The 72,089-nt window shown below is 41.9% G+C and overlaps 1 protein-coding gene and 1 pseudogene across 4 annotated transcripts; one reads left to right on the plus strand and one right to left on the minus strand.

Annotated features, from left to right (window-relative positions):
- The first annotated feature begins 3,853 nt into the window (after positions 1-3,853).
- Positions 3,854-12,446, plus strand: TMEM170B (transmembrane protein 170B). 4 transcript variants are annotated; one of them, XM_090039201.1, is made up of 3 exons: positions 3,854-4,067; positions 6,694-6,864; positions 11,642-12,446. In XM_090039201.1, the coding sequence occupies exons 2-3, from the start codon at positions 6,696-6,698 to the stop codon at positions 11,770-11,772; spliced, it is 300 nt and encodes a 99-aa protein (XP_089895327.1). In that variant the 5' UTR covers positions 3,854-4,067; positions 6,694-6,695; the 3' UTR covers positions 11,773-12,446. The 4 variants fall into 4 exon arrangements, 2 of the variants coding, with proteins under 2 accessions (XP_089895327.1, XP_089895328.1); XM_090039202.1 differs by having other exon boundaries at positions 3,854-4,037; XR_016441336.1 differs by lacking the exon at positions 6,694-6,864 and having other exon boundaries at positions 11,642-11,780.
- Positions 12,447-26,448: 14,002 nt separating this feature from the next.
- LOC149868815 (interferon omega-1-like) lies at positions 26,449-26,986 on the minus strand (annotated as a pseudogene).
- Positions 26,987-72,089: the final 45,103 nt, after the last annotated feature.

Genomic DNA, 72,089 nt, shown 5'->3' on the forward strand with positions numbered 1-72,089 from the left:
GCCCCCAACATGCTGCTGCCTGCACAGCAAAAAAACTGCTTCAGGGCTGGGTGGGGTGTGGGGAGAGGGCACAACACACCACTACCCTCACCCTGCCCCCCTCTCTGGGCCACCCCCCCTCAAGAGCCCCAGACTCACCTTTCTCCAGAACAGCACCTCTGCTGGGGATTGGAGTATGCTCTACAGGTAGGAAAGGGGAGGTAGGGGCCACATGGAGCGGGGAGGCTGGGCAGCACTCTGGTTGGCTAGACTCAGAGGAGACACATGCTGCCCCCATGTCTCCCTTGTGCGTCACCTATGTGGCTTTGAGTTTGAGAATCAAACTTGTTTAGATACTTGAGTGGGCTAAGCATGGGTGTACAGCATACGCCACCTGTAGACCCTCAGCCTACAGATTGAAAAGATTGGCTCCTATGTTCACAATATTGTATAACAGTGAACCTTAGTTGTGTTATGGAGAGGAGAGGGCCAGGTGAGGAAGGGTCCCCTTAGGACTAGACTTTCTGTAGCCTGAGGGAGAGGGTTGGCTCCCTGCAGATGGGGAAGCACCAACAACCCAGCCAGTGGGGTCAAGACACCAAATGGCCAGCAAAAAGCATCAAGCGGTGAGCAGGGGGAGCAAGCTGGCTGCTGCAGGTAAGGGTAGGAACCCTTCAAAGAGGTACAGTAGGCTCAGAGCAGGGCTCAACCTTCACCTCCCTTTTGTTTTACAAAGTCCAGCTGGCAGCTAGCTGGCTACAGAAACAAAACCAGGAAGGAAAGGCAGGAAATTGGTAGCACCTGGGCCAAGGAGGCAGGAAACCCGATCAGCTGATTGAGGAGGAGGGGTTAACTGGGATATAAACCCTTAAGGCAGAGGTAAGGGTGTTGGTTTCTGTAGTAGAGAAGGAGGGAGTCTAGGGGGGGAAGACAAAGATAAATACAAGCCTGATCAGATATACTATGGTCCAAGAAGAAGAACCTCTGATGATGGTAAAGGGATGAGTGAGTACATGGGAGCCCCTGAGAATGTTTTATGTCAACTCAGGAAGGATCCTGGGGAAGTGAGTGTACCCAGAGGATTGGGGACTATTATGTTGGCCCAGAAGAATCAGTACACACCAAGAGCCATTTATGTTGACCTGATAGAGGGTTTGCTTTTCCTCCCCCCCCCCACCCTCCTGCCCATTTGTCGGTAACATACAGCAGACTGAGGACTTGTGAGGGGAGGTACGGAGGGCACAGCAGAGTGCTCAGCACCCCACAAACTTTTACCATTATTTTTTTGTTGTTCCTGTTTTTCAAAAAAAACTTATTAAAAAAGCATTTCAGTACCAGCAATTGGCTTGGTAAAGCTACAAGTAAGAGAAAATGGTGTCCTAGAATAGAATGTACTGGGCAGCCATAAGTATAGAAGCAACACTGTCAACCTCATTCACAACATTATCAAGTTCTAAATATAAGCCAATTAAGTGAATTTATCTGCATTCTTCTGAAATATAGTTGTAGGTAATGAGTTGTAACTGGTGCCACATTACCTCTGATTATGCTTTTTGAATGTGTTCCTATTCTGCACCATGGATGCATGTGGAAATTCAGGACCTTTCAGCTGGTAGTGTCACCTGTGCCCTAACAATCTTCTTGTTTCCCATTCAAAGTCATAGTGGAGGTTGAAATGTGAGTTCTCCATCAGCTGCCATTCAGAACTTGAAACTGGGTTAGTGTACTGGTATAGCCATGATGATCTAGGGTAGGGAATATTCAAGAAAAATATTAGACAAACTGTCAGCTACAAAATGCCCTTCCTCAAGTCTGGGGAACAGGCAGATACAGCTAATCTAAGTACCCAGTAATAAAAAAGACTTCTATGGTTTACTGCCCTCTTTCCCTTCAAGTGACTATTTTATTTAAATAATGGATTGAAAAGTGATCTGTTTTTTGTTTGGTTGTCCCCCCCCCATGTAGTTTTAAGCTATATAGGCTTCTTTCTCAAGAAGGCTCTGTAGAAGAGATATTGTACTTCAAGCCCGATGTGCACACCTACTGTTTATGATTTAGGTGACTGATCACTAGTTAAGAGTAGAATGCACACATGTATGCACATACAACATATTTTTTCAAATATATTTTGCATCTTCTTTCTTAAAACTAGCAGGTAAAAAATAGAGAATGTATAGCATGTGAGAAAAATGGCCATGTCAATTAATCCTGCCACTAAATTTCTGGACCCCTGGATAGCCCCCAGTTAGATAATACTGTCTCGTGCATCAGATCAACCACATGCACCAGCCTAGTCCACAATCTAGCTGGACATGTGGCCCTGGACTCGGCGTATGGGTTCCAGCCTGGTACATGGCTCTAGAGCCAGCCCACGACCCCAGACTAGGCGCATGGGGACTGATCAGGCACAGTTCCGGAGCCCTGGAACCATCACTCAGGGTTTGACCCAGCATGTGGGCCTGGAGTCAGCATGCGGGGTCTAACCCAGCATGAGGTTCCAGATCTGGTGCATCAGTTCTGAACCATGTGGCTTCAGACCCAACTTGTGGTCCCAGACTTGGTGTGCACGGTCTGACCAAGCATGTGGCCCTGCAGCCAGTGTGTGGCCCTGGACATTGCATGCTGGGTTGGTTTGTGAGCCGCATCCAGCAGGCTTGGGAGCAGACTTGGCTCCCTAGCTGCTGCTACTCCGTTTTCACTTATCAGAAAAAGATAACCCCTTTTTTCCTTTAAGCTGCCTTTCCAAAACTCCTTGGGGGTGTGCCATCTACTTCTTTTGTGTGTGTATGTATGGACAGCTCTTGAAGAGAGTTTTATCTGTAGTAACTGCTGCTTTGTGATGCATTGAGTATATAGGTTCTATTATTTGCATTCTTTATCTGTAACTACAGAGTCCTTCTGTATGGGTAGTAAATTGTGAGATGGTTGGTATTATGCCTTGAAGTTGAAGGCACAAAAATAAAAGTGCATTGACGAGAGAAACTAGAGACCAAAAGCAAGGACATGAAGAGTGCAATGTGTGGATAATGTGCCTTAAAGAAACAGTTGCTGAAAGAGTAGTTAATTGTTTTTCTTCCAAAATTTATAAATGGCATCAATTCTTGCACCTTTATTCTTCAGTGTTATTGGCATGTTAGTAATATACTGCAGCAGGGGTTGGTAACCTGTACTCTGGGCTGGATCTGGCCTGTGGAGCTGGAGCCTTGGAAGCAGAGGTTTTGCCCACATCATGCCATGGCTGGATTCTTTCCTGTGCTGAAATACAGCTGGGCAGCAGGGACAAGAAGTAGTGGGGAGAAGCAGCAGTGGCCAGGTCCTAGTATCCAATCTTCTCTGCACCCAAGCTGGGCTGTAGCCACCCATCCCTAAAAAGTGTTGCTGACTGCTGCACTACATAGAGATAATACACAGCTCTAATTGGGATTACAGCATTTGGACGATTTATTCTTCACTTACAGGGATAGTATTTTTGGGAAAGCATTTCTTCCTTCCTCCTTGTTTAATTTTCATCATTTCTTTTTCTCTGAAATTCTCTGACAAGGATATTGGAACCCAGACCTATTTCAAAGAGAACTTGGCAGTTCTGATAATTGTCAAAATAACTTTCTGAATACAAAATAATGCAGCAGCTTTGTCAGCCTGAGAGGGTAGGCACAATACATGTGTAATATAATGTGTTGAGTGAAGTGGAAATGTGATATGAATGTGTAACAGAAGGGGAGCACCACTGGGGAGGTCTGCTGCCTGTAATTCTGGACTACAAATCCCAGAGGCTTCTGAAAGAAGGAAGAGGAAGTGATGAGCAATTCTGCTGTGATTCTGGACTGCAAATCCCAAAGATCTTGGAAGTAGGAAAGGGAAGTGACAACACAGTTCTGGGCTGTGCCAGGCATCTGGGGTTGGATGGAGAGAGGCAGGGCTGAGAATGAACGGTGGAGAGGGAAGCCTTTGCACAGCACAGATGATGAATTGCAAATTGATTGCATGTGACCCCCGACTTGGAGACCTGTACAGAGTGAATCTGGACTAAAGGCTGGTTCTTGGGGACACTTCCGGAGGTGGGGAGAAAAGAACTTTATGTGCTGAATGTATGTATTCCAGTGGGACTAACCACTACCTGTGACTAGCCCTTTTTAAGTGTATGTTGTTATATGGTGAATGTCTATTTACCTGTATTTGTCCCTCCCACAAGGCCCATTGGATTGTGACCTTTAATTCCTAGGACTTCCTATATAAAAGTGAGAGAACCCCTTGTTGGCTGTGGCAACCCTGCCTGACACTGCAGGAGTTTGCTACATATGTATACTTCGGAGTATTTTTACTTTACTCCTGGTAAAAGTGATGTGGATGTAGGCCATACAGCCTTACTCCAGTGTAAATAACTCTGTTCTGGTGCAAATATTTCTTGGAACAGTGGTTCTCAAACAGGGTGCTGTGGCACCCTGGGATGCCTTGTGATGCTTCAAGGGTGCCACACAGTGTTGGCACTGTTAAGTGAGTCAACATGATTCACAAGATAAACCCAGAGGGTGCGTCCCCACAAGTAAGAACACATTTCCCCGTGGACAAGTAGCAGCAGCACACCCTGCTACATGTGCTCTGGCATGTGGCACGTTGCCTTGGGTGGGGTAAGAGAGGCTGGGTGCTGGCCCCAGCAGCCTTACCTGTGGTCCTGGGGGCTTTTGGGAGCTGGGCCAGCAGCTCAAGCTCGGTTCTGGTTGGCCAGGTTCTGGTTTTGGGTAAAGGTTTTTTTCTCCATCAGGCTGGATGGGCAGTGCTTCAAGCTGTCTGCAGGCCAGATCCAGCTGATAGTCTTGATTGGGCATGGGGCAGTCTTGACAGGGCCCCATCCAGTCACATGGAGAGGGACATCCTGGCTCCACCTGGGCCCCAGGGAGGGGAGTAAAGGGTGGCCCAGCACCAACCAGCTGTGCAGGGTTTAAGATTTGGGCATTTGGCAGTGGGGGAGGATGGCCATATTTATTGCCACTGCTCCCCTGGTGTCAAAGTCTCCAATCCAGGGGGAGTGCCACAGGCTGGATATTTATGGCTCTGTAGGGCATATTTGGCCTGCAGGCCAGAGGTTGTACACCCCTGCTATAGCACATGCTCAACTGAACCCATTATAGACGAATGTGTGTAACATAGGAAAACCTTTTAATCTATTCAGAGCTTCCTTTTTAAAGAGACCAAGGGCCATGTACAATGATCTTAACACCTGTGTGCTTTACAGGATATTGGACCTATATCATGCAACAGGTTCCCTGACTTCTGCCATATGGACAGAGTTCTGTGACAAGATAGTAACAGTTTGGTTTGGGGGGGGGGGGGTTGTTTTGTTTTTTGGGTTGGGGGGGTTGTTTTTTTTAAAGTACTGGGTTTATTTGAAATCTGCTTCAATAAGTCTGTTTCAAACTGTGTTCACCTGACTGTCTAGTGTTTGTTTAGCTTTTTTTGGGCAATCTTTTATTAACTATTTTATTTTTCACAGACCACAGTGAAAATTAATGGATTTTTTTAAAAAAAAAAAGTCTAACTATGTTTGAGACGTTATGAGGGGAAAGCTATAGGATGACTGTAGTTGTTTGGGGTATCTGAGTACCTAACAAGTTAGCCATGTGATGGGTTGTGGTGTGGAAACCACTGCCCCTTACTACCAACGTGAAATTGAAGCGCAAAATTTTACCTTGCTGAAGGTTACAAAAAGTACAATAAATAGCCTAGAGACTGAAACCAAATCTTTGTAAGGCTACAAGATTTTTCTCATATCTGGTGAAAGTAAATCTGGCCACTAAGTTTATCAGATGCCTTTCCTCACTTCTTCTGTTGTAGCCCCACTCATTTTCTTCAGAGTGCTCTTAATTATTTTAAATGGCCCTTCTGGTTCTGTCTCGCTTTAGCACACACCTTCACTGGTCCTTCCTGCTTCTTTACTTTCGAAGTAGTAGTGGTGTATGTCTTGCATTTCAGAGGGAAACCTGCTTATATGCAACACTTATTGTGGAAACTTCTGTTGAAGTGATTACTGAATTACACTTGCCTATTACCGTTTTGGCCTAGTAACTTCTAAACTCATGTTCCTCCAAAATATGTTTGTATCAACAAACTGCAAGTAAATTGCGAGAATATAAGTCATTGGTACCTTGGGTTTTTAAAAAATATTACTTGCCAATCTCCTGAGAGATTCTTTGGGGCTAGTATGTTAGAGTGCTCCATTTTCTGGGTAGACAGGGTGATATCCTTGACTCTTGTTGTTTACATTTTGCTATTTAACTATTTCCTATCCTTTCACTTTTTGTAAAGGCCTCCTTTTTAAGTACCCTTATCAATACTGAATATAGCTGATAAGCTGATTTTTTTGTTTTTGTTTTGTTTTTTTCCCATGTAATAAATGAATAGGATTGTAGTAAATGCAATATATGGGCAAGGAAGTATGGTGAAACTTGTGTTCTGAAACTACTTAAGGAATGGGTAACTTGTTTCAGAGGTACCCTTCTTTGAATTTTTGGGACTGTTAGGGGTTGTTCTCTGTAAGTTGAATGCCAGGTAAATCCAACGTTTTAAGTCTATACCACTGTTTCCAGGCCAATTCTTTCTAAACCCTGAAACTTCTTTTTCCTATTATTATTTGAATATTGCAGTATTGCTAGATGTCTTGCATTTTAAAAAATTAGCTCATCAGAAACATTAACCCTTTGACTGCTTTCTTTTCAGAGATGTGGTACTGGGTTTTCCTGTGGGCTCTCTTCTCTTCTCTCTTTGTCCATGGTGCTGTAGCAGTGTTAATGTTTGTGATGCTGCAGAGGCATAGGCAGGGGAGACTAATCTCTGTCATTGTGGTCAGCATTGGATTTCTGGGTTCTGTAACTGGAGCAATGATAACTAGTAAGTCTGTCTTGTTTTTTACTCTTTTGAATCTTTATTTTCTTTAAACTGTGTTTCTTATCTATGCTGGTCTTATCTAACCTACATGAACAATTTTACCTTAATCATGCAATTTTTTTTCTATGAGAGTATCAGCTGAGTTGGTCTTCCCATTATGTAAAGATAAAGGCAGTATTATAGGACTTTCAGAGAAGCAGACAACTCTACAAGATTTCTAAAGATTAGAGGTTTGAGGAGATCTCAAAGAGAGGGTATTATTCTTTTCTGGAACTAGAGTAACTGCTGTCTGTTCCTCTGCTGTGGTGAGTGGTGTTGGAGACTAATAACACAGTTCCTCCACTATAGCCAAGTACTTTCCTCTCCATTTGGCTTGCCAGACAGACTCTTGCTGGTCTGGTTCAGCTGTCGAGATTTCAGACTTGTATTGCATCATTGCTAAGGGCTGAATTGGATGCTATCCAAGATAGCATCTAGTCGAACATTTTTTATTAGCAGGTATTGTTGTACTTGCTAGTCCTGGAAGGGTGCATCTACACATCGCCTTACGACAAAGTAGAAATGCACTAAATCGTCGTATAGTATGCTATGGCAACATGGCAAACACATGGGTCTACCATTTATCAGCAGCTATATCGCCGTAGTGGCGTGCTCCCCCAGTATAGCGTGCCACTACAGCGATGTAGCAATGAAATCTAACAGTGCATCACACGCATGGTGCAGTAACTACCTGTACAGTGCCATGTTTTAGTACTTCCAAAAGGAAGTATTTCCAAGTTGGTAGTACCAAAAGGAAGTACTAAAGTACAGCGCCATAGCAACATTGCCGTAGGGCAATATGTAAATGCTCCTGGAGATTTGAAAGTTACATGAAAGTCTGTAGTAAATTACAGAAGATTGTATGGTCATGGAATGGAGAAAACCTCTTAATTGCAACTGTGAGCCTGTCTCTCACTTGCTCACCTTCCCGGATTGCCAGGATAAAAGGGCATTTGTGAAATTTCTGTATTGTCAACTCTGACAGCTTACAAGTTTTCTAATAGAATTTGTAATACTTGTGGAGAAACTAAGAAATTGATTACGGAACAGGTGAATGTCAGCACATGTATCTGTTTTAATCTTGCCATAATGATCTTGTAACAGGAATTTTAACTCTTCTGTTGGCAACTTTTACCCATTGTATTTCTGCCTGTGGCAGCAGTGCTCCACCACACTGAGATGTTTTAAAAAAATATTTATGTTGAACAGGGGAGGTGGATGTCTTGTTAGTGGGCTGACCTGATGGGAGTTCTCAAGGTGTATTTACAGGTCTCCTCCTCCCCTACATCCTGTCCCATCATTCACTGTCTTGGTTCTTTTAGGCAGCAGGTTTCAACGCATAGGTTTTACCTGGGGTTTCCTTCTTTGCTGATCTCTTCGAATCTTTGCCTCAAACAGGTAAAAATGTGAGTCTTTGCTCAATTAAGTTCTAGATTAAATTATCTTAAATCACTTATCAGTAGACCTGATTGTCTGACTCAGGTTTTACATAGTCTCCATAACTATTCCATATTCTTCCCCAAACGGTTTCTAATTTTTATATAACTTAAATAATTCAGTCCAGACTTGCCATGAATTTGTCACTTATTCCTCCACCTTGTCCCGTTTCCATGAATCAATTTGGAGCCCAGCACGAGCTCACCTTCATTGCAGACTGGGATTACCTTCACTCTTGGTAGGTGGAGACTTCTCCTTTGCCAGGCTGGATGTGTCTAATTGGCAGCAGCCTCGGTATCAGCCCCTCACTCTTTCTGCAGTCAGTCTTTCCTCTCTGCTTTCCACTTCTCGTTCATGCTTCTGCATGATACACAAGGTAGTGATTTCCCCATTGCTTCCCTCTTTCCAGAAGGATCCCTAAACTGGGATTCTTCCCCTCTTTTTGAGGAACTCCAGAACGCTCTAGACCTGGGAATTGGCCCCAGCTGCATCTGCCTATGACGCATACAGCTTAACTCATTTGGTGCTGGACTGTAAGTTTTGGTGTTCTTTTGTATGTGGGGGTTTTTTTCGTGGTCCTGGAGCCCTCAGTAGCTGTGCTTCCTGGTTGGGTTCACCTTGCAGGGCAAGCATAGCAGGGTCCAGAATGGTGTTGAGTTAAAAAATGAAAGCTTTTTAACTTTGGTGTTTACAGTTGACCAGACCAAAATTGGTGAAATAAATGGGGGAAAAAAAAAATCAAACTACAAAACTTGGACAGTTTTGGAACCATAGTTGTTTTCCCTGAATCTCTCAACTTTCTAGAGCTTTTCAGTCTCTCCAAAGTTAGAACACTAGAACTTGAGACCATTTTTAGGGATGCTATTATTTGTTAAATATGAGTGCAGCAGGATATTCTTTCACTAAAATATCAGGGGAGAGGAGGAGGATTCTGTTTAAACAACCTTTCTCAGTTTAGGCCAGTCAACCAGGGTGCCATGAGATCCTTTTAAGGATGTCGCTGAATATTAGCACCATTGGGTATGCAAACACTTACATGTGATTCACAAGATTAAACCCTCAGACACTTTAAAAACTACTGAATGCATAATGTCAAAAATATTCTGACCTGTTGTGATCTTTTGAGTTTTTCTTGCAGCAATATTGCTCTACTATTGTGTTTTTATTACAGGAAAAAAAAAAAGTGAAAGGTTAAGAACTGGCATTTTCTGGGAAGGTGCCATGAATTTAAAGGTTGAGAACTACTGGTTTAGGCAGTAGATTGTCCAAGAATATTTGAGAGCAACATTGTCCAAGGCTGCTGACTGAAATAACACAAAACGAGTGATTTCAGGTGACGGCACAAAACAGCCTTTTCTGAGTAAGAAAATCTCTTTGAACTAATGAAACCCTACACACACAGGGCATCTACACAAGACACTAAATCTGCAGTAGATTAGTTCTACTGTGCATTAGCAGGTCATGGCAAAGTATTCTACACAAATATGTAGACACACCCACAAATTAACTCCAGCACCTCTTCATTTAGAACAGCTGTTGGCACCATAGCCTATGGGCCATATCCTGTTTGCAGATGTGGGACTTTAGTAGCTGGGAGGGTACCAGCTGCAGGTGCTTACCCCATGACACCATGGGGATGAATACTTGCTGTAGCAAAGTCCTACCATCTACCTACCTCTGACCCATGGTGGGTCATTTTAGCCTGCAGCTGAAAAAGGTTACCTACCCCTGATTTTAAAAGAATAGTGTGTTCTATAGCTCGGGGAGGGGGGATGGTTTTTTGGGAGGTGGCAAATTAATTATAATTTGGTCTATTTATTGTGATGTATGTGCCTCCTTGCATCTAAAATTGCTTTATTCCAGTTCATTTGGCAGATTATTTTATGATGCCTTGACCTGACAAAGGGCTAGTAACTCTTTTTCCATTTTAAAACTAAATGTTTTCCTTAACGTCAAATAATATCTATGTTTTTGCTGCTTACTGAAACCTGAACAGGTTCTCTACTGTGTGGTTTTTTTCCTGTGACTTTTTTTTTGGTTTAGATATTTAATTGTGATTTAAGTAACATTTTAAATTTCTGTATCAAGTATGTACCATTCCATGAACTCCCTTCCCCTCCCCCCCCCATACATTCTTCTAATAGTGAAAAAAGACTAGTTGTCCTTTTTGTTTTTTAAGGCATATATACTGTGGTACAGTACAATAAGATGGGATAATATGTACTGAATAATGTAAATGGGGCATCAAATAAACATTCATTGCTCTTTGCAGTGCCTTTGCAGACTAAATTGAATACATTTTTACACTGACTGTTACCTAACGGTAGTAAACATAACTGAGTTTCATTGCAAAAGATGATCTGATCTATCTGAAGGGGGAGACGGCATACACCAAATTATTAAGTACCTGTTTTAAAAGCTTAATCTCTGATGTAACAATGGAGGTCATTATTTCCTTCTGATCAGTGCAAATATGTCACATCTCTTTGAATAAAACATCACGGCTTTCATTCTGCTTATGAACTTCCTTTGCATAATGCATCATAGATGTGTGTGACAAATTTCACTGGCATTGAAAGATAGTGGGGAAGTTACCATTGCCACTACTGTTACTCTGCAGTCAAGTATTTTGGCTTGAGTTATGCGGTCTATATGTAGTATCAAAAGGCCAGGGTACTCTTGATGGAAAAACCCAAACACAGTAGGACAAGTCAGAATAATTCCTTATTATTCATCCCTATATTGAATATTCAAGTGGTATTCCTTTTCATATACTGTCCTTGGTCATGATGCAATGCTTTTTATTTTGTTTTAGTAACTTTGTATAGCTCTCATGGAGTCGTTAAGGTTTAACATTTGCCAGTATAGTTCTGTCTTGCCATACTATGAAAAAGGTCTAGGTAGATGGGTAGATAACTTTGTGTGTGTGTGTGCGTGCTTTGGCTGTTAAAGATTTAGACAACTTTTCAAGACCTCTTCAAAGTACCACAGAATGGACAAAGGTGTTAATAAAAAATAGTAATAATAATAAAAACCCAAGAACCCTTCTCCCTGATACTCTAACGTTCTTATAGGGGTTTTGCAACACTATATGTTGAGTATTTTGGGGTTTTTGAAAGGTGAGAATTTCTCAGTGTTTCAGACTAATGCAGTGTGCAGTTCATAAAAACTTTCTTGATGACCTCAGTTTTCTGTACTTACTTACTAGGCATAAATTTGCAATGTTAGAGGAATGATTTGGTAGTCCTTTGGAAATAATAGATCTTGGCTTTAACCTTGTTTTTGTTTTTCCTCATGACTTTAGGTGCTGCAGTAGCTGGAATTTACAGAGTAGCAGGGAAGAATATGGCTCCCTTGGAAGCGCTTGTGTTTGGAGTCGGACAGACAGTATTGACATTGATTATCTCGTTTTCAAGGATTCTTGCTACACTCTAAGACTTCTGTGAAAACTGGTTTCAGGAGCTGGTGGACTTGAATTAGTGCAAAAGGGATTGTGCGAGATACCTAGGGGTTCCACCCAGTGGGATGGGACTGCCCTATGCTGTCCAAACTGTTGTACTATTGCACTGCACCTTTTGTGCCTCAGTCACCAGGCAAGGTGCAATCAGTGTGTACGAACTTGAGGGGTAAAGCACCTTGAATAGCTGCCAATCGAGTTTAATATTTGATGAGATCATTCTTGACAGTGTTGTGATAAAATACTGGCACACTTCTGAAGAATTGGTACATATATATGTACCAAACTTTGTTTTGTTTTTTTTAACTGTTGATAGAGGGACTGTTTGAAATTCTAGTGACAAAACAAAGATGTGAACATATTTCATGTGAATTCAAGTCAATGAATAGGATGCTTGCTTGTTTTAACAGGATGCCAATGAGTGCTGAATGTTACCCCATTCAGCTTGTGAAGTAACTACTTGATTTTTAAACCTGTATATGAGCACTGCTAGGTGAGACTTGTGGACTTCAGGAGCTTTGTCAACAGCATTAATATGGTTAACACTATGCAAAAGATTTTTGATTGTGAAGCAATTCTGTCAGATTTTAATAGTTTTATTTCTATGTAGTTTGTATCTCAGTAGATTAAAAAAAATCAGTCGGTACCGACAGTATGTGGGCAATCTGTTGTTTACACACACAAACTTTAAATGATTCCTTTTACTTGTACGCTTATTTGATCTAAAATACAGGTGTTCGTCAAGCCTTCTCAAACAGCAGGTAGCTCTTTATCTGAGAGAGAAGATGTTTTTGTTTCTAGTGTGATCCTAAAAAGGTTACTAGTTGTAATTAAAAATCTCATTAAAGGAGATTTTTTAAATATTGAAATTCTTCCATCACGAAACATCTGATGTTTAAACATGGGCCTGATTTAAGCTGGGGAAGGCAAAATTAACTGACAAGTAGAAAATAACAAAGAATGTTGAAAGGAATAAAAAGAACTTGCAGTACATAATTTATGCCTGTATTCTGATGGACAAAAATAAGTGTGTTGGATAATCATGAATAGTGGATCATCAATATCAGAAGTGGGGCTATAATACATTTATTACCCCATTTCTGCTTGAGATGATTCAGTATCTGGTGCTTTCAGAATCTCAGCTTTCAGTAGATTTGTTCTGTGTACATTTCTGGTTTAAAAGGAACAATGGTGGTGTGCATGTAAATTCTTGCACATTAAATGTTTTGAACTGAAAAGACGTGTGAAAACCTATTTAAAAGAACAGTGAGTGAATGAGGAGGGAATCCTTCATATCCTGCTTCAGCTGGGTACCTTACAACAATTTGAATATTGATGCAATTGAGCAAGAAACAAAAGTATGTCGCCCCCCCCCCCCGCCCAAATTGCTGCTGTCAGGATGCCCAAGAAATTTTTTAGGCCTCCTGAAATAATAGTACCTGAAGCACTAATGAAGTACTAGTAAAATGTCACATAAAATGCCATCCTTCTGCACACTGAATAAACCTGGTTTTTGCCATTATTTTTTTTTCCACGTACTCAGCTTTACCATTGCTTTTTTATAAGTACACACAGTCCTCAGACTTATGACAACTGGTTCCTGAAAACCATGTCTTAAGTTGAAACGTTGTAACTTGGAACCAATTTTCTCATAAGAAACAAGGTTACAAATGGGGGGTTGGTTCCAGAACCAAGGCACAACACCCTATTTTCACCAAAAAAACCCCCAGAATTTTGTACTTGATCAATTATAGATGAGTAATAAAGCTACATTAATGTATTTATGTTTATAAATAGCAAGCATATTGATTTGCAAGGACTTCTCTGAGGTGACTCTGCTGGAATTTTTGAAGGGCTCTTGGCTGGAGTTTTCTCAGGAGTCCTGGCTGCAGGTTTTTCTGGAGTCTTGTCTGCTTTCTTAAAGAAAGTGTCCAAGGAAGTTTGGACAGATGTTCTCTAGGGAATTGAGCGACACGGCAAACTTATTTGCTGGTGGGGTGTCACACTGGATCAAGCGTTGTAAAGTTGAAACTGATGTCAGAAATTTGAAACGAGGTATTGATTTAGAAATGTTGTAAGTGCGAAACATCATAACTTGAAACGTCGTTAAGTCGAGGACTGCCTGTGTGCAGGCCTTTGATATTAATATTGTTGTTTTCTTAAAAAAAACTAAAACGTAAAACCACTTTAAGTTTTGGTTGTTTGGGAAATATATTGAGTTAAAGACTTTCCAAATGTAAGAGGGGAGAAGTTTAAAAAGTAATTGCACAAACCTTTGCAATGCAATGTTGAGGTTTTGTGGGTTTTGTTGTGTTTTTTATTTGTTTGTTTTTTCCTTTTGGAGCCTGTTTTAACATGCAAGGCAATGTGACTATTTTTTTTTTAGGTTGTGTGAGAATCTTAAGCCATTTTTCCTCCTGGTTATTTTTTTTTCTTCTTGCCTTTACACTTCTTGTTATAATTGGTATTTTAGTTGGCATAGGAGGTATTTTCCAGAACAAAATAAATGACTTCTCTCCATCTGTAGAAAGCAATTTTAAATTCCTCCCAGTTAACTGGAAAAAATATTTTCAGGTAACTGATTTACAGACATGAAACCTTTCGATTAATAAAATAACCGAAGGCATCATCTTTCTTAACTTCATGTGCCTTGCACCTACATTTTCAAGGGAAGGAATTTTTAAAAAGTCTTGCTGCCCCCTTTGTCTCTTCAATTTTTGCTGTTACTCGTGGTTTGGCTTACCTAATGTAATTGTTCAAGCAATAGAATTTCTACGTAGTGGGGGGAAAAGGCTTAAATCTAAAAGTTCCTTATCTGGACAAAAAAAGTGTCCTCGTCAAACACAATATTAGAACCAGTTTTTGAATGATCTTCAGCCCAAACATGTTTAAAAAAAATATTGAAATGGAATGGTCATCTTTGAAAATCTGGTGTGGGGTACTGAGTTCTAGTTAAGCTCTGTATAGCATTATAGCCTAGGAATGGTAGGCAGTCAGATCATTCAATATAATGTCCAGCTGATTTAAATGGATGTTGACAGGACAGAATTATATGCTTTGAGGGGTAAATTGTCTGAACTGTTTTCATAGAGGGTATTTCCAAAGGTGGTGACTAGTTTGTTTGCAAGCTTTTTAACTTGTAGCGTGTTAGAATTAAAATGCAGTATTAGAAGTAAAAGCAGTCTCAAGTGCCTTTTGCATTCAAAAGATGTAAACCACTTCTGCTCATTAAAGTTCTAGTCCAAGGACTGCTTCCAGGATTTGAATAGCTTAGTGTATTATCAAGAACAAGGGGCTGTAGTAAACATGTAACAAGTGTAGGTGGTGTTTTGATATTACCTTTAGTGAGAAGTGTTTTCTAGAATTAATAGACACAATCAGTCCAAACAAACCTTCAGAAAGGATAGATTTGCTTGGGATAGAGTTAATTTTTGGTGATATTGTACTACTGGTGAGTGTTTTGAGACAAAAACATCTGTTGTATGAATGGGACCAGCAACATGTCTGCATATTGGGATGCAGTGCCATGTAAAAATTGCTGAGCTAGCTCTGAGCAACTTGCTATACCTCTTAACAAGGCTGATTAGCCCATACTTTTTAACACTGATAATACTGCTTTCCTACCCAAGGCAGGTTGTTCAGAGCTAGATCAGGTTTTTCTGCATAGCCCTGCATTGCACCATATGGACAGATTGATTGGTTTGGTACTAACAGGGCACGTCTACGCACGATGTTAATGCAATAAACTCCGGTGCAGTTCGCACAGACATTTATTGCTCCCAGGCATAGCATATGCACGTGCACCTGGGACCACAGCACACTGAGCTGGGTCAGCCTGCCAGCTCAGAGCTGCTGCCCCCAGCTCATTGTGCTGCAGAGGGGCTGGCTGGGACACAAGGGTGCCACACTGTGGAGCTAGTCCCTCACTGTAGCACCCTCATACCCCAGTCAGCCCCGGTCACCATCTACATTTTGTGTTGCAGTAGAGTAAATAACTGCTGTAGAATAGTACTTGTGTTCGGCAGTAGTATCCTACAGCAGAGTTAGGCCAGAGTAAACTAATTTAATAATGCTCATGTACACAGTGGGTACATCTACACATGCAGATGCTGCTGGATGGGTTTACTCTAGCATAACTTACTCTTGAGTAAAATGTCTTTAACAGGCAGCTACACGTACCCATTTGGGAGCAGATTTGCTGTTCCTGGCAGCAGTCTATACCTGTCCCCTCCAGCCCTACGCTGGCCCCCTGCAGGAGCTGGGGGGAATTTGGGCTCCCCCCTGGGTACTAGCCCAGGGGCTGGCAGGGAGACGGCAGTCTCCTGGCAGGGGCTGGAAGATTTGCTTCCTGTTCCTGGGAGCTGCCTGCTGCCAGGATGGGCTCGGATGGCAGAGCCCAGGCCGGGACATTGTCCCCCTTGGGGCTGGCAGACTATCCCAGTTAGGGGCAGATCCCAACCAGCTCTAGGCTGGGGAGCAAGTTTTTCCTTCTATAGGAAGCTTCCTGCCCCAGCAACGGGGAGCTCCCTGCCCCTGCTCCATGATCACAGGGTAGGGACAGGGAGCTCTGCTGCTGGGCCAGAAGGACATTGTCCCTGCCTGGGCTCCCAAGGGGAGCAAATTTTGCGCTCGGTCAGCCATCTACACATGCTTTACTGCACAGTAATTACCTGGCAGTTAATTCACAACTTGCATTTGCAGGTAGCAAATTTGATTGAGTAGAGCAAATTACAGTGCAGCAAGGGTCTGTATATGTACACAGTAATTTGCTCTACTGCACAGCAAAGCATCCCATGTAGATCCACCCATGACGCTTTATTGCAGCTAATTAGGCAACTGCAGTAAGCATCTTATTTAGATGCACCCACAGTGTATGAGGGCACATTACTGAATATGCTAATTGATATGACAATTTCAGTTATTTATTGGTACTTCAAAAACTTAAACTCTGAGAAACCCACATTTTGCTGGGTATCAGCATGAAAAGAAAAAGAAAGATTAGAGATGGGTAGAACAGCTGTAATATATGAAGGAAATACTCCAAGTTGTTGTTGTTGTCAATTTGATGATGATCTTTGTGTTACTGGCCATAGCAGTTTTAATTACTTAAAGCAACAGGTAACAGTTTAATCAGATTTCATATGTGAGCACATGGACCAAAGAAGTGTCTTTATTAATACACCCATCTTTACCTGAAATATAGCTGTCCAATATTTTTAATGTCTGTTGTATTTGTATTAATCTGGAGGAAATGGTGTCCCTCCCTCAGTTTTTTGCTCTTGTCTTTTTTACTATGATCAGGTTTGTTTGAATTGTTTGTCTCTTTTTAGTGTATGTAGTACTATCTAGTATACAACTTTGGTAAGATCAAAACTTAATCAGTCCTTGTATTCATAAATGGTTCTGGCTTCTAATGCATGTGTATTTTGACATTTCATTTCATCATATCCTAATAAAGCATAATGTTATTGATGCATTAGCTTCATGGCATTGTACATGGTCCTCTTAAAATAACATGCCTAACTTTATAACGGGGTGATTTGGAAAGATACTTGAAAACTTCATGTTTGCAATGTGATAACATTCTAGGTTCTAGTTACAGACAGGTGAATAAATTGAAATGAAACACATTTCTTGAATCCCAAAATGTGTCAGATTTGGGAAGATTAAAAGATTCTGTTTGATTACTGGGCTGACTTGGAATTGGGAAATGATGAGAACCCATTATTGAGTACATTAGTCATGGGACATTATAGTAAGACTTGCAGCCTTATTTCAGACCAAGGCTCCTGAGAAGAGTAGCAATTCAGAATACTCATTCAAACTCTCATAGAGAGAACTAGTCTCCTGATTGAGGCACAGTTTTGTTTTTTGGTTTTTTTGTTGTTGTTTTTTTTTTTAGGGAGTAAGGATCTAGCTCCATCACTACTTCTACACACCATTTCTGCTGCTTCTTGTTGTTCAGTAACGTGGTTTAACTGCTGGATTTTTAGATGAATGGCTTGCTGTTTTTTCCTTTATTTCACGTATATAGCATTATTTCTAGAATAACAGCGCTTTGACATGAAATTTCAGTGCATTTAACCAACAAATCTTTTCTAGTTTTTTGTTGTCCTATATTTTTAGGAGCTTGGTTTCACTGCTTGATTGTAATAATCATAGAACATTTGAAACGCCCACATACTACTTCTCTCTCTGATTTTTGTCAAATCATCAAATAACTAAAGAAGTTAAAGATAGATAAGGCTGGGGAGGCGCTTTGGTAACATTGTCCCTTAGCACAGAGGCCTTAGTCTGTCTCTCTACATCCTTGTAATTCTGGGACTGGTGTTTTGACCACCATATTCTTCTTTAACCTTGCTTATAAGATGATAGGGAGGAGATGCGTTCTGCCTAGGACCTCCTTCTATCCCACTCAGTCTCCAGTTACCAATCTGAAAAAGAGCATCCTAGAATACTCAAAATTGGAATGGAAAGAAGAAAATAGGTGTAAAGGGCTTTCTTTGTTTGTTTTTACTTTTAAGGATACTGTCAAATTGAATCTTCTCAAACTGGTATTTTAAAAAAAATAGTTACTGATGGACATCCTCTAAATAAACTCTCCTTATTTTAAGATTGGAATTGTTTCTCTTCTTGCATGAAACTACCTTTGCTCTAGCAATGTTTGAAAAAAACAAAAAATAACTGACACCCCTTTCCATAAAAGCACAAATGTTAGGTCCCAGTGCTAAACAGTCAATTCTTCTATTCCAGTTGGGCAGTAACAGCCTGTGCTGTGCCATGTCAGCAGTGCACCATTATTTTTGGGCACCGCATCACTGTAGTAACATGCTAAAACTAGGGAGCACACTGCTACGGCAGTGTAGCTGTGGTGGCAGGTTTGTGCCCGCCAACGCTATGTTGCCATAGTGCATTGCTACAACAGCGTAGCATCTCGCATAGCGTAGATGCGCCCAATGAGACTCATCAAACCTGCAGTGCCATTTTACTTGTTCTTTGGAGTAACCTCCAAACACTGTAGACCCTCTTAGGAATTAATTAAATAATGAGTTTATGTAGACAAATAGTCTTACTGGAATAGAATCTTTTTTCCCTTGCAAATTGCTCATCTTTCAATTCCATGATACTGTATATTCAACTGAAAGTAGTATGAGCAAGTAGAGAAATGCTTTGTTTTATATGTGAGATTTAAATCCATAAAATTGCATGAATGTTAACAAGATTCCTTGTTCAGGATAAAAATGAATGGTTAACACTTACTCTTCAGGCTTATTTTGCAGATTGGGGGAACTAATGTAAAAGGCAAATTTAATGAACAGCAGCAGCTTCCAGGAATCTGGAAGTGCCTTATCTGAATTTTAAAAATGCCTTCATCAAACACGTACTATATTAGGACCATTTTTTGAATGATCTTTAGCCCAAGTACGAATTGGGTTTAAAAAACTTGAGGTAGGATGGCTGGGGCAACAGACCTACTGCTTCTGCCCAGGGTATGAAACTGCCTGCTATGCCTCTGAACAGCTTTTTCAATAAAGGGAGAAGTTCAAGTGAATAAATAACTATTGACTGATGTAGAAGTTCTTTTTAGTTGGCCATTTTAATTTGATTTTTTTTCCAATTATTTCAAACACTAATCTGTTTTCACGGGGCATAGTGATGACAACTTGAGCACCTAAAAAAAACAAAACGAAACAAAACAAAAAACTTTGACTGTAACTATTAGGTTGACCTTTTTATATCTATAGTAAAATTAAAACTACAGATAATGCATTGTCATTTGAATTTTTTAAAAATCTGTCTTGTCCACATCCTTAGGTGCATCATTGGCATATATTAAATCAAATTGTGGGTCCAGAAAATGTTTTCACTTAACGTTTTGCATGCACTATTTGCCACCCAGGTTTTCTAAATTGTGGGGCCAAACACAAGCGGCATAAATTTATCAGTTGAGTATCTCACCAAGTTTTGTTCTGAAGCTTCAGGATAGCAATGTAAGTGATAGTTTGGTGGCAATTTTAAAGCATACAAAAAATTCTCATATTCTGGAGAGGATAATACTGTATTGTAGAAAACTATTCATTTTAAGTTATAGCTGTTTGTGATGATTTAACTAATTTAAAAGATGACCGGACCTTCATGGCTGATGTCTTAACCGTCTGTCAATACTGTTGCTGTTGATCTTCAGTTTTAAAAGAACTTTTTATTTCCCAATTCGGGCACAAATTTTAGTATGTATGTAATAAAGTGTTGATGGTAAGTTTTGCATTTAACCTTCTGTACTGTAATTGCAGTTGTGATGTTGGTAATGTAATGCAGGTGTTTCTTCCTTTTTAGTTTCATTTTTAACTACATACATGTCTGGGGTTTTTTGTGATTCTATGTTTTTGTTTTTTTCAAAGGGTCAGGTTTCTTAGATGGAAGTAACTTTTTTCCCCTGTAGATTTTTAGTGCATCACTTTATCGATTTTTGAAGCATGGCTGTACAACTGGTATTGCTCTGTATAGTCTTAAAGCTCCTGGGATCTTTATACAGTATCATCTCTGTAATATAATGATACAAAGTATTTTGTAATGACCAATCTATGTATAGTAATTGAAAATGAACTAAGCCTATTAATCATTGTGCAGTTTTGTTTGATTTAAAAATTTGTTAAAAACTGTATTTTAATAAACTTTCTGTAACCTGTTCTATGCCCTTGTGTACCTTTTTTTTTTTCTCCTATGGAATAGCATGCTGGTTTGTTTTACAGTGAACAGTAAAATGGGATTACAGATTGCCTTGAGATGCAGGCAGTGTACACATTCAAATCATCCATGACAACTCCCCCAGGTTCATTGTTCTAAGAGGAAAAACTGGCCTGTACCAATGTTCAGACAGAAAAGCAATGCCTATTTCTTGTCTTGTACTGTCATGGACAAACCTAGGATTTCTTAAGGAGGGTATGGCACACTGCCTCTCAGACTGTGGCAGGCTATGGGGGCAAGGCATAGCTTGAGCCCCCAAGCCATCTGAAGGACACCAGGGAGCTGGGCAGGATCAGGCACAAACACAGGATCACTTTGTCCCTGCCTGACCTAGGCATGTGGGAAATCTCAGAGCCGCTTCTGCCCTGCTTATACTGGAGGCTTTGGGAAGTGGTGCAGGATACCACACGCGGCTAGGGACGGTAGCACCAGTGTACAGGATTCTCTTGCTCCCTGCCCACTTTTCCCCATACCCTGCCCTGGTGTCTCTTGTGGGCCAGGAGCAGGTGCTGGAAGGAGGAGCTTCTTGTGCCCCACCTCTACTACTCCCAGTCAAGCCTGGTGCCCCCCAAGCTGCAGCTCCCTCCAGCCTGCGGTTAGAACAGGGCTTGATACCTGCCTCAGTAGGGGATGGGTTCCTCTATCCAGTACTTGTTTTGGCTAGTGCATGTCATGGTGGGGAGCAGGTACAAGAAGAGGAAACCTGCCCACTTCACTGCTGCCAGTGTTCCTGGCAGAGCCTAGTACCCTGCACAGCTTCTCCCTGCAGCTGGAGTAGGGCAGGAGCAGCTTTGGGGTTCCCTTTGCTTCTGGGGCAGCCAGGGACAGTGGTGGCAGCTGCAGAATGGTGGTACAACTTCTTCTGCACCCTCCTACATAATCCCTTGTGTATTGCAGGAATTTTCAGCCCATGTGGCCCCATGGACCAAGGCTGAACCATGAGGCTTCCAGTGTGCCAGATGACCCACCTCTGGTGGCCTTGGGGTGTTTGCTGGAGCTGCTATGTTGGCTCTGCTAGCCCTGGAATCTAGGAGCTGAATGTCACTACCACTTACCTCCCTTTCCCCAGTCCTTTTTGTCCCTGCTGCCAATATAACTCATCAGTGACAACCACAGAACCCAGTGCAGTGGTGGTGGCAATGTTCACTCCCTGGGTTCCAGAGCTGAACCAATGCTGCAGCTCCATGCTGACAAACTGTGTGGGCTGAAATTTAACCATTTGCTGCATGAGGCCCATGGTCCCCAGGCCCCATTTGAACAGCTTGATCCACTGCATGCATCTCATTTCTCCCTTGTAACTGCAAAAGCACCCTTACTATAGATGGAAATATAGTGGCAAAGTTCAAGTATTCTCTTGATATAACTGCTCAAGCTAGTTTTTCATTCTTCTTGTTTTCTGTATGCCAATTCTAATATCAAAGTGACTGAGCAAATGAGGCTCATGGATGTAAAGGGCATGCATGTATACGTATACATATACATTTCTATACGACTACATATGTACCCATGTAAAATTTATTGTCAGCACTGTATTATACACATACTGATATTTGTGCATGAATTGGGGAAATAAAGTTCTTGTAAAATAATATTTGCTGGAATATAAGACAAGGCTTTTCCCCCCCAATCGGCATGTCGTATATTCACATATGAAATGGAGAACACTATGTGAAGCACATGGAAACCCTTTCCCCTGCTTGGTCAATCAGTAGGGCTAACACTGCTGTATGGGCAGGTGACGGCTAAGCTTCAAATGCTATGTTTTGGGACAGAGCAGCCCAAGCAGCCTCTGACAGTAAGGAGGGAAGGGGAAGAGGCAGAGACATGAGAGGTGGGGGGAAGAAGAGGCAGATTGAGGAGAGTTTGTGGGGGAAAAGGCAGGGACTGGGGAGTAGTGGGGGAAGGAGCAGAGACTGAAGATAGTTTCAGGGGAAAGCACAGATTGGGAAAGTGGGAGAGGGACAGAGGCTGTGGGGGCAGGGGGAGCAGTGGGCAGAACAGAGAGCATGGGGTCCACCTGCTGTAGCAGGGACTCGAGACAACCCTCCAATATTTAGATTCTATATCTAGACAATTTATAACATTAATATCTTTCCCAGATATAGAAACTAATTAAGGGGCGGGGGGGGGTCACCTTATATTCAAGTAAATACAGTATTTGTGGTTGGGAGCAGGGGGAGTAGTCACGGTACTTCAAAAGAAAGTGGTTTCTGTTCCAGTTGCTTTGCCAGGAATCAACTTCTGGCTTAATACTCTGGAGAAGAAATGTTTACATCAGTGTTGCTATAAACAGGTTTCTGGCATTCATGACTGTCCTGTTAACTGTTCAAATATTTTTTCTCAGTAGTAGAGAGAGATGCTGGTTAACACAAATCTTTTCTGGGTGTTTGTAAAGTTGTAAATGTAGTTTTTATTCAGTTCATTAAAACTTTAAATCATGAATGATGTTTAGAGACAATTGTTTGTCTAAGCATTGTGGGTGTGTGATAAATCTCAAGTCTGATAAATAATGGAACTTCATTAAGTTTGGTTCTTGAAATGGTTTGAGAGTATGCTGCTTTTACAAATTGCATTGTGAGTAGCTAATTCATGAAAAGCTAAAGGGTTTCTGTAATAAAAGAACAACTTTGCTATGTTTTTTATTAGATAGTGTAGCAGTTTTCCAGTTGCATCTCAGAGTGGCTGCCAAAAAAAATAAGGTTGAAATTAAAGGGACTTAGAAGAAAAAGGAATTTGAAGTTGGGGTAGAACTTCCAAAAGCATCTAAGTGCAATCTTTTACTGCTTCATAGATGCCAGTACTTAATATCTACCTTAGCCCCTTCAAGCACTTCAGATTTAGGTTTCGGTATTTATTTTTATTTTAAAAAGGCCTCAAAAGTATTCAGAAACAGGCAGTTACATGCCTAAGCTCCTAATATATCACTTCCAAAGGGTGACTGACAAACACCTGTATGCTGAGCAGGGAGTTGCCTAGAGTTAGACAACAGGAAATGTTGAGTGCAGGACTGTCATGCCCTCCTATAGAGTGTCCGCACTTGAAACAGGGCTGCAAAGCAGAGACTTGCCTCCACTCAAGATCCACAGCATGTTCTTGTCTGAGGTTAGGTACCAAAGGTTGCCTATGTATGTGCTCACTGGTGTTCTAATTAGAACGTGTTAGAGCAGACTGGATTAATCGTGTATTAAGCCCCCGCATATTTTTAAATGGCTCTGGGGCAATTTAACTAAACCTTGTTGAATGAGGTTTAGATAAAGTATCCTGCAGCCATTTTTAAACATGCAAGGGCTTAATACACATGACGGTGAGGTGTTTTAATTGGAGTAGCTGCCTGGGAACCACTCTAATTAAAATGCCTCCCCCCATCAGGGCTGGTCCGTCCTATCCTGTGGAACCTGTGGTTGAAGGGCCCCTGCAGCCAAGGGGCCGTGCCCCACTCCCCCCCCTCCCCCTGCCGAATGCACCATGTTTAAAGGGTTCAATGGAGGCAGGAAGCCCCTTCCCAGCTGAGTGGGGGAGGAGTTCCCAGCTCTGCTCCTGCTCCTGCTCCTGCTCCTGCTCCTGCCCCAGCCCTGGGGAGGGAACCCAGGTGCCCCCAGCACGTGCTGCCTCCACCCTGCACCCCTGCAACATAGTCTACATGCGCACAGCCCTGCCCTGACTATTTTATTTCAGTGTTTGTTATACCGCAGTTAACCACAATTTTGATTTTCCAATGTATCAGGGGGCCCCAAAACTATATCTTGCACGGGGACCCAAAAATTGTGGGCCAATCCTGACTCCCATCTCCGAGCATATGTATAGCAGCAGAGGTTATAGCTATAGTGCCTGTCCATCTGACCGTATATATTACCTTTATATGCATTATAATATTCAGTCTAGTGATTAGATCATGTGCCCAAGAAGAGGGAGACTGGATAAGCCTAGCACTCATTCTTTGGGCTGTCTCTGAGGTACCAGCCTGCCTGAGAAGCAGGGGTCCAAGCACCCACCCACCTGGCCACCAACCCACAGTCAGTCTTGTATGCCATGGCATGTGGTCAGCTGTCAGCAGTTGAAGTTAATTAGGCGGCTTTCTATGAAAGCTCTTTAAAAGTCCAGCGGTGGTAGAGTTCTGGCTGCTGACCAGAGTGGTCAGCTGCTGTGGTCATGCTAGGGGGTGAGAAGCCATGCACTGTGACTTGCCTGGAGGGCTGACCAGACCCTAGTCACAGAATGCTTGGTGTATGTAACACTGAACTTGTTCATAGAGCACTGGCTCAAAATAGTACCTTATTTTCCAGGTACACTTTTCAACTGTTCCAGGAGGTTTGCACTGACTCATATGCCTGTCTGTTTGCAATTCAACCTGCATTTAAACTAGACTAAGTATTAGGTCTGTCCATGCCCCTACCTATGTTTTAAAGTATTTCTTTGAACAATGGTGCAAATGAAGAACACTAAGGTTTATCTATTTGTTATTTTTATCTGTGCATTTAATGAAAATCATTCCTGCTCTAGTTTTCCCTTATGTAAAAGTAATGTTTCTATTAATGACATATCTATGATGAAATAATCAGTAAGACATATCAATGCTAAGCAATTATTGATTAATGTACAACTAGCCATAAAAATCCAGCACAATGATTTGAAATTATATCCCCAGTGGAGGAAGAGAACAAATAGTAATGACAGTTTTCTTAGATTTTACCACATTTCACATCACATGTTTAGATTTACTCTGTTCAGTTACTATTTCGAAGGGGGATAAATAGAGCATAGAAGATGTTTGAAGCTCCTTTTCACTGCAATATTGGTGTTCCCTTTCCATTTCTCTGTAGGTATGAGACTCTCTTGGGAATGCTGGAAGTCTCTCTCTTCAACCTGACACTGTAGGAAAATTATCCTATTGGAACACATCCCTTGTTCCCAGGTGCCCTTTGCAGTATTCTACTTCTGTTATTGATGCATATTGCAGCTCAGAAATTATATTTTATCAGAAAAGTGTAGGAAACCATTTTACATAGAGTGTACATATAATGCCACAGGCAACTAATGACTAAACCCATTCTTTCAAAATACATCATTGTCTTCTGGCTTTTTTCAGCAGCATGTTCTTCCTTGTATTCGGAAAAAACGACAATATTTCATGCACAATGTAAGATGTACAAATGAAGCTTCATAACTGCGTAACTCAAGGTTTAGAGAAGGAATGTAAGAAGTCACTGTTGGATGAGTCAACGGAGGCAAGGGATTCAACTGCAAGCTGCAGTTTCATTTAGCTTGCTTTATAACATTGGTAGGTGTGAGAGCCTTGGGCTGAAATGAAAAAAGGAAAATGGTTGAAACAGTAAGGAATGCAATTACATGCATTTCAAATGTGAGAGGCAAGGACTTCTTAGGATGCTATCTTTTATTGAACCAACTGTGTAGCTGGGATAGAGTTATACAAGTGTGTCTATCTCTAACAAATTGGTCCTATAAAAGATATCACCCTGAAATATAATTTTCACATAATTTCTCGCATACTTTCTGGACCATCATGGCTACAACATAACGCTAACACTACCATAACACGTGTTTTAAAAGAATATGAAAATATCTTTCTTTAGGTATCACAATATTATTGGGTTTCTGGAAGTTTGTTCCTATTTTAAGTGTCTGAAGCATCCGACACTTAAATTATGAGAAGAACTTCTTGTGAGATGTATTAAAAGCAACAACAGTACTTAATTCATTTAATAACAGATCAATTCCAGCAGAGGACAGGAAAGGCTTGATGCACCTACAGAAAAACTCGGCTGCAACTAAATGAGTTTAGCCAAAGATTCTACAAGGAGAAATTAGGCCTTTGAAAAAAATAGCCATAAAATAAAATGTTTTCTCTTTTTCACCTGTATAATTTACATTAATGCTAATTCAGACAGTCTCTATGAAAAAAAAAGTTGGTACTGCAACATAGCTTTAAAGGGGTTTTTTTGCAAATTGGCCAACAAGCAGAAAATATCTGGGGAGATGTCTTTGGGGATTATCTCCCAGGCACACAAGCTATACTGCTTCTCTTCTAAGAACTTGTGTATTCCCTGGAAATATCTGCTGAGTTTCAGCCTGATGAGCAGGAGGTCATCATTTCCTGGCTTGCTTCCACGTGATCTGGAAACCCAAACAGCCCTCCAGCATCTCAATTTGCTGGTGAAGTTTGGGACGTGAGGATGGAACTCCCATTCCAGGCTGCGTGTGAGAGATTTCTGCTAGAGATTGTGAAGATCTCTTGGAGAATTTCCTTGATTGCCATCTTGGCAATCTGCGATGTTTGGAGCCAGAGAAAATTTCTGGGATGTTTGGAATCTGAGAACACCTTAGGTGGCCTTGAAATAAGCTTTGAAGCACTGACAGTGAGTACAACAACAAGTTTTCAGTGGAGAAGAGCAGCATAAAGCAGACATTCAACAAATGGATGCTAGCCATGGTCATGGGAATGATCTTTTCCGTTCTCTTGCTTTGCATGTGGTACTTCTGAGGCTGAAGTTTGTTCCAGGTCTTTGATGAAGAGCTGCTTTCAAACCATGTCTCTGAATTTAAGTATTTAAGTCTTTCTTTCAGCATTTTCAGATTGACAAGATTTTCCTTCTTGCAGGGCATGTCTACACATGCTTTTACACTCTCCTAAACTTAATGTGCATTTGCTTAATGTGCATTAAGAAAATTTAGGCATGCGTCTACATGTGCATTCACTATGGTGCATTAACATGATGTGTGGACTGACTTAGTCCCAAGTCAGTCAACATACACAGCGTTAATGTGCCTTAGTGTGTCTACATATGTGTTAAGGTGATTTAACTATTTGCACCTAAATTTGATACCTGCTTTTGCAGGTATCAAAATTAGGCACAATTAGCCTTGAATCGACATTTTTTTAAGGCACATTAAGGGCATGCATATGTAGACCCACACCCTTAATGCGCCTAAAAAATGGCTAATGCATCTTAAATCGGCACATGTAGACACGGCCATGGTCTTCCTTCATTTTCTATTTAGTCCACTGGGTGTTTTTTTTTTTTTTTTAATTTGGTGAAATGTATTGGAAGAAAAAAGCATCCCTATAAAACAACTAACAAGGTGCTAGCATGAACTGATAGTTAGGAGTCATTTTACTTTTTTTTTTTCTTCTTTTCCTTTTTTTTCATGGCTCTGAAAATTGTAAACGTCACCTGTACTCTGGACATCCAATTCCTACTTTCCTTCACTTGAGAAAACTATTTTAGACTTGCTAAGAGCTTTTCAGGCACTATTTGAATATTGGTCTAAATAATTCTGCAGCATAGGATGATTGAAACATAGCAAACTTAAAATAATATTGAAGTTTGAAAAACACATTTAAAATCTTGATGCCAGACAATGTCAGTATCCCCTTTCTCAGAAACCACAGTCGGTTGAGAGAAGGTTCTGAGAAGATGAATCCTTTACTTGCTACTTATTAGTCTGAACTGAACATGTACACCTGCAGAGCTGTTGGAGTTGGAGGATGTGAACAAAATGTGCTGTCACTCCTGAAGATAGAGCAGTGGAGCATGATTCCTAAAACAAGGTGAGCGTTTAGTAGCACATATGCTAAAGAAATAACCACAGGAAACAATATGGTTCATGGTGTAGTTAAAAGGACTTTTTAAAGGTAAGTGATGCCATAACACTTAAACCCTTTGTTTCTGTAAATCCATTCATAGCACCCCAAGAAGAATGCTACAAAAGCTCATATGTTTCTGGAGCAGTTAGGTGCCACCGTGCCCTACCTTCTGCCTGTATAAACTTAATTGTCTGAAAGTTACTTGTACAATGTTAATGGATTGCAACAAATAACATAGATTTAAAAGTAAAAATCTTTTCATAGATTCATAGATATAGGTTGGAAGGGACCTCAATAGACAATAGAGTCCGACCCCCTGCATAGGCAGGAAAGTGTGCTGGCTTCAGATGACCCCAGCCAGATGCCTATCTAACCTCCTCTTGAAGATCCCCAGGGTAGGGGAGAGCACCACCTCCCTTGGGAGCCCATTCCAGATTTTGGCCACTCTAACTGAAGAAGTTCTTCCTAATGTCCAGTCTAAATCTGTTCTCTGCTAGCTTATGGCCATTATTTCTTGTAACCCCCAGGGGTGCCTTGGTGAGTAGAGCCTCACCAATTCCCTTCTGCACCCCCATGATGAATTTATAGGCAGCCACAAGGTCGCCTCTCAACCTTCTCTTGCGGAGGCTGAAGAGGTCCAGGTGCCCTAGTCTCTCCTCGTAGGACTTGGCCTGCAAGCCCTTAACCATACAAGTGGCCCTTCTCTGGACCTCTCCAGGTTATTCACATCCCTCTTAAAGCGTGGTGCCCAAAACTAGAAGCAGTACTCCAACTGCAATCTGACCAGTGCTTGATAGAGGGGAAGTATCACCTCCTTGGTTCTGTTTGCCATGCATCTGCTGAGGCATGATAAAGTGTGATTAGCTTTGCTGATGACTTTGTCACACTGATGACTCATATTCATCTTGGAGTCCACTAGGACTCCAAGATCCCTTTCTGACTTATGTAAAATCAAATTTGGTTTTCACTGTATCTGCCATTTCTCTGTTCTTTGCCTTCTCTTTCGTTCTTTCAGCCACAATTTACTTTCAGGTTTTTATACCCTATCACAGATTTGCATGCTGAAATTTTCATGAGGAAAGAGAAGTGTATTTCAATTCAAACATAAATTTTTCATTGAAATTTAAAACAAAAAAAATGCATGAAGAAAAAATGACAACATTTCTGTTCGTGTCAATTTTTCCCGGGGCTCCCTTTGCACTTTAGTCATAACAAACTCAACAAATTTCCTTCAACTAGATTTCAGGGTCTTAGAGAAAGCAGTTTAGCATGAATCAGACATTGGAAACCTGCAGTCTTGCCACAGCCCTTATACTCCATTATCACCAATGAATGTGTGGCACGTGTTTCTCGCAGGCAAATCCCAGCTGTTCCACAGAAAATGAAATGAGTTCATAAATATGAATCCTAACAAAAAGAGCAAGGTTACACAGCATGTGGTATAAGAAGAGACAAAAAACTGCCCAGCGGCAAAGTAGTTCTTGGGGAAAGATGCTTAGGAAAGTCTCTAACCCTGTTTGGGAAGTTCTTGGCAGGGATGGAGCCCCTTGCATGGAAAGTCTTCTACTCTACCAGGATATGGACATGGAAGGGGCTGAAGTAAAGTAGAGTCAATGGCCTCAAGTAGTCATTGCTTCTTTCTCAGGAACCTCTGGATTCTCCTTCATGGTGTTGAGGCCTGGACTGATCAGGTCTGTGTTGAGGTCTTAGTTTTGTGGATTGTTCTCTATGACATTTAGTCCAGGCCCTTTTATGGGACACAGTTGATTCTGACTGGGCAAGGGTAGTCTCTGCTCAGGCCTGGTGGGTGCATTTCTTTTCCATAAGTTGCATTAAACTCATATGTAAAAGGGGGCCCTCAGGAAAGCAGATTGTGGTACTTCTTGGATACAGGCCCTGTCCCTTTTAAGAAGGAACAGTCATCCTTTATAAGAAATCCCATCTGTGGGACATTTGGGTCATCAGGGAGTATACTGAGAGTATACACTGAGAGCTTTAGACACTCCCGTAAGAGTAAGCAAAAAGAGGAGGAAGCAGGCTGTGAAAGGAACAGGTTGCTGCAAGGAGGGGCGAAGCTGCTGTACTGGAGCCAGAGCAAAAGGGGCTCCCCTTCTTTTGCCTAGGATGGAGCAGAGGTGTTTTGTTTGTTCATTTAAAATACTGAATTGTGCTTTATGGGGCTGATTGAGGAGCTCCTTGGGCAACAAATTTCCCTGCAAAGCCAGTAGGCTAAGCAACTTGCTTATAAGTCTTTATTAGAATAATGCTGCTGAGGACTAGAAGGCAGATTCGATGGGTTGCCAGTAGGCCTGTGTGAATAGGGAAGTATTTGATTTAGATTCAGCCCATTTGGAGGACAGAGATTCAACTCAGAAGATTTAGCACTGATTTGGCGATTCGGCCATAGACTATAATGGGGAATCACTGAAATATATATATAAGTTTGTTATTTTTTGGCTGGTATGGGATAAAAATTGCAGGGATGGTAGTCCCTTCTGAAGGCATGAAGCCTGCCAAGCTTCAAGGAGAAAGATGCAGGGGTTTCTGGGAAACTGCATCTCAGGCTGCTGACAAGCAAAACTCATGACATGGGTGACACTGTGTGTGTGTTAAGGTGCGCCTTCACCGGTGCTGGGGCCTCTACATGACATGGTAGTGTACCCCAATGAGTTCTCCTCCCCTACAGCCTCAGTCCAGTTCACCACTTTAAATAAGAACAGGTAAGCACTGCAGTGCACTACAGCACAGTAGCACCAGCAGCATCTCAGGCAGCCAAACTGTCACAGACTAGAGGCTTTCTTTTCTTTCCTGCAAGAGCTTCTTCTCCAGCAGCTGCCAGAGACCTCTCTCTGCCAGCCCCAGCCCTGGGGCTGAGATGTGCCCAGGGCCCTGCCTCTTTCCAGTCAGCTGACTGGGGACAGGTGCTACAGGTTTTGGTCTAAGGACATGGCACTGGCATACAATGTCCTTTCAGTCAATCTAGTGTCTTTTAGTAGACCAACTGTGCTCTTCCTGGATGGAAGGAATAGTAAAGAAGCCAGAGGTTGGCATGCAATGCAGGCAAGAAAGCCAGTCAGTAAAAATGGAAATAGAGGCATCATGGGGAGAGAGACAGGCTGGGATAGGAGGGAAGCAGGTAAAAGTGGAGAGGTACCTAAGGAGTCAGATGTCTGGCGGGTTGTAGTGTGTCATAAATCCAATGTCTATATTGAGTCTGTGAGTTTCTGCACCTAGGAGGCTGATGAAGGGAAGTTCACAGGCCCAGCTGTGAGAAGTGGTTTGCAATTCAAGCAGGCACCAAACCTTGCTAACATCATCATTAGAAGCTAACTTCCTAGCTCAAAATGCCAACATATCTCCAGTACCCCCACAAACTACACACCTGAGTCTATCAAAGACAAGAATACTCAACTACCTGTGGGGGCACATTTCTCATAAAAACAACAGTCTCCAGTCTCTCAGGGCTGTTCCTGAAAGGGAATTTACAAACCACTTTTCAAAGCCAGGCCTATGAACTTCACTTCATCAGCCTCCTAGGTAGTAGGTACAGAAACTCATGGACTCAATATAGACAGTGGAATTATGACACACTACAACCTGGGTTTTTCGACCTGAAAGCTGGCATCCCAGGCAGCTAAGCTGAGCTCACCTGGAGCCTCACAACTCCACTGCAACCAGCAAGCCTCAAGCCTGTCAAAGACATGACAAGTTTTGGCTTTCCCCAGCAGGACTGTGTGCATGCATGTGGTAGCTGGAGGTAGCTTTCACCAGGGAGTTCCTTGGTCCTGGCATTTCCTGGGGCAGTGCAGTCCCACCAGGCCTCCCTGACCCTGGCAGAGTGCAGTTTTAGTGGTCATACCCAGGACCTGGAGTCTCCTCCTTCCCCATAGGCCCAGCCTATACCTCCAAGTTCATCCTGGCACAGAAGCTCAGCAGGGACATGTTCTTCCCCTGCTGGCTGGTGATGCAGTGAGTGCCCCCTCCAGCTCTGAGAGTGGGGCATTTAACTGGTTTAAAAAAATAAAAGGGAAATAGGTGTAGACAGAGTGAGGAGGGTGGCACTCACTCTTTCTGCATCTGGAGCTTGGGGAAGCCCAGCAGCAGAAGGTTCACTTGAGGAACACCAGCTGCTCAACTACACCAGGATCCAAGCAGGTGCAGTGGAGTGTCACAACATCCCCAGCAATGCTGAACACCCTCTTGCTTGAGTCAGTGGACAGGACAGGTGTTTCTAAGCAACCATGGCCAGATCCTGCCACATCTGGCTGTGGGATGCCCAATAGGCCAAGGGATTGCAGTCCAGTGGCTCCATGTCCTTGACAAGATAGGTAGCCACCAAAGCCTTAGTGCTACCTGCCTGAGGCTGGGGTCTGGTACATCTGAACCCCAACACTGAAGCCATGCCTTTGGCCCATGTTAGCAGCGGCTGTCATAGAGGAGACTAGTTGGTGCTGGGAGTGCTGGCACAGGAAAGTGAATCCCCCTCTTTCACATCCCCTTGCCTGTCCTTCTGCCTCCCTGACTCTGTTGACCAGCACCTCCATCCAGTGATCCTGGGTTTTGGTGCTGCCAGTGCACATGTTCCCCTTCACCCTCAGGTCACACATGCCTGCCAGCATGTGGACTATACTAGACTGCAACAGATCTAGCCATTTTTTGATGCCCTTCTTCAGCTGCTTTACCAGTCCCTGCACCTCTGCTGAAAGTGGCTTGCCGCAGCCAGGAACATGGATCCCCTGGAACTTCTCCATTTGGTTCTCAAGTTCCGTCACTATGGGGATCACCTGGCTAAAAAGAGCATCACCAGCACTGAGGGTCTCTGTGGCCTTGAGGAAGGGCTTGAGAACCACCAAGACTTGGGAGATGGTATTCTATTCAGCTCTGTTAAGGGGGCCACTGATCCCAATCTCCCCTTCTGTTGCTGCATCAGCCTTTCCAGCATCAGGTATGTGGACTTCCATGGAGTCTCCACATCCTGCATAATTTTGTGCTGCGGGATGCTCAGCTCTGCCTGTTTCTTCCACACCATTTTGCCCCCCTCGATACCCTGGTGGAAGTAGCCCACCACCTTCCTGCATTTTGAAATCAGCTGGGTGGTAGTGATGCTGCCATCACCAGCAGCCCTGTCCCACTCCAAGATGTCCCTGACTATGAGGTACAACTTGTATGCCACACAGCAGATGCCGACAAAATTGGCATCACGGACAGTCTTGACCATATTGGCCCCACTGTCGGTGACCATCAACCCATGGGTGAGCTCACCCTGCCCAATGAGCAACCTCTGCACCATGCATTTCATGGCCACCATTATCTCCCTTGCTGTGTAGGGAGATAATGATCTCCCTACATATCCATCACCTTGCCTTGAAGAAGAGCCTACCGATGGCCTGACTGATTGCACCAGTGCCCTGTGAGGAAGAGGAAGAGGCGCGATCTCCACCTCAGCTGCTACAAATGTCAGAGGTGAAGTGCGAGGCTACCTGTGGCTCCGCCTTGTGCAGCTCCTCCCTCAAGTACATGCCTCATACAGGGACGGCCACCACCGTCACCATCTTATTATTGGTTTAACTGGGCATGTTGATTGCTGTTAAGTCAATTATCAAGCTAGTTGGCTATCCCTCTTTAGCACACATTTCTCCCCACATTTTTAGCCCAGATTTCTCTGACTGTATATGAGTAACTTACGGGGGACTCAGTTGAAAGCTTTACAGGAGTCTAGTATGCTATATCCACTGCATTCCCTTCATCCATCCAACTAGTTTGTCAAAGGAGATCAAATGTGTTTTGCCTGATTTGTTCTTAGCAAGTCTGTGCTGGCTGCTTGTGATCGGCCTTTCCTCCTCCAGATGCTTACAGACTTCCTTATAATTTGCTCCAGTAACTTCTAGGTATGTCTGGCACCTTGCTCATCTTCCATGACTTGGTAAATATAATTGCCAAAGTCTGAGATCCCTTTTGCCAACTCCTTCAGAACCCAGAGATGCAGTTCATCATGTTCTGTTGATCTGAACTTATGGGAACCAGTGAAAAGCTCTCTGATGGTCTTTTTCATTATCATGACCATTAACAATTCCCCTTCCTTTTCCAAATAATTTTTGTTAGCTGTCTAGTTGTGAGGTGGTGGTGGAGAGGGGTTGCATGTGTGGGAAAACCAAAATGAAGCAAGTATTGAGTAGCTCTGTCTTCTTTGTGTCTTAAGTCTTGACTTCTTTGCAGTGGACCCATAGCTTTCTTTGGTCTTTTTTTTTTTTGTGTGTCTAAAATACGTATATTACCCCTTCTTGTTGTCATTAACTTTCTTCGCTGGGTGAAAGTCCCTGATTTTATCTTTGCAAATTCTTGCTGCTTCTTGGTAAGCTTCCTTAGTGGTGTCCCTGTCCTTTCATTTCTGTATGCATTCCCTTTGATTTTGAGGTACCAAGGAAGCTCCTTGTGAAGCCAAATGGGTGTCCTTCCATTTTTCTTGGGCTGCTTAATATTGCAATAGCTTCTTGTTGACTTTCCAGTACACAAAATGTGCATTATGCATGGCAGCCAGGGCAAATAAAAAACAAAACAAAATCCCCACCACCACTAGCCTGGAAAAGGACACAGCCAAGATAGGGTAAGGTCTTGTTCCTCTGTTCAGTTTTTTGTTTTGTTTTGGTGGGGGGGGGTTGCCTCCCAGAAACAATCCATTCCTGTCCAGTCACATATGAGTTATAACTTATTAATTGTCCCAGTTGTTAATTTGGGGTGCTAAAGTATTCTATGAATCTTTCTATGCAAGTGCAAAACTTAACATTAATAATGAAGCTACTTGTATTACCTCCATAAAATATGATTCTCAGAATCTGAAGCATATGGCCCAATTTCCATCCAATTTTTTTCACTGGTGCAATAGCAAATCAATTTGCCATATATTCAAGGAGAAATTCTTTAACTTTAATTGTATAATAAAATAATTTGCATGACATTACAATACCAGCAAACATAAGAGCTGCATTGCTGCATCTCCCTGTGTATTCTGAATTGACCACTACCATATAGGGAACATGTACACCTCGCATAAGCAACAACATTGGGAGTACAAAATTCTGAATGATTTATTCTACTACGAGAGTGATTGGCCAAGTAGTCTGAGTAGTTCTCTTGTAAAGCAGGAATGCAGTCACTAGATGGTGTCCTTGGTCTGTGCATTGCTCTCTTCCTCACCTATACTGAGCAGCTTCTAGCTCATAACTAAACCACAAGCTTTGCCTGTTGGTTGTTGGATTATGCTTTTTTTTAGCATTATATTCACATACGTAAAAATCATTGGTATTTACCACCCTGAAACATCTCATTTTCATTGTTCTTTCTCCCGTGTGTGTGTGTGTGTGTGTGTGACAGAGAATGTATATGTGTGTCTATGTGTATAAAACATACATGTGTATATATGTATGTGTGTATATTATATGTATTTATAAAAATAACATACATATATGTGTGTGTGTGTATACACACCTGCAAACCAGTATTTAGACTTACAGAATGCAATGCCCTCCCCCTCCTCCAGCCTAGTTCTGATGCAAGGAGATCAGAGGTTGCCAGAAAGACTGCACTAGGATGACCCTGAGTAGCTGTTTTAGAGAGGGACTGAATGGGCTGAGTTGAAATTGTGGGGAAGAAGGTTTTTTGGGACAGAGACCGTATTTCTGGAGTTCTTGGTTTATCTAATGTTTGTGCTGTGCATTTATCTCGTTCTGCTGCTGCAATATTGACTTTCCTGAAAGAAGGACATAAAGAGATCTTAACTCTATCTCTCTTTATTACACTTAAGTTTTGATCATTTAAACTCTCAGTTTTAGAGAACACATGGAACATAAGGCACTACTGGGCATATATAATTTAACTTCACATTGCGGAGTGCATTTTAACTGACGGTATAGCTTGGCACTCTAATGAGCTAATCAGCATTCTCCACATCTATATTTAGAGTGAGATGCCTGAGGTACAATGATCTGTAGAGTTTCCAGAGGTATTTAAATGAGAGCAAACATCACTTAAGTTCCAGTTTATCAAATACATTTCTGTGCCTTAAGGTGGTATTTTCTGATTCTAACACAAAGGGACAGGGTTATTTGGTGGGGGGGAGAAAAGGACTAGAAATGTGAAGAAAATAGAATGGATAACTTTAACAAAACCATGTGCTGTCATCCCCTTTAAGTGCATGTGCAAAAGAGACCCATTCTTGCACTCCAACTGCCCCAGATCAGATTCCTTTGGTTAGCAGTATCTGCTGGGACTGCCCCTGCATCTGAGATGTCCTCACACTCTCAAACTGAAAATATTCAAGAGAGAGTAGATCTAATAGTCCTTCCCCTCTTTAACTGTGTAGGACAGCGGAAAGTTACAAAGGAGCTGCTGTGCCAACTGTACTATTCATAACAGTATTGCATTCACTAAAGACTTCCTTTTTAAATTTAAATTAAGGTGCCACAGAATTTCCAGTTTGTTGTATTAGACTTCCAGAATCCAAAGAGCTGGTAGATTGGCTTAGTGTATTGGCACTGGACTGGGATCTGGGCTATATTTCTTGTTTCGTGCTGGGCCTTGGCCAGCTCAGTTTCTCTGGGCTTTTGATTCCATTCTTTGTCTCTTAGATTATAAGGCCTTTGAGGCATAGATAGTCCCTCACTGCAAAGTAGTGTAGTACCTTGCAGTACAGGGTTGAAATCTTGCTTGGCAATGTTGTAAATAAAACAGTAAAATTTGAGGCTGCCTTACTTCTGGTGACTCAAAAGCTAAGTAATTAATAATAGTAATCCCATAGCATTGTTCAGACATGGGCACAAGTATATGCACGTTGTTTTTATTTGTTTCTCAAAGAATGACTCCCTTTGCTTTGTTAAAAAAGAGCTTTTGTCTGCAACTTATATTGAATGTCTGCTAAAAATGCAATGTGATGTTGACCATCTCACAGAGAAAATAGTTGCAAGTGGCCGACTTAAGAAAAATATATATAAAGTAAATTATTCTTTTTAGATCTTGAGACGTGCATTGTACTCATTGGTATAGTAGCTGAAAACTGTAAGGAAAAAACATGAGCCTGACAACCCTTAGAGAGAGAGATGGGGCAGGGGATGGAGGGGGAAAGATACATATTCACATTACAAAAAGTCAGAATTGATACCTTGCAATTTAATTTCAGCTGTTACTTGGAATCAGTGGTATAGACTCTCTCCCTCCTTCTTTCCCTTCTTGAAAGCAAAGAATTCAAATTCAGCTTTAAATTAGATTTAGTTGTATGAAAAAGGGTTTTGAGAACATAGATGTTAAAAGAACAATAATTTTTTGCCAGGTGTCTTTTCAGACTTGTGAGCACCTCTGTCAGCTATTCATCCTCCTAATTATTTGAACAGGAAAACAGGTTATCCAAGCAGTACCCATCATTAAGATTTCCTGTGGAAACTTCCAATCGAAAAATGGAGATGACTCCCTCTTGCAAACTTTTAACAACAAAAAAGTCTGGCTCTTGCCATGAAGCCTAGATGCATTTTTTTTTGATAATTCTGCATGCAGGAGCTGGTTGTACTGTTTTTGTTGGCAGAAGCTCCCAGGCATAGAGTGCAGCATGTGTATCAGGTGTCTGAGAGGGATGTCAAACAAATAGCGAACGAAAGATTTATTACTGAAATGATTAAACAAAATAGAAGTAAGGAGGCATTTTATTCAATGCCAGAAAATGCCTGTAGTTTGGATAGTTGTATCTTTTGTCAAAATAGTAACTTAGAAGCATGTGAATTTGTTATGCAAGCTTGCACACAGCCAGTTTTGAAACTAAAGGTTGTAGTAGCTCAGATTTGAGAGAGAAATTAGTTTAATAAAAATAAAAGGCTGACAAACTGATTCCTGTTTAACTGGTGCTCCTCCTTGCTTAAAGGCTAAGCTGTACTTTAACATGGTTTTGTTAAGCACTTCCAATAACCATCTTGCTTTCAGGTCCAGATATTAAAAAAAAGCTTCTCCCGTGTGCAGCCAGTACCAATCAGTTCTGCATGAAATATGCAATGTTGTCTAAGCAAGATCCCGTCCATCCCAAAGCTGAATAGTTCTTTTAGTAAGCAATTCCAGGCCAGCAAGTTTTTTGAGTTAACTAATTAGAAAATATTGCTATGTTTGAGAACATATATTGGAGGTATTAAAAGGTGTAGGGTGGATTCATTTGAATCTTAAATTGACTGGCATTAAAATAGAGGCTCTTATAAGGCCTTCTGAAACTCCTCTTCCATGTTTTGTTTTGTTTTTTACCAAAATGTCTGACATTTGCTTTTGTAGATTATAAGAGTTCAGCCAGCTATTTTCACTCATATTAAAAAAATAGGCCTAAATTCAGGAACTAAGGACTTAAACTTCATTTAATATCCACGTGTCAAAGAGAGCAGAAGCAGATGGTACTGCACCTGTGTTAAAGTATTAGTGGCTGTAACACTATCTGCCCAATTACTTCCTTTAAATAATAGATGGGTCATGACCAGGTTAAATCAATTGATCTTTTCCTGACAGTCATAGAACAGAAGATGAAAATTTCCTTTCCAGTCTAAATCTTACAAACATGTCATTTAATAAAGACATGGTTGGATTTCTTCATTTCTGATACCATGTGCAAATGATGATACAGAAGCTCAAATGTACCAGCGCACATGTAGTAAAAAGGTTACTGGCTGACAGGATTGAAAATAAACCTTCATGAAATGCACTTGATTCCAACGACTGAATCCAGTCTTGGATGAGTATTCATACTGTACTGAACATGTTAGGAAATCTTCCAGCACATTTGTGCAGCACTTGATTGTACAAATGCAGTGAATGGTGTTGGCAGCCTAGGCCATAAAGTATTTTAATCTAGAAGTTAGATGCAAGCCCATGTCTTACAGTAACTTTCCTTTGTAACAGCTACAATCCAGCTGTGAATCTAATGATAAACATTTCTTTTTAATTTGGGGGTTCTCTCCTTTGCCGAGTCAGTGACCCTGCTAAATTCCCCCCCTTTTTTGCAGCTTACTGTTCAAAGGGAATTTGAAAATGATTTTAAAAAATGTAGACTGTAAGATTTACAGAGCATCAGGATCCACTGATCATAGGTAAAACTTAACATTTTAGTCCATTTAGTCTCCATATTTACAGCCTCATACAAATGCCCAGTAAGAGTAATAATACTGAAATGAAATGCAGCTACAATCCACAACATATATCAACCCAGAAAGAGCTAGAATAAAATAAAATATTTTTACAGTTGTTAAAAGGTGTAAAATTCAGCTGATATCCTCATCTCATTTGTGTTGTTTGTCAAACATCTATATCTAGTCATTTATATGAAAGTCTGACACTAATTTCAGTGAAGATACTTTTCCCTTCAATTTCTCTTAATCCTTACTGTAACTTTCTATCTGCCTGGCATTGTTTCAGAAAGTAGTTGATTCCTTCAGAAAGTATTTGATTTGTAATATGATGTCAAATTGCAGTTGATATACCTTCTTCCCCACAAACACCCAGTTCCAGGAGAGCCTACCTAAAAATATCTAGGATTTCTGATCTTTAACTCCCAGTGAAAACTCCAAGTGCCACTCGGATCCCTTCCCTCTGCCCAGTCTGCTGCTCTCATTTCTGATCTGTACTCCATGCTCCCTGCCCCATCTCCTGCTCTGCTTTCTACTTCCCACCCTATCTGCTGCTGTGTAGCTTATCCCTCTCTCTGGTCTGCTGCAAGCCACACACACAAGCTGCCCACATTACTTGTGGCACTCTTGGCACAGGTTGGCCACCAATTTTGCCTTAGGGTGCAGACTTGCCTACTCAGTTCCCTTTCTGGGCTCTACAGATAAATTCTTCCCCTACGTTTCCTGTGAGACCAAGGAGTAGTATGTCTGATAAACTTGGTCACGAGTATGGCCAAAAATAATGAAAAATAAAACTTCTTTACCTGCTTGGGATAAGCAAATAATGCTGCCCTATCATTGAGTACTGCCTTCCATTACTTAAGAACATCAAGGAAAGATCCAGTAGTTGAAAGGGAGGGAGGCTTGAGCATATCATAGAAGAACATTTTGGCTTTTTTGGGGGAGGTGCACTAACTAGTTTGGGAAGGCATCAGTTCATAACATGGCTTATGTGCTTCTAGACAATAAAAAGTTTTTAAGAAGCAGGAGCAGCTCTAGGGCAGGGCTTGGGGGAGGGCTATAGCCACTCCAAAATTTGCCGTAGCCACCCCTCTCCTGCTTGCAGCCCACAGAGGCATGGCAGTCCTGACCCAGTCATGGGGCCCATGTCCTGCCTTTGTCTGCAGAGCTCCTCCCCACACCCTCCTGTTTTCTGTCTACCCCACCTCAGTCCCCCCACTGGGAAGAGGCTGGCGCTGCCCATGTTAAGGGAGTAATGCAGTGGTTCTCAACCTTTTTGGACTCAAGGCATTGGTCACTGGACTCAAGGCCCCTTCCAAAACTTTTGTGGAATGAGTGGTACCCAATTTCAAAAACTAATGTGTGTTATAGTGCTTACCTCCTTGCAGATGGAGTGGGAAGTGGGCATGGGGGCTCATCCAGGCAGGCATGAGGCTGAGACTGTTCTTATCTGCTTATTGCCTTATACCTCACTTATATCTTCACATACCTTGGCACCCTGCAAAAGATCTGATGGCACTCTAGGCTGCCATGACACCCTGGTTGAGATTCACTGAGAAAAACCTTCCACATGTCTTTCATTTGTCCTTACAAATGATAAAGAAATAGCTTCTTAGTGTTCTGCTAAGAAAAAAAGAGAGATTTAAGCAGAAGGCTTGTGAGATGCTATATGGCTTCCTACTATAGCTATAGTACAATATATTCTATATTATATGGCCTCCTGCAGAGAACAATCTTTGGTAGAGCTAATGTGGAGATAAGGGAGAGAGGTTTGTTGAGTCAGTCTGCTCTCTTATTCTGAGGTTTACTGCAGTTTCAAATGACAGCAACCAAATCTGAATGGTATCAGTTGCTAGCATCACCCAAGCAAAATCAGGATTGCCATAGTTTTAGTTAAGGGAGTGCATAAGGTTTTCACTTATAGTTTAGTACATGAACTATAAATTCTCTGGAACACCCTCTCTAACCCAGCCCACTTTAGTAGTGACCAGGGCCTGTAGTACTGCCCAGTGACCCTGGGGGGCGCGAATCGGGGTGACTGCCATGGGCCACACAGAGCCGGGCAGAGTGGTCATGGCCCCTCCTGCAGGGCCCACCTAGTACTGGTGACTCCATGCTGCCACCAGCTTCACATCTGGCTTCTTGCCAAAGCCCCCCCCCCTCCCCGCTGCCACTGCAGATGGCTTCTTCACATCTGGGCCCTGCCCCCTGCTAGTCTCTGGTAGTGACTGCCATGTGAATACTTGTAGTGTTGTAGATGTGACAGTCCATGAAGTACGCAAAAAGCAGGACTTCCCTGGTCATATCTTTTATTAGATAAACCTTATCATTAGGAGAGCTGTTTAGATGGGCCTTCAGGTCAATGGAAATAATTTGCTCTCTTTTTTTTCCGTCTAGATAGGTTCATATCATAACAACCCCCATAACTGCTGCCAGTATCATAACTGAGAGGGGGCAACTAAGGCAGCAGCCCCAGGCGCTGCTTTTTGGGGGACACAAAAATAGCCAGCTTGGCTGTCAGCAACGTAGCAGCTGGTGCTGCCTCATGCCAGAGCTCCCTAAGGCACAGAGTTACCCAGATAGGCTGCTGACTGCAGGACTGGTGATCTCTGAAGAAGGTGCATGGACTGAACGTAGACTCTGTTATTCTCTTCCCTCTGGATGTGCCCCTCCCAGACTGGTCACAAAGTAGGTGGGGCCTTACCAGGTGGTCTGTGGTGCGACTGTCTACTGTATTGGGTAAGTAGATAAACACAGAACTTAATTCTGCACAGCTATTAGTTCAGCACCTCAGTTCACTTAAATTCAGAGAAAGCATTCTTGCTTATTAACTGGAAAGTAGATAATGCAATTGATTGGAAAACAGATAATGCACTGCAAATAATCATGGGCTACTTAAAGCCATTATTGACACCATAAGCCTTTAAAATATTAGAATTAGCATGACTGAGTGACTTTTAAATACTGAGAAGTTTTGTCACCTGGCATGTGTTAAACTCTGCAGCCTCCAGTAAGGTTTCCAATAGACTTAGAATAATATTGCTTTTAAGCTCTTCTGGGGCCCTCTGAACATGCACAAATTACTGCTTTGCTATACAGGAAAACTTTGGACTGAAATCCTACCATGCTGCCATGGTGTGTGGTTTCTCCTCAGATGAATGTAGCAGTCACCTTACTAAAGTAGTAATAAAAGATTGACTTGCAAAACAAGAAGTGATTAGTAAATTTTCTTTCCTACAACATTGTACTCTCCTATGTTTCATAGGGATCTTGGCCCAGTAGCACTATAGGCTAGTTTTGCTATATATTTCCATTATCGTAGGACCTTCAAGCCCTGATCAGGAATAATGAATCCATTATACAAGTCATTATATGCACGTTACAAAACAATTAAAATCTATAGTAAGGAATAACTTACCATAGCTTATGTCAATTGCAGTGCAAGACTTACCAAAACATAGAGTTTACCTACATATGATGTTTTTTCAGAGTAACATAGGGTGTGTAAATGAAAGTGGAATAGCTCATCCAAAAATAAGGGTGTTCATACATGGAGTTATTTCAGAATAACTACTCACTAGTTCTATTTGTAGGTAAGTAGATAAGCTTTTATATATCAAGGTGATTTAGTGTTAATATATGGCAGAATTCAGCCATAGAGTTAATTTGGTACTGGCTGATGTGATTAACACACAAAGGACGTTTTGATCATTTGTCAGTCTCTTGATGACAAACAGAAAACAAAAAGCACTTTAATCTCCCACTGAAATATTCAGTTCCTTCAGGTTAATACTGAATCCTACCAAACACAACTGTCAGCCATATCACTTTCTATAGATTTACTTTTTAGCCCTGGTTGCTCAATATACAAGTCTACTGCACAGATATTTCTAGGCTTCCCAGCTTCACAGAATAGAACTCTAGCACTCTCCAGTCCTGACAGCTATCTGCCATGGTATGATGCTCATGTGCTTGCTGGCTGGATCAGCAAATGTATCCACCTGGATGCACTTTGTTACAGGCAAATAAACAAGTGGCCAGGGGAAATGTCCTTTGGAAAAAAGCTGCTGAGTGATGCGTGACCATGAAAGGAAGAAAACACAAGGTTGGTGATTTAAACAGAGACGTGTTACAGGTCAGCTCTGACACTGAACAGATCGGTATTTGCAACTAATTAGCTGAACAGTCTGACCTGTCTTTTTGCTTCCTGAAAAACTGGAATTAATACAAATGTGTCCTGCTTTCCTTGGAAAACATATCTTAATATACATCACCTTAGAAGCAGAATTAAGTGCCAGCATTCAAGAGCTGGGTGATGTAGTAATCAGTTAATCAAATCTAGACAATGGATCCAGAGTTCATCAATAAGATCATTGTGCATCTCCTCCTGATGGCAAATGCCAACTGCCACTGCATGAAATCAAACAAATTGTAAAACAGATTTCGGACTAAGGCCATCTTGATTTTATAGAATAGCTGTTTTATATATATAAAAGCTTAAAAGCATAGGGACATTGATTTTGTGTGTCCAAAAATAGACTGTGAAATTTGGATACTTGCTAATCATGAATGTGCAGCCCTGGAGGGGTCAGATATTAACTGGTGTAAAATTTCATAGCTCCATAATCACAGATCTATTAATTTCAGTTGGGTTATGGGAGCTGAGGCTGTGACCTGTGGTTCATAGCTCCTGGATCAGATAAATGGACCAGAGGGTCTCAAACTTTTCCATAAATGTCTTGAGAGAGAACGTTTATGGGCTAACTCACAAATGAATGAATTGGTCCCTCATTGTTCCTTATAGCAACTATTGCAGTTGCTTCTATGGGGAAGTAATATTAGGAAAGCATGTGATTTTTGGTTGTCTTTAAGGCACAAGTATTTACATGCCTTTCTACTGTGAAGAAACTGGAACCAAGGATAATGAGTTTAGGTTTCCAGAAAGCATGACAGGCTACAGTTTGGGAATATCTGCAAGAAACCATTCTCTCATGGCAGCGAGTTAGCTAAGTTAACTGTTAGCTGTATTCTTCCATTTAAACAGTACCATACTGACACATGTCCATGGAAGAGGAAATTGCTGTTAATGTTGGTGGTCTCTGTGATGGGGGAGAGTCAAAGCTACATTATGGCCTCCAACGAGCATATATGCTAAGCGGTAATTAGCATCTGACATGACAGATCAATGAATTCTTCTTGCATGGCCCTTGTTACTACAATAGTTAAAATACTTGTTTTTCATGTTTGTGCTAATAGAGAAGGGTCTGGCATAGACAACCAGATCTAAATCATTTTGAAAGTGAGGAAAACCAAAACTTCAGATCCAAATCCGGACTCGGACTCAGATTCCCTGCATGTGAAACTAAGGAAGAGAGGAGCATTCTAAATATCTGTAGAAAATGAATATTAAGCCAATCTCTAGTCTCGCCTGTTTTAGAGCTGTAGAGTTACTGAAGGATGAAAGAGAAAGAGAACACATTGCTACATGTGCTTCGTTATTTCAGTGCAGTTCAGGCCTGGTAAGGACCTTTTGTACTCCAACAGTGGAAAAAATAAAATGTACTCAGTTCCTAGTGTGTCCAGGGCTATTAGCTAACAATTAGATATATATTTTTCTTAAGTAACACATAACAAAGAACAAAGATTTTGGGGGGGTGTAGAGGAGGGGAGAGAGGACAGAGGGAACCTTTTCTACCTACGTAAACAATGCAAACTGTATTTTCCTTTGACTTCTGCGGACCTGCATTCCTGTAGAGTGAGACATTAAACAGAAAGCTCTGTCAGCCTGTCAGGACACAAGTGGAACAAAAGGGCTTCTTATCTTAAATACCCTCTGAGAATACAAAGCTAATATTACTGGTAACATGTTGGTTTTCTTGAGGAGCTATTTGTGAAGAAAACTGCTTTCTGGATATGTATTCAGACCCTTCCTAAAGCCAGTCCTGTGATCATGGCTGGCTTTATTCTTGAATTTCTGCATGTGTTTACCATCATGTTAAAGGATACAGTCTTTTCTATAGACCCTTTCTCTAATACCCCATTTGTAAAAGAAGCATTTCCTCAGTACAGTTAGACCAGGTACAGACATGACACTTTTACTGGTATAAGTGATCAGAAACTGGTCTATATCTGTAACAGAACAGTTTGGCATGCACAGATTGGTTTAAAAATGGTGGCACCTTGTCTAAGATTTGCCCCTCCACGAATGTGTGTTTTGTTTGCTACGGATATAAACTGTGCTGCTTATGGAAAACCACATAACTTGGATTCCACTTTGGGCTTTTTGAATATCTGTACCTAGCCTCAATTCTGTATGTAAATTTATGCTTCAGAAATACTGATAGACTGACAATCCTGCTAAGCAGCTATCTACCCACAGAGCAGGTGGGAGAAGGGTGTATAAGAGCATAAGGGGAGTGAACTTTCTCATGCTATCTAAGCTTGGTAAGAGTCATGGGGAGTGAAGCTTATGAGCTGACACATCAAACAGAAGTTATGCTTTGTTTGTGAATTTTAGACTGTAATGTTTTAACCTTACCTATCTCTCTTCCAGATGGTAGTGTGATTTAAGCTGTAAGTCAAGTAGCTATTTCTAATGTTTTATAGGGCCATTTGCTTTGCACCTGTTTATTGTAGCATTTGCATTATGTTATTTACATTAGATTACACATTTGCATTTGCTGTTTTCACATTTATATTCCACTTTATTTTTAGGTGGTTTGTTTGCCTCTTTTGAAGAGCAAGGGTATTTGACTGTTAAAATTCAAAGGCAGTTGAATACCGCCACTGTTTACCTAAATTGTACATAAATTAATGCTGGTGGCATTTAAACCTTTTTTTGGGTTTGTTTTTAGAAAACAAAGAGAAATGATGAAACTTGCAAAAACAGAAGCCCCTCTCATTTTCCTAAGCTGCAAGTGATTTTGCAACCTTTGTTTTTGGCTGTTCTGGAATGTGATACATTGTTATTGCAGTTGCTTAAGGAAAGCTTTGGTTGCAGATTTATCATATAGTCCAGGCTCATGAATAATTTCCCTGGGGAGCACGCCACATTCTTGATTTGTACAGCGTCTCTTGGCCAGCCAGCACCATTCAGCTCTTGTCCTCTTGGCATCCTGTTTTAGAGAATGACCTTCTATCCTGCCTGACTAGCTCAAAGTTTCTATTGAAAAATGTGTCCTGCTCAGGAAGGTTCTCTGTGGCGCCTGGCAAGAGAAAACAGCACTAGTTTCTAGGAAGTTTCAGTGACACGCGTATAATTTATACACACACACTGAAGGTCTTCTACGGAAAAGTAGAGTTGTTTGTGTTCCTGTCTCTGAAATAATTAAAAATGTGAAAAAAATTCCAGATATGTACAGCATGAAGCAGGTGCAAGACAGCACAGCTGTATGCAAAAGCAAACATAAATCCAGGTTTCAAAACACTGGCAGAGGCCTTCACAAAGCGCAAACTCTGGCTTTATTTCCCTGTAAATCTGAGCAGAAGCCAAGTTTGTGTAAAAAGACACCTCCGATTCTGAGACTGTTTGGGAACCCCTGTTTCAAAGCTGTCAGGGTCTCCTCGTGTTCCTAAGAGCTAGAAATGTAGAAACTGACCTGACGTTTCTGAAATTGGCTATTCTTTTAAATAAACAGTGAACAGAAACATACTTTTCCAAACAATAATAATTGCAGAACAAAAAGAAAGTTGTCTGTATTAGACTTCTGGAAATGGGTGCCCAACTGCATCATGCACATGGCAGAATTAAAATGCAAAGTCATGCATTGCTGTCTAGGAGTGGGGACAATTCTTGTTTCCTTAATCACTGAAGACAATTTGCATGTAATATTTTCTTTCATCTCTTGACCTAATTCTTTCTAATGTGAATAAAACTACCTTTCTTTTCAATTTTTCTCCAAACTTTAACCATCCCTATCCCTTCAGCCCTCCTCCCTCACCAGACACATGTAAGAGAAGGGAATTGAGTTAATAAAATTCCATTGCTTGCTATATTTTGTGTGTCATATGTTGAATCTGGCACTGCTTGATTTGCAAAAGCCTTAAGCACATGCCTAACTTTAAGTACAAGAGTAGACAAGTTGACTTCAGTGGGTGCAAACTGGATGCGTGCTTAGGTACATTGGGATGTAATGTACTGATTTGCTTTTCTATATGATTTTTCTGTCAGACTCGTACTCCAGGTGTATTATGCGTGCGTCACATGTAGGAAATGTATTTCTATAATGTATAAAAGGTATGAGAGGTCCCTCTGTAGTAGAATGGTTGCAAATTAGTGTATAAAACATCCTCTGTGCCAAATTATAGCCGTGTAGTCACTTTGGGTGTGTCCAGGCAAGAACACATGTGTGCTTTGTGGCACCTCAAAAGCTTTTGAGGTGCTACAAAACATGCACAGTGTACGTGAAAAGATTCTCTGCAGTGCATATTTGCAGCATGGAGCCAAAATTAGATAACAGGAAATCCCAGTATCTAAAAAAAAATGGTCCAAAAACAAAAAAAAGCGCAGGGCAGTACACGTGGCACCCAAAAACCAGAGCCTGGCCCTCCAGAGCTGCACTCAGGCTGCTGGCCAGGCTCTGTGTGCCTGGATCACTACTGCTGCAGCCCTTGGAGGCCCTCAGAACCCTAGGTGCTGGCCCCAGCCTGCCTTTACCCCACCCAGTGCAATTTGCCATGTACCAATACTTTCTTCATATGTATTTATAAGTGTGCTGTACATACAGGCACAATTATAGATACTTAGAGTCACATGTCTAGATCAAAGGTCCACCTGAGCTCTGCAGTCTGGTGTGCCTTAACCATGCTAGCCCCAAAATTTCTATAACAAACAGCACATCCAGCTGCCTTTGATTCCCCAGTCTGAATGACTGAGGGTAGTCTAGAGAAGGGATTAGTATAAAGCAGGGATTTAAAGGTACTAAGACAACTGTTCTGTCTTTCCCCATTCTATGTGTGTGTGAGCACATAATATTTGAGCATAGCTTGAAGGGGCTGAGAAGCTTTTGCACATTGGCCTCTTTTCAGAGGTGATATTCTGTGTTTAAAATAAGCAGTTTTAAACGTGGAACTGGTAATATTTGGCTTTTTGTAATTAAAGAGTAAATTCCACTCTATTTTCTAGAACTCATAAATATTCGGCTAGGGAAGTTCCCTTGGAGATCTTGGCTCACTACCCAAGCATTTTTCATGCATGTTTCAATTTCCAATATAGCTGTTGTTGTTGAAGCTAATCTAAGAATAATAACAAAGAGAAAAACTCCGAGATTGGGTAAAAGTCCAAGTTCCGATCCTTTCGAAATGCAAAACTATCCACAGCATCACTTTTACACTAATTTGAAACAAAACAAGTGACTAAAAAATGACACTACTGGGTTCACAGCAGGAAGTTTGCTTTATTGTTTTATGCTTAGCAAACAATAAAGCTGAAATTATATTCCTTTGATACTTGAGTTCTATCAGTCTCCTTTGAGACAGGTTCCACGAAACTGATCTTGGTGGCCACAATCTGAACTCATTAGCCACGTTTCTATCTGTCCACCCAAGTCCTAACTTGTAACATCACAGCCATTTTATTCCTGATTATTCTTTCTCATAGTGACAATTTTGCCTAAAGACTTATGCTCCTATGTGTATATATGTTGATTGACATAAATCATTTGATTTGGTTTAGCAACATTAGATGACAAATTCTTTGGTATATGAACAGGTATTCAAATACAGTTACATCACTACTGCAGTTCTCAGTGCTATTTGAACTGACATACCATACATAGTTTTAGTAATACTGTAGTATTGTTATACCTGTGAGGGTCCAGGAAATAAGTAAGATGTGAGATTTGTTTGGAAATATCCTTTCTTTTACTGACATACTTTTTTGTTCGTTGGCTTTTTCATCCCTTCCTTAAACAAAGCAGTTGTTGCTTAAAAGAAAAGTGAGTATTATTTGGCATTTTTAACTAGTTCAATTGTTTTCCTTACATTTTCTTTTAAAATTCCTTGTGAATTCTTTGTTTTAAAAACTGATTTTGGTTTGTATTTGTGATGTGTATTACCAATTTTCAAAACCAATGTGTCTGTCTTTGGTTTGGCTTTGGGGTTTCTTTGTTTTTTCTGGAAGACCAACCAAAACATTTTCTCAAGAAAAAAATTGTTTCAGATTTTCATGAAAAACTGGCAACATGGTGCTAAACAAAATATTATACATTAACATTTTCTTTTTTCTTCAAAGAGTCATATTTTTTAATAACATGTTGGTTGTCTTAGTTATTAACATACCCACTATTATTAAAATGGTCCACAAAAAAAAAGAGCATAATAATCACTATTATTGAGGAGCCATGTATTCAGTGAAGAAGTGTAATATTAGAAATATACTGTAATTATTTTCAGCTGTTTTTAGGTAGCAGTATTCCTAAATTTTCCTTTAAAATATTGTTGATCTATGTAATTAGCTTGAGTTTTAAAGAAACTTGACATTTGTGAGGTTCTTTGTTATGTAAAAATGAAGTCTTGGTTGATATTCAGTTACCTGAATTAAACTTTCTGCTTGAAGAAACTCGGGGGGGGGGCAGTTAGGGACTGACTAGACAAACTCTGACTTAATGCAATATATCCTCTCATTTCTGAGCAGTTATACAATATGTTTGTTTGTATTTTTGCTGGAGCAGTTATTCATTCAATCCCCCAGTGGCCTATGTCCACATATGTATTAATATACATTCCTCTCTAAAACCTTTTAGGAAAGTTCATCTGAGGTCATAGTGAAGACAGAAATGACCTGTTAGATCATCCTGGATTTCCTTCTGCTAGTACAACACTGTTTATAGGGGTATTTTCCAGCACCAGGTTTTAAAATTACTGCTGAACTAGGACCATGACTCTTTCATAGAGGGGCTGTTCCATGTCTAACAGACCTCCCTCTTAGGAAATGTGCCCTGATATTTCCCCTGCATTTTTTCCCTTGTTTTATGATTGTGGTTTTAGTTAAGGCTCTGGACATAACTATTAACAATCCCATCTTGAGGTTGTCTCTTCTTAGCAGCTTCCTGCTGCATTACTTTGTGCATTAGCTCACTCCCCAGGTAGATGCCAAACAAGGAATGGTTCTCTTTACTCATTTCAGAGTGCAGAACATCCTATTGCCTCTAAAGTTTTTGTACCCTATCAATGACCAGTTCTTCTTCCTGGGACCTCTTGAACCCAGATGGGCTTCAAGTCTGGAATGCTGGCTGGAAGAAGCATAGCAAAGGGAATACCATATTTTCTTGCATAGTACACAAGACAAATAAGACACGTACCTCATTTTGGGAAGAGCAGAATGAAGAGGAAAATATTTTTCTAATCCTGGCTGATTGCAAGAGATCCTGACTGAAGTAAATGTGGCTGTGAGAGGGTTAACAATGGTAGCCATCTTGCAGTAATAATTCCCTGCTTCTGTTTTTCCATTGCTCTGTTCCAGTCAGGGCCAGACACAGGCATGGGTGAACCAGGTGGCTGCCTGGGGCCTGGACAGAAAGGGGACCTGAGAGTGGTAATTTTTAAAATGTATTATTATCTCTGGTGAAGGGGGGCCTAATACTAAAAGTTCACCCGGGGCTGCCAGAAGTCCAGGTACAGTGCTGATTCCAGTGAAGAAAAACCTGCTTCCCCACTTAAGATACAGACCCCAATTTTGGTAGACTGATTTTTGAGGAAAGGGGGTGTGTGCATGTGGTATGCAAGTAAATATGGTAAGAATCTATATTCAGGCCTTGCCTTGTCTTGCCTTTTTGCAGTTCCACATTGGTTCTTACTCACAACGCATTCCTAAGATAGGAATGGCTCACACTTCTTTCTGCAGCTTCTTTCTGCTTGGACTTGCAGGCTAGGGCCTGATTATGAGCCCAAATCACTCAGTTTCACACCATTAAAACTTCACAGAGTGAAATCCTGGATAAATTGAAGTCAGTGCAATTTCTTTCACTCACTGGCTTCTGAAGAGGGCAGATTGGCTTTACACTACCAGCTACAGAGAGGGAGAGAGGAAAGTGAACCAGGAGAGATGAAGAGTCAAAGGCACAGTTTTGGCAGTTGCTCCTACAAAAAAACATTAACCTGGTTGTATTTGATCAGTCTGCCATTTGAGGGGGAGATATGACCTTGTAAACTTCTGCCATCTGCTCCTTATCTGATACATAGCCCTCCCTTCCTGGTGCATTTAAACATAAGGTAAAACTTTAAGTCTTCTAATTGAAAGTCGGTGGGACTCTGACTCCAAAGGGCCAACTTTTCAAATTGTTTGGGTGCCTAAAGATACAGGTAGACACTGACTGGGATTTTTCAAAAGTGTTGAAGCAGGTTAGGAGGTCAGCTCTAATTAAAATTGATTTTAGGTATTTGACAAGCTTCCACTAGGCATCTGTCTTAATTTTTTGGAGTCTGAATATCTTTGAAAACGCCTCCCTAAGTCTCCATAGAAATGACACCTATGCTCAACAACCACTTAGGCACTGTTGAAAGAGTTTCCCTAAAGTTTCATTTATCTCAGTGCTAGACAGATTTGATAACTCTGGGAAGCTCACCCCGTGGCTGAGGTGCAAGTCCCACACATGGCTGTCAAAATGCTACATTCCATGGTCAGTCCTACAGGTAAGTAGCATGCTCTACCTACTCGCTTCCCAGTGCCTCCAAGCATTTGAAATAATGAATAAATTGGAGACTCTACATTTGTTTTCTGTCCGTTTCTGAAATATGGCCAGATTTCTTCAGGATTGCCAGCAGTAGAGAGAATGGGATTTCCTCCTCCTGCTCTTACCCTAAATACATTTTAGTGGATGAGAAGATCTGGTCATTACTGATTCTGCTCCCACTGTGCTTTGTATATGACTATTACAGGTGTGCGAGGCGGGCCCTGTTCGATTCAGATTTGACCCGAATCGAGGACAGTGATTCGATTCGTTGATTCGGATCACTGTCCCTGCTTCGATTCAGCAGACTCTGAATCTGAAAAAGTGATCTTGGTGCTACCTGAACTTCCCTGCAGCCACTTAATCCTGGGGTTGGGCAATTTTTTGTGCAAGTAATGTATCCTGTCCTATGTACCACCCAGATGCCCACTGTGGGAATAGTGTAGCCAGCTTGCATAGACTTATAATCAAATATATAATCTTGAAATACTGAATTATCCTTTAGATTCAATAATAGTAGATAAAGCTTAAACATAATTGTTTTGATCAAGAAATTGAAATGCTGAGTGTTTGCCAAGGAAAAGAGAAGCCTGAAACAGAAGTTCTGGTCCTCCTCTAGAAACTTCTGTCAAACTGACCAATAAGATTATGCATTTTTCAGGCAGCTAACGTAAACCAGAAGCTTTCTCATAGTGCAGCAATGAGTGGCAGGTTTCCAGCACAAAATCTGATCCTTGACACTCATTTTTCTTTATAAGTTGGATTGAATGCTGCAAAAGTTTTTGTAGCTGAAATTACCCTGAGTTAGTAACCCTTATTTCCATCACTGTCAGCAAAACTAGCTTTCATAAAATGCAGAGCTATTCTCTTGCAAGGCGGGGGGGCCATATGGGCTGCTCAGGGCAGACATGTGAGGTATTACCTTCCTTATTCTGAGTCTGATGCATGATTTCTACCTGCCACTACAGATTGATCCTGAATGTGCAGTTTACGTCAGTGCTGACTGCTCAGTGTTTAGATACCTACAGGCCTTTGCTAAGGGGGGAAGGGGTTCAAATGAAAAGCAAGATATCACAAAGCCAGTATTAAAAACCTACATTTTCAAGTAAAGAGCATGCTTATCACTTAATGACTGAATCGTCAATTTTCAAGCAGAGTCTGGTATCTTCTGTGATTTAATAAGAAATTGCTTTTTAGTATAGGGGTGAGGGAGAGGCACAAATGCTTTACTCTGTGTGTGCAGATGTATACACAAGCAAGTCTTGATGAAATCTAATAGACACAGAACTGGTACAGTAAAGTTAGCTAAGAAAACAAAATAGAGACAAGCAAAAGGTATCAACACTAACCTTATTATTTCTGAACTAAGTTGTTTGTCACACAAACTTTGAGGAATGCTGAACAGTTTTTGTTTTGTTTTCAAGATTTGTCCTTGTGAACAGAACAAAGATTATCCATCTGTTCTTCATTCTAGATCTGACCTCTGTATTCCTACTTATTCCAAGGGTGTTTCATTACAATCTTGTATGTCATCAAAAATAATTGAATCTAGACTTTAGGCTTGATCTATTACAGGAAAATATTTCCACGTATAGAATTTGAATCTAGAAGCAGCTTCTGAATCATTTGAGAAGGATGGATGTTATATTTAGCTGAAGCCTGTACCTACATATGCCAGGAAGTTGTGTACTGAGAGAGTTTTCCACATCCAACCAGGTCCAACAGGGAAGAAAGCTAGGCATTGGGTTGCAGTCATGATGCACACTGCTAAGAGAAGGCCAAAATGTGGCCCTTTCAGCAGAATTTGAGCAAGTAGGCTTTGTATAATGGATTTATGCTTCAACTCAGAGTAATCTACATCCTTTCCCTTCAGATGAGAGAACGCAAAATGGGCAATTTACAGCTTGTCTTTATGGGGAAGATATTATGAAATAAGGTAGGGTGTAAATTTTAATGTACGTCACAATATCTTCCTCTGTGGGCACTCTTGTTCCTCGCTAACAGGGCTTTGTGTTGTTTAGTTTCCAAAGTGGACTGTAAAGACACTAAAGCATATGGACATATGAACAATATACCATAGCGCAGGGGTGGGCAAAATGCGGCCTGGGGGCCAGATGCAGCCTGCCAGGCCACTCTATCGGGCCCGTGGGGCCCCTACAAAATTTAGCAAAGTAATATTAATCTGCCCTTTCATGTGGCCTTTGATGGCTTGCCAAAACTCAGTAAGCAGCCCTCTGCCCAAAATAATTGCCTGCCCCTGCCATAGTGTATAAGAATGGAGCTTAACTGCATATCAGTTGTTCTGTGCTAACTGCCTGTGTAGAGGCTTTTATCCCACAAGAGGTAAAAACTAAATTGCAGTAGCTTAGCCCTCAAGTGCCAGAGTTCATACGTCCATAACCTTTGTATAGAATAAGGTTAGAACAGCTATTCTAGGATATTTCCCTGTGCAGACAAGATCTCACTTGTTGTGAGTTTTATGATATATGTGTCATGACATTTATAAGTGCTTATAAACCCCAGCTTCTAGATTCTTTGTATTATGTAAGCATATCAATCCTTATTTTTAAAAAAAGATTTCTTTTTGCCATGTTGCTTCTGAGAAAAGCATGAAAACATGACCCCTAATAACTCAAAGAGCAGGCCAAATAAAAAATATCCAAGAGTATTATCTTGATTTGTGGGGGATTGACCTGACAAACAATTTGGGTGCTTGGATCTGATGCTGTTTTATTAGCGTTAGTCTGTGTTTCTCTCTATCCACATAGCTTTTAGCTAGTGGATGTATACAGAATCCCTTCTCTGTACAGATCTGGGGCATGTAATTTACCACCTTCTATAGAATTCAGAATTGGAAAATAGTTTAAAACCAAAGGAGTTCCATCATTTTTTCCTAAAGGAATACTGTCAAGTTGGCTCTTAAACCAAGGGTGTCTTAATCCTTCCAGCTGCAGACAAAATCTCAATATGGCCAAGTGACACAGGACACAAAACTTTTGAAATGCTCATGTTTCAAGTAATAATTTTTTGTTAAATCTCTTCTTAAACAGTAAACCAGAATAGAAAGGCTATTCTTTATTGAGAAACCGTGTGAAACTGCTGGGAATTTACATGCATCTCATAAACCAGCCCCACTCTTAAGCCAATTTAGTTAGTGGTTCATAGACATTAGGGTCAGAAGGAACCTCAATAGATCATTGAGTCCGACTGCCTGCATAGTCAGGGAAGTGTGCTGGCTTCAGATGACCCCAGCCAGATGCCTATCTAACCTCCTCTTGAAGATCCCCAGGGTAGGGGAGAGCACCACCTCCCTTGGGAGCCCATTCCAGATTTTGGCCACTCTAACTGAAGAAGTTCTTCCTAATGTCCAGTCTAAATCTGCTCTCTGCTATCTTATGGCCATTATTTCTTGTAATCCCCAGGGGCGCCTTGGTGAGTAGAGCCTCACCAATTCCCTTCTGCACCCCCATGATGAATTTATAGGCAGCCACAAGGTCGCCTCTCAACCTTCTCTTGCGGAGGCTGAAGAGGTCCAGGTGCCCTAGCCTCTCCTCGTAGGGCTTGGCCTGCAAGCCCTTAACCATACGAGTGACACTTCTCCGGACCCTCTCCAAGTTATTCACATCCCACTTGAAGTGTGGCGCCCAAAAGTGGATGCAGTACTCCAACTGTGGTCTGACCAGTGCCCGATGGTATACAACTCTGTACAGGTTTCCCTCAATTTATGTGGTAGATGTGTTCCCAGGGAAATGGCACACAAAGTGAATTTGCATAAAGTGAACCCAGTTTACAATAAAACTGATAAGGATGCGTTCCCACAGCGATGAAGGAGGAAGGGAGTGAGGCTGGGGCTAGGGAAGAGGCGGGGAGAGGGGTGCAGCACAGCCCAGTGGCTGCAAGCAGGTGGCATCTGCCACTCCCAGGGCTGCAGCAGGGGCAGGCACCAGCTGCAGCAGGAGGAGAGCAGGCTGGGGCCAGGGGCCACTACAGGCTATGGCCAGTGGCAGCACCAGGCTCTTCCTGGCACTTGGCAGCGGTGCTGGGAGAGCAGGTTATGGGGGGCTACAGTGAATTTTGGGGTGGCAGCAGCCCCCCTCCCATCGCCATGGCCCACTCCGAGTGCTGGGAAGAGCCTGGTGCCACCGCACCTCTCGTCCCAGTGCAGACTGCTGCCCATCCCTGCTGTAGCCCTGGGAGTGCCAGATGCCAGCTACTTGCAGCCGCTGGGCTACATCATGCTGGGGGGGTTGGGGCATAGTGCCCCAGAAGAAGTGGAGCCCTGGGGTGTTCAGGGCATGGTGTAGCCCAGCGCTTGCAAGCCACTGGCATCAGCCGCTCCCAGAGCAACTGCAGCAGGGGTTGCAGTGAGTGGGGCCTCAGCCCCCTGGCCCTTTCCCCTCCCCTCACCTGTCCCCTCTGCTCACAGCCCTTTCCCCTCCCCTCATAAACTCAGACTTACCTGCCTGGGGGAGGGGGTAGCGTGCCTATGCCTATCAAACAACAGCGAATTAGCTTGCAAATAATGAATTTCAGGTATAAAAAGGGTCATTGCATAAGAGTGAATTCACATAAATCAAACCCACATAAATTGAGGGAAACCTGTATAGGAAATCTTATTTTGGCTTGAACCAAATTAATTGCAGTTTGGTTTAAATTACTTGAGAACAGATGTGTAGCTAAACCAAAATAAGCTGCGCAGAAAGAAAGAAGAGCATCCACATAAGGACTTGTACAAGTTTAACCACGATCCATTAGTAATTCAATGTTCCCAAAGTTATTGTTCTCATGTAGACAAAGCTAAAAAAGACTAGATTGGTTTTTGTGAACTGAATATGTCCTGTCGAGTTTTGTACTCAAACACAGCAGCCTGTGCTAATCCTTGATAAACAAAGTGATACTGACCAGAAACAAAAACAATGAAACAGACTAGTTTAGTTTTATTAATCAAAGTGGGTGAAGTATAAAGTATAAACAAACAGCCAGGGGGAGTGAAATGTTAGGTAATATTCACTTTTTTCCATTTTAATATACATAATGACTCCTAACTAGTAACTGAAGTAACAGTTTTCTAAAACTTGCGTGATGCCAAAGTCTGGGTTTCCTTTCTTTTTGGTTACAAAAAACCATTATTAATGTGGTATCTAGAAGAAGAATTTGGACCATGGTTTTAATCTTCTGTCCTTTTATTTCAAAATACCAAAGCTTTTTTGTTTCTATAGATAGCTTTAACCCCCTCCCCCCCCCATCATGTTTGGAGCTGTGACCAGGGTGAAAGGGAAGAATGTTTGAGTCCTTTAAATCCCTATTATTTTATTCCACGATGAATTTGCAGTCAGTTATGGTATTCAAATCTGCTGGCCAAAGAATTATTTGAAGTTTGAAGTTGAACACAATGGAGTAAACAATGTGCTTTGTCAGAGTGTGTGGTGTGTCTATTCTGCAACATCATTTACTGGTTTAGTGCTGCCAAGGCACACCCATAATAACCTTGTCAAAATGTCAGATTAGATTGTTATAAAAACAGGACTTTATTCATCTGTCCACATGGCACAGAGTTACTACTCATAGCAAAGCAACAGTAAGGTAGACTAAGCTAACAAGTTAGCAGTGTGTGTATAAAAAAAAAAAAAAAGCCTTGATTACTGCAAATGCTCTTAGTTTGAGTACATGATAATATAACTTTTGGCTCAACGTGACCTGGTGAACCTCATGATCAAAACTTACTAAAACAATGGATTTTGCTGTGTAACCTTTGCTAATTGAAAACATAATAATAACACTTTATAGTATGGGAATGCACAGTTGAGTCTATGGCCAAAGTTAAAGTACAGTGCAGAGGAAATGTTCTGCACGCTTGGAGCCTACTCTGGTCCAGAGCCCAGTGAAGACAATGGGAGTCGAGTGAGGGTCTTGTGTTGGCAGCCAGGAAAGCTGGAGTGTATTCCTGGCTCCACCATAAAGTTCCAGCATGACTTTGGCCTAGTCATTTAGCTTAATATTTCCAAAAGGGCATGTTGATTTGCATACTTTATTTTTTTGGGTGCCAGGTTGAGCCCCTGGCAGATTATCAGTGGTCCTGAGCACTTACCTTTTCTGTAGTTTCAGCTGCACCCTGATATCACTGAAAATCAGGCCCTTGTCACTTCAAGCCCCTATCCCCCAAAGAGACAAATACTTTTGAAGAGGTGGGTTTTGTTTTCTCCGTGACTCAGTATAAATACCTGTAACACTAATGCCAAAATCCTTATCTGCTTTGAAGACATAATGTTTGTGAATCGCTTTGAATTCCTTTTGATGAAAGGAACTTTATTGTAATGCATTATTTGGGTCAAGTTTCTGATAGTGTCAATTATTACAACTCCACTGACCTCATGAGGAGCTATCCTGATTTATACCAACTAAAGCTCCAATCCAAAAGTACTTTTCAAACATCACATTGGTTAATATATTTTTACGAATGTTAAAAACAAATTATGCATTATTTCTTGGTAGTGTTTGTTGTCATTATGCACTATTTTCTTTACAACAGTACCTGTACCCTCAAATAAATTGTCCTAAAAAATACAAAAATATATGTCACCTCATTGTTTCTGCGCCAAAGAGCTTTCAGTGGTCTTGGATACATAATGTTTTATGAAGCTACATAACTAACCTCAAAACAGGAGAGCAATGAGGGGAAATGTTGAAGAACAGAGATACTCTGCTGGGGGATGTTGAGAAGGAAGCAATGCCATTGGGATAGACTGTACTATGTAATGCAGGGCTTCCCAACCTTTTCTTCAGCACGATCCCCTTTAAACATTGGAATCATTTTGTGACTCCAAAACGATGCAGGTAAGATGATGGGGTAAATATAGCATTACAATGTTTCTGCTCTTTTATATTTTTCGAAGGAGGCGCTCTGTGACAGCACAGACACAAACATAGCTGTCTTGAATTCCTTTTCATATTGCTCAAAAAATGACTTTGGCTTTCCTCCATGTTCCTTGTGTTGTGAACTCAGGTGATGTTTTAAGTTTATTGGATTTCATGGTTTCTGCAGACAAAACAGCTTGGTGTAAAATAACACTGTGGCCTTTCTTCCCCACTCACCTCAGTACTTGTAAATCCAAGCTCAGTGAAGGATTCAGCAAATGTTCCCATTTATGTCTTGCACTCCTTTCATTTCTTGTTCTCATCCTTGTCATTAGTTTTACTGCTGGAGTTCAAAGCGGAAACTTGTCGGAGAAAAGCACTCATATTAGATTTCTCTGTCATGTAACATGCATTTCAGCCAGGTAGTATCAACGTACTGATTTTTACATCAGCTTCCTGTACCATACAAGCACCTTTCATCAGAGCTGCAACAGTCACGTGTGGATGAATAACTGCCATGTGCAAGAGTTGCATGTTTATAAACAGGAAGCATATTCATCATAACTGGTCAACACTGCTGAGCATCTTTGCAACCCCATTTTTTATTTTTGGAACCCTAAGTGGGGTTGTGACCCCAAGACGGGGAACCGCTGATATAAGGAATAATTGAAGAGTGAATGGCAGATGACTGGTTTGATACAAAAAGTGCCATTTAGGGTCTAGGAAAAAGAAAGGGACAGATGAGAGGACTGAGGGTGCCTTATTAGTTGAAAAGTTGTCCAAGAGGGATGTATAGAGAAATTGTGATCCAAGTAATAGTCCTCAGTTTTCTAATTTCCCCCAAGCCCAGGGTTTGATTTGGCTCATAGCAGAAATCAAGAACAAGCACAACATTGGAATTTGGATCCAAATATCAGGAGTGTTTCAGCCTGTTGTCAGTATTTGGCTCCATCTGTAGTTGAAAAGAAATGGGGGAGGGATTTTTTAGCAGATGGAGAGACTGAACAGCAGAGATGGAGTGAGCACAGGTGACATCTCTTCAGATGTTAGGGATCTGTTCACAGAAGAAATCCTGGCATTTCTTGTCTGTGGAAGGGCTGATGGAAACAGAGCCAGTGGGAGGAAAAAAACAGGACAACAAGGCTTTTTAAAATTTTTTTTAATATTAAAGAGTAACTTTCATTAGCACAGGAACAGTCTGAGGCCTAGTTCTAACAAGCTGAGGCCTAGCTGGAACCGCAGGGACAGAGTGAATTGTAGAGGACCATGCCCTAGGACAAGGCTGAGGGGAAAGAGATGGGAACAGATTGAGGGGGCAGAGAGTTGGTGAGATGAAGTCACACGTGTGTTAGAAATGGAATATTGTTAGAAATGGAGTATTGTTAGAAATGCACAGCTTGCATCTTGCACCCAATAAGAAAGAAACACTGCCAAGGACTTTTTTCCTTTCCCAGCCTTGCCACAGCTTTTCTTATGCTAAATCGCAGACTCTCCCCCAGCTTCTCCCTAGCCTTTCTCATACAAATTACAGAAGCTGGAATTCAACTGACTGTGTCCTTGAAAAGGCGGGGGGTTTGAACTCTTGGTGACCTATAGTAGTCTCTGAGCATGCTTAATTAGCTGATGCATATTTACCTCTCCGCCCTGCATACTTAAGTAGTTAATTATACTATACATGCGATGTATGTAGTGATGTAACCACATGTATGCTTGTATGAAACGGAAGTGAGCTGTAAGAGTTTCTGTTTCTGCACACGTGCCCAGGAGGAAAAAGATAAATACAGCCTGCAAAATTCCTTGGTGGGTTCAGAGTAATCTGAGTTTTTGACTCTGCTCTGATCCTATTTGCAAATACACCTTTTGTGCCATCTAATGAGTGTGTGTCTGTGATTTTTGTGGCCTCCAGAGAAACGAACTGCTTTATGCATCACGTGACTGGTAGGGGGTGCACAGGGGTACACATGGCCCCCTGATGGGGCTGCTGCCCCCCCGATGGTCAACACTGATGCTGTTGGTAGGGCTGGTGCCCCCCCGACAGGGCTGCCGCCATCGGTGTTTTCTGCAGATGCCCTCCCCAGATTCAGGAGGCACCAGTCACTCATGGATGATGTTTTTTTAAGAGCATTGGTTGCAAAAGTATATGATAGTGGAAAAAAAGCAAAGCAGCACCCACTGCACTTAGGAATGGATGACTGCCTCACTCAAATCATCAGGTAAAGCTCAATACCTGGATGAATAATCCTTTGTGGGGAAATAATGCACTGCCTTCCATCTGGGAGCCATAGCTACTAGGATTCTGAGCAACCGTGAAAGGGTAACAGTACCTTAAGAGATGAACATGTTTAAAAGCATCAGATCTACTGCAAAAGGGCTCCTTGGATTCCAAGGAAAGGTTTCCACACAGGCCATATTCTTAACCTGGTAAAGTCACCGCAACTCCCCTTAAATGAAGAACTGAGTCAGGCCCATTATTTCTTTTGTGTTGAAAAATATAGAGGTCTTCTGCAAGAAGAGTTGATAGAATACATTAGGCCCAAATCACTTTTATACCAGATGGCTGAGCTGTTGTTGTTCTGCAAGAAAATATATATAACTGGCTGGACAAAGAGTCCACAACATGTAATTACATAGCAATATTAATTTGGCAGGAATGCAGTGAAGTTGTTTTCCTCCCTCTCCTTGTCCCATCCATGCACAGGAATATACTAATCAGGGAAATATGCACTAGCTGTTTAGTGATGGGGTCAAATCCATTTGGAAGGAATTCCAGGGTTGCTGTGATAACAATGGCAGGAAACGGAGTCCTTGAGTTGGCCGCTGCTTGCAAGTCTTTAGCAATAGATTGCTGAAAGGTCTGGCCTGCTGTCTGCTGCTTTATATTCCTGTGTGTTTGGAATGTGGCAATTGTTCCAAACACAATGGAGAACCAAAGACTTGAGATGAGCGGAGCTAAATTACGGGAACTCCACAGTTTAGGGAAAAAAATATTGCATCGCCCAACACTATTCACCTAGGCCACAGATTTTTGCTTCAGCCCATGGGAACAGTCACTCACTTCATAACACAGGGGTGGACATAAGGTAAAAGTTCCCACTGACTTGAAACCAACTCCCTTGAGAGTCGTTATACCAGTAAGTAGACCTAGGTTCATAGACCTGAGCATGAAGTGTTTTAAATCTCCTTAGACTTCATACTCCACATTTATGTGAATGATTTGTGCTGCATCCATCTGCATCTCAAAAGATACAAGCAGACATGCAAGTAAGATGCACTTATGACTCTTTAGGGTTTACTTTTCGATGCCAGTGTTCCTTGCCCCACTAAAACTTACCATCTGTTGAGCAAGGTATGTAAAAGAATGATACACTGGACAAGAAGCACCAGTAGCATCTGGTATAATAAATGCAGCAGTGAAAACATTGTGGTTTGGAAGAAGTTTCCATATCTTGTCATGATCCTGAGATGAGGAGGATGTGGAAGAGGACTTCAAAGCCTTGTCCAAATTAAAAACAGTATTGAGATGTTTGTCTCTGACACGTAATATACTGTTGCATCTGGGCTCTGTTTGCCTTATAGCAAGCATACAGGAATATTCCCTTTTATCCAGTTGTTTGTATCTTTTCTGCAATGGGAACAGTAGGTAGACTCCGTGCATACAGACAGGTCATAAGGATGCAGGAGTGTTTTGTAGATGCTCTGAAAAATAAAAGACAAACAAACAGCAGTACCAGAAACGGGAAGCTCAGAGCAACTGTTTTGTTTTCCTCTGCACATGTGGATTCCCAGTGGCAGCTGCATTTCCATCCCGGTTGTTTTTCACAGCTGATCGCAGTGCATTCAAGGAATGTCGTATGGTACATTTCCTTCTGGTCACTTCCTCTCCTTTAACTCGAGCAGGAGCTTACACTGTATGAACTCAGGTGGTCAGAACTGAACCCAGGCATGTGTTTCCCCAGTGCTGACTGCTCCAAACAGGAAGGAGTTGAATTTACATAGTCTGGTAGACATAGTTTTGTGATGAACTTACACATTCCACTGGAAAGAGAGCTTTGGTGTTAAAATTGAATGACTCAGGGATTTGCTTGCAGGTCTTCCCTTTAACTGCTGCAAGACTGACTTCCTTATAAGGTACGCTCAAAGTTAAAGAAAAAGCATAACCCAGTCTAACAGCATCTGCCTTTGCTTGCCTCCTGGATTTCATATTATCATCCTCCTGTTTTGGTATTAAACTCAATAGGGTATTTACAATATACCAAGTCTCATCTAGCCAGAAGCACTGAACTGTGTTCTGTTGTTCATACCTGACACTTTTGACAGTAATAAGCACAGTGTTACTAAAAGGCATTAAATGAGACGCAACTTGAGCTTTCGCTCGGGTTTTACCCACCCAAATGTTTTTTGATTTTCCTGTGTGAAGCATTGCAGATTACTACTTTTCCCCCTCTTATTATATTTTTACTTTCGTGTACATCTACACCTCTTGGCTTGGCCAGCACTGGACATGGCAAAATGCCATAAAAGCTTGCAGGCCAAATAATTCAGATAAGGCCATGAGTTTAGCAGGCCATGAACATTTGAGATTTGCCTGTAACTCTTTTCATGCTTGTAAACAGAATTATTTTCCTAGTTCAGAGACACCAATAACATCGGAACTACATGCACAGTAAACGCTACTTCTGGTTAAAACTGCAGAGTTGTGGTGAAGCAAGGAATCATGAGGGGCGGCCGGTACATAAGAATCTAGATTTGAACAGTGTGTTCTAGTATAGATGCCCTCTCCTGTGCACCCAGAAGAAATCGAAGATTAAGAAATGGCCCTGAACCAGTCCATATCCTTCCTGCCAGCAGAAGATGATCAGATCAGGAAACATTTTCAATGATACTTAAATGACTTAGACCACATCTATACTTTCTCCCTGCCAAAACTATGGCTACTGCAAATCAGCCTTACCCACTTGTCTTGTTCTGCACAGGCCCAGGCCTGGCATCCTATAGACTGGATGGTATCCTAAACACTTTCCTCAGTGCCTCTCCATGAAGTCTCCCATGGATGCCATACCTCTGCCTGATAGACAGCCTGAGAGTGGTGCTGGGGCACACACTCGGGACCTCTCCAAACTCCTAACCATCTACTCTACCAAAAGGTCAGGTTTGGGTGCATATGGAGTTGGTTGTGGCATTAGAAGTCTTGGTCTAACTGAACATCTTAGGGACCTGAGCTTCTAAGGGCCATATTTACAAAGGCACTTTGGCAACCTTCAATGATATTTAGGCATCTATAGAGGCAAATAGGTGCTTTGTGGAGTTAACTACTTTAAAAAGCCAAATTAGTTTGTAAATTGCTGTTGAAAATAGGATTTAGGCTCTTGCTGTTCTGAATAGTTTACTTCCTGTGCAAAATTCCTGACTCAGGCCTAGTTTATGTTTGCTGAACAAATGTATACACTCACGCGTATAGGAATATATATTGAATTCTGCTGTGAATCTGAGCCAGTCTCCAGAAGTGACAAATAAATGATTGAAGAAGAGATGGAAACTCAAAATTCAAAGTTTAAATCCCCATTACAGGAGGAGCACATGCATGTGCGTGTGTGTTTCCCATTTTTCAGTGTACTCTATATATGTGCACATGCACAAATTTATTTCTGCTAGAAGATCCAAACTGAGATTGAGAATGAAGCAGAGGACTCAAACAGGCCCAACACAGACCACTGCAGTACAAGGCTCTTCCACATTGCCAACATACTTCAACCTTGACAGCACCAGTAAGAGCAAATCTGAGATTGTTCATGATAGGAAATTACTGTTACAGTACATTCTGCTATTGATAAGGCCATTACTGTTCCTCTAGTGCTTGCTTTAACTTTCAGGCTTTGTGAATATCGCATTTGTGATGTTTTTGATTGCTCTGGAGCTCTCTGCTGAAGGACTGGCCAGTGACGTAGGGATTTATCACAATGCTCTTTGTGTGGTAACAGTTGCACAGCTAGAGACGCATATCTTTTTTTGTGGACTTCATCTTTAAATTGTTAAGAGCCATTCCCTCTATTGAGCAGCCATTTTATATCCAGTTCTATGCAGATGATATGGGTAAAAATAGTGTCACAGAGCTGTTTCATCACTAGGTAAAGAAGATTTTTTTTTTTTACGTGAGCTAGGCAACGTCCAAGTGAAGGCAAAGCAATTTGTAGCTTTCACACGAGTTAGCAAGTTGAGTTAAAGATGAGGCTCTTGGTCTTGCTGTGCTATCTCATGAGAAAATGACAGATTGCATCGTCTTCAGCAGGACTTTGCCTTGAGCTTGTTACTCAAGTTAAGAATATCCGTTTCTTTTCCCCCATGGCAGATAAGGCCATGGAAACTATCACTTTGTTCAGAAAAACTAGAACAAATGGTTCAAACTGCATCTTATTTTCAAACTGCTGAGAAGCAGCATACTAAAATCATAATAAAGGTGGGAAAGGGAAAGATGTATACAGCTGAAAAGGCAAATGACTTTCTCTCTCCATGTGTATATTCCCTTTGCAGTTCCTTTCTTCCATAAAGTGACACAGGACTTTCTAAAGCAGATGTGTCCATGTTTTCATGTTCATGTGAACAACAGGTACTTTCACGTGCCTACAGCCCCAAAGTACCCAGCAGTGCGACTGCAGTCAAGTATTGGAGAATGGGTTCTCTTGCCTTGTAAGCAACACAGTGTCATTAATTTGGACATGTTATTTCTAATATAAACGCTTTGTTCCTATGGGTTTCATACATTTTTTTGCTTTCTTGGTTTACTGCCTTTCTTCTCTCTCTTTCATGCTCTACTGTCAGTGTTTCTAACTGCTGTTTAAAATTGCCCTCCTTCCTGGTGGGTTTCCTTGCTTATTAGCAACCTCCATAAAGACCATAGATCTGGCAACCATGGTTTTTAAGTATTGTTGTGGACAGCTGTGGGAATATAGCTGCACACAGCATTGTTTTGGGCTAGATCAGTGATCCTTAACTAGGATGCTGTGGTACCCTGGGATGCCTTGAGATCCTTTCAAGGGTGCCGCAGAGTGCAACGCTGTGCTATCACTTTTGTGTATGCAAACATGATTTACAAGATAACCCCAGAGATTTTAAAAAGGAGTCCAGTGTTAAAACTGTTCTGACCTGTTGTAGGCTTCTCTGAAACAGAAGAATTAGTCTCTTATCTTTCTGTAGTCTAGGACTAAGTATAGACCGTCAAAGCCTGAGACTGAATCAATTCAATCTTTGCAGGTTAATCTAAGATGTGTAGGTTGAACTGATAAGCAAGTGAGCAGACACTTACTTCTGATTCCTGAAATGCAGCCACATGCCTGTTGTGCCCAGGTCAGAAGCCAGGGGTGCACATCTCCCTACTCAGCTGGAAAAGACAGCTTGGGCAAGGCTAGCACGCCTACCCTTCAACAGGGGAGAGGGGGGTAGTGAGGGAGGTGCAAAGTATCCTGGGATGCTGGAGAGCTGTGAGTTAACTTGAATCCAGAGGGACAGAAGTTTAATAAACTGATTTAACATAATCAATAAAGTCTGATACTACATTCATCCAGGTTTACCTTAAACCAGTTTTGGCCATTTTGAAAGCAGTTTATGTGAACTGAACTTTTGCTGGGTTACAGATCTGAACCAATTTCTGATTACTTTTACTGGTTTATGTATAATTTCTGTCCCTAGCCAAAAACACAAGCGAAAACTAAGAGCTGGCATTTTCTGAGTAGTGCCTTGAGCCAAGTGAGGGGTGCTATGAGTCTAATGAGGGGTGCTTTGAATCTAAAAAGGTTGAGAACCACTGACTTAGATACTATGCAGACAATACCTTTTGCTTGCTCATTGGCAACAACGAGTTTGCTTTAGCTATGTAGCTGTTTAGAATCCGGAGGAGGTTCTCAAAAGGCTGTGATCCATTTTATAGTAGGTCTGATATACAGCCTAAGCTTTTTGGCAGCATCTCTTTACAAATGTCTGAAAACATGGATGAAAATAACCTACGCTGTTAACTTTGTGTTCTTTTGTCTTCTATATCATTTTGTTATGTGTTTTAATAAAATACAAAGTTCTTATCTACTCTCCAGATTACTTTGACATAAAATGGAGGAACATCATTGATCTCTTGAGCTGATACCATGAGACTGAACATGTGGCTGGTTTGGAATTGGAGCAACAGAGCAAATTACAAATTGCTGTGGGTCAGATGCTGTGAGGGTCTGCCAGCAGGGTCCATGCATCCTGCTCTGTAATTGACTTCACTGAGGATGCTCAGATAAAGTCAGGTATCCAGGTTGTAGCTGTATTGGTCTAGAGGAAAAGGCAATCGGAACTAATAGTAGAGATATCTTTTATTGGACCAACAAGGTTTTTGCAAAAAAAAAATTCTTTAATTGCAAGCTTTTGGGCACAAACACCCTTCATCAGGCATTGGAGAAAAGATTGTAAAATTTCTCCTGGATAGAAATGAAAGTTCATATTTCATAGGATTTCACGGAGGAGTCAATAGATGGAAAACTCCTCTGGGCAGTCGGTTCACAGCTGGTATGAAGCCTCTCACCTCCTGTGAGGATCTGTGATTATGCAAATTACCTTAAAACAAAGGCAGAGGCAGGATCTCGGGTTTCAGGTGGTCACAATTTGCTTCCTGCTTGAGAAAATATAAAGATTTCATTTTAAAAATTGGCTAAAATTCAGTATCTTCCATGTGTCGGGTATCCAGGTTGTAGCCGTATTGGTTTAGAGGAAAAGACAATCAGGACTCAGAGAAAGTCAGGCATTAAATTTAGCACCTTGCATAATTGGATCCTAATGTTGTGTTTAATTCCATAACTACCAAACACAAAAGTTATAGCTTCCATGAGCTCAACTTCTATTTGCTAGTATGATAATGCTCCATATTTCTATTTGCTAGTATGATAATGCTTCCATCATGATACTTGGAGCTGCTTCACAAAAGCAAATTGTTGAGACTGAGAATCTCAGGTAAAACAATACAAGACGTTCACCAGCAGGTGGTGCTGTGGTTTCTCTTGGGCCACCTGATTCCACTTCTATATTTAGTTGCCTTGCCACAAAACCTAATGTTTAGAAAGTGTTTCTTTAACCTTCAGAATGAAAGTTCTTCTTTCAAATAATGGAATTCAAGTAGTCAAATATTTCCTGCCAATTTGCGTCTCATATGGCAATAACTCAAAAGGGACTTAATGACATCAAAGTCAGGCTCCAAGTGCTCCTAGGTTCAAGGTCTGCTTCTGCTTAGAGAGAAGGGAAAAGTCTCCCTTGATTTCTATAGAATGAGAGCAAAAGAGCAGAAGCTAGCCTTCAATACTGTTTTGGTAACAGTAGTAGGCCCTTAGAAAAGTGTGTGTGTGTGTGTGTGTGTGTGTGTGTGTGTGGGCCAGAAAAACAGCCGCTCTGGGACAGTAGCTAATCTGAGCCATACCCCTGCACAGATGGGCTTCTTCCCTTCCTGGACTGCTTTATCTTGGCAGCTGAGCTCTGAAGGCTTTCAATACTCCAAGACTCTCTGCCATGAAACCAGGAGACTGAACACCATGGGAGAAAAGACCAGATCAGGAGCTGGGGACCTCAGTGGGCTCCCAGGTGAAATCCTGTCCTAAAATTTTCTGAACAGAATTGTTTTAAGTATTTCAAGATTTTTTTTTTAAATGTCCAGGGTTCAGAATATTTTGAAATTTCTACTGTCATTCTTAACTGGCACGCTGCTAAATTCAGAAAAATGATAGAGGGGAGCCCTGAATCTACAAAAGTTGACGACTGCTGCCCCAGCATACGGGATGTTGGTTCAAGCTGTGTGGGGATGGGGCTGTGGTGTTTTGTATCAAATGAACAGAGGCATAACTAGCAATTTTTGCACCCTAGGCAGAGATGCCAGAAAGCAGGGGTGAGCAGCACTGTATCTTACCTGACTCTAGAGACTCCAAGACCCCAGATGCTGCAGCCATGGTGCAAACTCCATAGAATGGGGCTCAGCTAAATCAGGACAAGAGCTAGTGCCCAGCTCACCTTGCTCTAGTTATGGTATTGCACATAGAGCCTCAAATCACCACAGTAACAGGCATGTTACATACCTGTTTTTTGGCTATTGCATAATCTCTAGGTGGTTCCAGATATCATACTGTCATTTACCATTGCATAACAAAATTAGCATTTCACAGCAAAAAGCAGGTGGCTTACTTCACTAAGGTACATAGTAGGGCTGTGCAAAACAGCAGTGTTCTGCTTCAGCTTCCATTTCAACGGAACAGCGTTTCGTTTCAAGTTTGTTTCATTTTGAAAGCACTGTTTCGTTCTGTTTCATCTAAACGGTTTTGCTGTTTAATTGTTTCTCCCATAGGCTATAATTGGGAAGCACGAAACAGCCTATAACTTAGTCATTTTTTGCCTAATTCTGATTAAACTTGCAGGAATGGTAGCCCCTGCTGAGGGCACAAAGCCTACCAAGTTTCAAGATCAGTGCAGGGGTTTCTAGGAAATGCACCTCAGACTGCTGACAAGCTGGAGCTGGGGAGCAGGAGTAGCTTCTTGTGATCTGGCAAGCAGACATGGGGCACTCACCCCTGGGAGGAGTCTGGCAGAGTCCCCGCAGGACTTTCAGGGGTGCAGGTGGCTCCTAATCTGCCTGCTGGATCACGGGTCGCTGATCCTGCCACCTGGGACCCAGTGCTGGGGAACTGAGCCCGGCTGGAGAAAGCACCTCCTCCAGCCAGGCTGAGTTCTCAGCCTCTCGCAGTGCTGGGGAACTCAGCCAGGCTGAGGGAAGTGCTGAGGGCCTGGGAACCCAGCCCGGCTGAAGGAGGTGCTTCCTTAAGCCAGGCTGAGTTCCCCAGTACTGCGAGCTGCTGAGAACTGAGCCCACGGGTGGGAGGCGCTTCCCCAGCCAGGCTCAGTTCTTAGCTGCTCGCAGCCCTGGGGAACTCAGCCCGGTGGCAGGCGGAGCTGGCTCTACCCAACTTCCACCACTCGGCTGAGCTCCATGGGGCTGGCAGAGCCAACTGGAGCACAGCCCAGCAGCAGGAGGCAGGCAGAGCTGGTGTTGCACTTCAGTTGGCTCCGCCAGCCTCACCAAGCACAGCCCAGTGGTGGGAGGTGGGGAGAGCCAGGGCTGCACTCCTCGCCAGGCTGAGTCACATGGGACTGCAGAGCTGCCAGGAGCACAGCCCTGGCTCTCCCCTCTCTCCCACCACCTGGCTGGCTGCTTCAAAATTCAAAACATTTCAAAACTTTTGAAACTTTTTGACTGGCCTCGTTTTGTTTCAAGGCTGTTTCAAAGCCCTTTGTTTCATTTCTGTTTCGCTATTTCAAGCTCGAAACAAGTTGAAACAGCATTGAAACGAAACAGCCGGTAAAGCTTTGCACAGCCCTAGTACATAGGCCCCCCAAATGTGGTGGTTCCCTTGTCCTTTTACAGCCTTTTCTTAGTTGACAGTAAAAACAAATCACCCTACAAAGCTAGCACAAGTCATTATGTTTGTCTAAGGTGCACAAAAACACAGTGTTATCTTATGTGGAGACTGCATTGTTTTTCATAGGATGTCAGGGAAGTGAGTGAAATTTTCCTCCCAAAGGAAACTAGGATTTAATATTTGTAAAATGCCTTGAGAGAATTTTATTTCATTTAACTTCTCTAGACAGACTAGGAGGAAGGCAGGGCAGGGTGGCACCTTGTTGACCAAGTAATTCAGAAATGCATAAGCTTTTATAGGTGACAGCCTACTTCATCACAGGCTGTTGCCTATGTAAGTATATGTTTCATAATGAATTAGTCTCTAGGGTTGCCTATACATGTACATGGAGGCTGCTCTAATGCGCTGTAATTACAACATGTCGGGGCAGACTTGAATAATCAAATGTGCTGCAGTGTGGTAATTACTGTATTCCAGCAGACTCCAGTGTCACATGTATCAGTGTCCCCTCACTGAAAAATGGTGGTGAGGGCACTTTAACTAAAGCTTGTTGAATGGCTTTTAGTTAAAGTGCCCCTGCTGCCATTTTCCAGTGTGGGGATGCTGATACACATGACACTCCGTGTGCTTTAATTAGAGAGGCTGCAAGTGTGTGTTGTAATTAAAGCGTGCCCCCTCCCCCACCTCCTGGAGCATGTATATAAATGCACGGAGGTGCTCCCTGCCCTGCTTTCTGCTTGACTCCAAACTAACATATATAACTACTGCCCTCTAGAGAGAATAGGTAAATTAGGATGAAGTGAAAGCAAAGGCATTAGAAAGAAATATCTATCCCTCGCTGCCTTCATTCTTAGGGTCTTTCATGGGAAAACAATTTTAGAAATATATGCTGGTAAGGTAGAAACATTAAAAAAAGTTATTAATTTATCCCAGCCTACAGAGTCTTTGTTCAACACTCCTTAAGCCTTTTTTTGGATTCCCCATTCTTCTGTTCAGTCAGTAAGACACATATTGAGAACCTGCATCAGTAAATTAATACTTAACTAAAAAATAAGAATGATGTAAAACTCAAAGGCTTAACTTGAGATGATATTATACATTTGAAATTACTTGTGGATTTTGAGTTAATACTGCATGCTATTTTTCTTCTAGGAAAACAACTGTTTCCAATATAGTTGGCAAATGGATTTAATGATAAACAGGGATTCAGGTTGTCCACTTCCCATGGAAAAATGGAGGAGGAAAACCAGAAACACAGAGATTTTTTCACTTTTGCAAAGAGCACTCTGCAGGCTGGCAGAATTCCAGTTTGCAAGGGGCTGGGGAGTGCGGGAAAAGGGCAGTCAGGCAGGGGGCTCCAAGTGTATGTGCATGTGCACGCTTACACATTCACATGGCTGCCAAGCACCCTGGAGAGCGGCTTCCACAATTAAGTCTGGGGGCAGGGAGGGGATTGGGGCCCCCAGAGGGAGGGAGGGAAGGAGTGAGTTGGGCAGGGCTGGAGCCGGGGCTGCTGTCCAGATGGAGCGGTGCATGGGACTTGGGTTCTGGGGCTAGAATACACGACTGAAGGGCCCCAGCGGGGAGAAGGATGGAGCCGCAGGCAGCTCGTCCAGGGGGTGAGGTGGTGAGACTGGCTCCCTACTACTGCATGCACTCCCACGGAGGGGAGGGGGGCACATGCCCCCCAGATCTGTGCTCAGGGCAGGAGCAGACTATCACTGTGGTCTTGGGCTCCCCGCCCTGCTGCCTCCCTTCCTCCCCCCTAGGGCCTCTGTGGCCCAGCGGGTGGGACCCAGCATGGCAGAGCAGAGCAGGCCTGGGTGGGGAAGCTCCTTGTCACTGCAAGCCCTGCACCAC

Source organism: Crocodylus siamensis, chromosome 3 (assembly GCF_052110815.1).
Source record: "Crocodylus siamensis isolate JL-2025a chromosome 3, ASM5211081v1, whole genome shotgun sequence".
In the NCBI taxonomy this organism is placed as follows: Eukaryota; Metazoa; Chordata; order Crocodylia; family Crocodylidae; genus Crocodylus; species Crocodylus siamensis.

Coding starts and splice junctions, on each gene's coding strand:
- TMEM170B (XM_090039201.1), top strand. CDS start 6,696: ATGTGGTACTGGGTTTTCCTGTGGGCTCTCTTCTCTTCTCTCTTTGTC. Junction 6,865..11,641: donor AACTGGAGCAATGATAACTA/GTAAGTCTGTCT, acceptor TCATGACTTTAG/GTGCTGCAGTAGCTGGAATT.